This window comes from Eubalaena glacialis, chromosome 3 (assembly GCF_028564815.1).
Source record: "Eubalaena glacialis isolate mEubGla1 chromosome 3, mEubGla1.1.hap2.+ XY, whole genome shotgun sequence".
NCBI lineage: Eukaryota > Metazoa > Chordata > Mammalia > Artiodactyla > Balaenidae > Eubalaena > Eubalaena glacialis.
Genome location: NC_083718.1, coordinates 33,693,627 through 33,763,927, shown reverse-complemented (window position 1 = coordinate 33,763,927; position 70,301 = coordinate 33,693,627). Strand labels below are relative to the sequence as shown.

The 70,301-nt window shown below is 52.5% G+C and overlaps 1 protein-coding gene across 1 annotated transcript; it reads left to right on the top strand.

The window, feature by feature from the left end:
* The first annotated feature begins 43,386 nt into the window (after window positions 1–43,386).
* Window positions 43,387–68,995, top strand: CDK18 (cyclin dependent kinase 18). The gene is made up of 16 exons (XM_061187426.1): window positions 43,387–43,637; window positions 59,537–59,687; window positions 59,888–60,027; window positions 60,594–60,719; window positions 61,552–61,608; window positions 62,436–62,550; window positions 62,738–62,832; window positions 63,059–63,121; window positions 63,597–63,720; window positions 63,836–63,956; window positions 64,942–65,039; window positions 65,264–65,369; window positions 65,499–65,541; window positions 66,215–66,305; window positions 66,632–66,709; window positions 67,391–68,995. The coding sequence occupies exons 2-16, from the start codon at window positions 59,564–59,566 to the stop codon at window positions 67,423–67,425; spliced, it is 1,416 nt and encodes a 471-aa protein (XP_061043409.1). The 5' UTR covers window positions 43,387–43,637; window positions 59,537–59,563; the 3' UTR covers window positions 67,426–68,995.
* Window positions 68,996–70,301: the final 1,306 nt, after the last annotated feature.

Sequence of the window (70,301 nt, the reverse complement as noted above, 5' to 3'; positions counted from 1 at the left end):
CAACAATAACACGGAGGAGATGGCACTCAGGCTGTTTGCTTTCTCTTCTCTCCAGCCCCATCAGCTCCTGCCTAATCCTGCTCCCCATTTCCTGGGCCTTCTGTTGGCCAACCTGGGAAGACAGCTCATTAACTGACTGCAAAGGAAATGCCCTCTGGTTCAAAGCAGCTCCCTGCCAAGAATTCATTCATTCATTCCTTCAGCAAGCAAGCAATATGCAGGACCACCCCTGTGCCACAATGTGGGCTAGGCACCAGGAATATAAAGGGAAAAGATTCAGATGAGACAGTCATGTAAAAAAATAGAACCACAGCTGTGTGAGAGGTGCTATACCAAGACAGAGGCAAGTTTTGAACCCAAAGGTAGGAGTGACTAACTTCGGACATTTATTCAACAAATACTTTAGCATGTCGTAAGTGCTAGGCTCTGTGCTGGGCATTGGGGATACACAGGCGAACTGATGGGCTTGGTGCCCACTTCCCTGGAGCTGACAGGCTGGTGGACAAGATGGGTACTGACTGGTGTGATATGAGTTAATCAGGAGACACTGGGGGTAGGGTGGGGATGGTGAATAGCAGGGGCTCTTAATCTACTCTGAGGAGTCCAGAAAGTCTTCTCTGAGGAAATGAGATCTAAGTGGAGGCCTGAAGGATGAAAAAGAGATAGGTAGGTTAAGATGGGCTGGGAGGGGCACCGGAAGAATTCTGGGCAGAAGGAACTTGTAGAAAAGCCCTTGATCTGCTGCTAACAGGCCCTTTAGAAGGCAGGTAAACGTCCACCGTGCAGAGAGGGAGGTGGGTCTGAAGACTCAGACCCTACAAGCTAATGTTCTGGAAAAGGCTCACTTGTGTGTTGCTTCTCATTCTAGGCCAACCCCACACCCTACCCCCATTTTACTTCCAGTCACTGTCTGCTGCAACTGGACTAACTCTATGCCTGCTAAAGACAACCCTGAAATAAAGAACATAGATGATGATAACTCTGCTTCAGTTTATCGCATCCCAGCCGCTTGTATTGGGTTGGCTAAAAAGTTCATTTGGGTTTTTCTGCACTATCTTATGGAAAACCCGAATGAACTTTTTGGTCAACCCAATTCCACGCTGGCCATAGGAGCCCCCTAAACTCCTTCCCATATGCTGGGATTGTATGCTTTCTAAGAACTTCTGCATTTATTATCCCTAGATTCTCACAACAGCCCTTTGAGTTAAGTTTATCGGACGGTTAAGCTTATCCCCATCAGACAGAGAGGGAAACTGAGAGTCAGAAAGGGAGAATGGCCTGCTTAAGTGCCATATACAAATTCCGTGGCCAAGCAGCGTTTGTGAAATTTCGACTAGACTTCAGGTTATTTGTCGGCCTCCTCAAGCTCCTCCATGAGCCTGGTGAGGGTAGGGGCTAAAGTGATCCCCTGCCTCTACAGGAGCCTTCAGCACCTAGGACAGGGCCCTGCACACCCAGGCTCTTGAGCCAACCCTGCTGAGAGAATGGCTGTGGAAGGGAAGCGAAGGGAAGGGAAGGGTGAGACGGCAGACTGGGAACATGTTAGAGTAGAAACTGTGTGGGCTTTGGACTCACACATACCTTGAGTGGAATTGCCACTGTTACTAACACAACTCTGTGCACTTTACTTAGCCTTCCTGAGCCACAGTGCCCTCATCTTCCACAGTGGATTCGCAGTACCCACCTGAGAAGGCTGTTGCGAAGATTAAGTGAAATTAGATATATGTGGAATATCTATGGAAAAATACACAAGACATTGGTAACAGTAGCCACTTCTGGGAAGTGGATCTGAGTGGATGGGGCACAGGAATAAGTAGAGGAACTCACATTTCATGGTTTACCCTCCAGTAGTTCTGATATTGCACGCTGTGTGTGTATTACCTGTCCAAAATGATTAATGAAATATCTCAATGAGATAATATGTGAAGCAACATAACAACAACAATAAAATAGGCACTCCATACACATTTGTTGAACTGAATTGAGTTTTACTGTGTGAAGCACCAGGATGTGTTATCAAGGAAAACCACAGAGTCAAAAAGTGACTTTCAAAAAGTGACCCCGGCCTGAAGGTTTGCACGCTGTTCTGTCTACAGGCAAAGGCGAAGATGTCTAACTGGGTGAGATATTTTCCAGCCCAGAAATTCTGTAGTTCAAACTCTCAGTCACAGAAGGAAACAGCATCCCAGCAGGCTCATTGTTCTACTGAGAGACCAAATCCCCGCAAGAAACAGGAGATGGATGGGGATGGAGCAGGGGTGATGAGGGGGAAAGGCCATGGAGTCTGGGCAGCCTCTCAGCAGGCCCCATTCTGTCCAGAGAGGATAGGGCAGGAAGGACTCCTGGACCTGCTTCCTAGTGTGGCTCTTCTAAGGCTTAGCAAGCAAGCGAGCTACCTGCCCGGGCACCCTGTGGCCCCCGAGGAAAGCTGAGAGCAGCAGGTGCAGAGCCTAAGGAGGGGAGTGGGCTTTCTCCTGTTACCTTCCAGGTATTGAGGTCCCGGACAGGACAGGGCAGCCATTCATCAACCAACACAAAGAGACACTCTCTCAGCCACACAGAGACCAGGCCAGGTCACCTCAGACACTGGGGCATAACATCAGTGGGAACTTTAGAGGCCTCTTAGAAAAAGCTTTGGACTCATATCTAGTGATATTGGGGGAGGGGTTGGGACAGGAGGGAAGCATTTTGTGGGATATTCTGGGGAAGAAAAGGCAGAGATAGTGGCCCCAGATTTAATGAAACAAAGAGGAGGCAAATGAGATCAGAGAGGCTAGAAAAATAGGAGTAAAAAAATAGAAATCCTTTATTCTGGAGGAAAAGCACCTAGAGGGAAAAGGAAGGAATGCCAAAAGCCCAGGGCTGGTATGGCCATCTTCAGTCTAACAGAAGGATGTGGCTACTCTTTTTTCTGCGCTGAGTTTCCAGAGAAGGACCTGCAGTGATGGTGCTGGGTTTTAGTCTGGGGCAGGGGCTAGGGGACAGGGATGTCCTGAATCTCCAACTTGGAACAGGTCACCATCCTATCCCCACCTCTGCCTCCTGTCCACACCTTGCTAATTAAGGCAGAACACAACTACACTCCAGCCCCTGGTCAGTCTAAATACAGGAATGACTTTCATCAGAAGGGACAAAGTGCAAACTATTTCCATATTAAGCAATCAAAGGTACTTAGAGATTATCATCACCCACAGGATTCAGAGCACCTACTGTATGCAGTGCTCTGGATTATGACTTGCTCCTATCACAGTCACCAGAGCATCAAATATATGCAGTTTTAATCAATGAATATGCCATGTGCCTGGCACAGCACTGGACATCTCAAGGATACAAGAGTTCATTTCATTCATCTTTTTCTTCTTATACTTGCCAGCTAAATACTCTGGACTGTATGTAGCTTTAACTGACCGCCCATATTTCCTCAATGACAATGTCAGAACGTGCCCCATCACGCCTCATATCACAAGTCCTAGCTTCCCATATCATCCATAATCCCATAGACCAGAATCCCCAAACCACTCTGCATAGCTACTAATTTAATCCCGTCTCCCACCTCTCTCCACCCTCCTAAATCTTTCCCCTGTATCCTCTGGCACTCAGTCTGCCACCAGTCAATGCTCCCCTATCCTGAAACCCTTGCCTGAGCATTCCCTTCGCTGTCTCGCTCTACTGACATCTGGCTGTCCCCTGAAGATACTGCCTCCTCGACAGCCCTACCTACAGGCAAGGATGAAGGGAAAAGAAAACAGTGAAGGGTGTTTTTTTCTCTTGCACCCCACATATCTCAGGGTCTATGGAGGTGCTTCCAAACTACTTCTCCTTCCTCCTGCAAAAACTCCAGCATCTTTGATATGAAAGGGGTTAGACCCCATCCCTTGCTACCTTTTTGCTATCTTCTCCACTGACTTACATGATCATACCCCAAATGTTGCCCTACCAATACCTGGACCTCCAATAATCTCATTTCAGGCATCTCAGTCACTGATGCCTCCTACCCTTCCAGTTAACTTTCTGTGGGACCCTCCTTCCAAATATTCTTTGACCTCATAGGGACCTTATCCACCAGATAAGTTTTTATTGTATTCCATGCTCTACATGTGACCACTTCTTCCTTATCGAGCTTAATCTCCATGGTTCATTACTATGATCTGTCTCTTACAAACACCCTCAACTTCCTTGCCTCTCTCCATTTGGAAACTCCCTTGTATTGATCTGGTAAAACTCCAATCCTAGTTAAATCCTGCTAGCCACCTACCCTTCACCTGTACCCAAGCAGCTGAACATTACTGAAGAAAATCGCACAACCATGCCTACTGACTGGTCTCACTCGAAACTTAGGACTTTAAATCTCAAAAAAGCACTCAACTCTACCCAGCAATCTTCTACATTTCCAAGGTGTGTTCATCTTCCCTTCCTCTCAAAGGACTGTTTCATACCTCCTCTTTCTCCTCTCTCTCTTCAAACCTCCAACACTATCCCTCCATATGACTCTGCCCCGTACTTCACTGATGTAATAAATACAAAGAAATGCAGACAAATGAGAAGTACTTCATCTTCTCACCACCAAATCTGCCAACCCACCTGCATGATCTCTACTCATGTTCTCTGCCGTCCCTGCAGTTATAACAGATGAAGAGGCTCTGTTCTTATCTAAGGCCAGTTCCCCCATGATTGCACTGGACTCCATCCACTCTTGCCATGACTTTGCTCCTAGCAATTATCCCGTCTCTCTTCTAAACCATTTGTCTTCCCTTAGATCATATCCACCAACATAAAAATATGCCTTAACATTGCCTGCCTTAAAAAAAAACCTTCCCTTGACCCCTACACCTTTTTTCAAGTAAGGCCCCATTTCTTTGTTATTTCATAGCAAAATTCAAAACAGTTCTCTGTAATTACTCTGGACTTATTTACTTACATCCTCTCCTCAGTTCTCTCCAGCTTGGCTTTTGTTTCCACCACCTGCTGACATCTCTCTTGTCAAGGTCAGCAGTAGCCTCCCTCTTTTATTATTATTATTTTTCAACCTCTCTCTTACCAAATCCAAAGGCCAAACAAAGCCAGTCTGACTTGACTTATCATCAGTCTTTGACACAATTGACCCCACTCTCCTCCTTGAAACACTCTCTTCCCTTGAAACACCTCCACACCCTCCACCCTACTGGCCACTCCCTCATCTCTCCAAAGCTTCCCTTCTCTCAACTCTCTCTAATTCACACTCAAGGACAACTCATCTAGTCCTATGGCTTTAAAAACCCTGAGCTCCAGGTCTGCGTATCCAAATCCCCACTTGACCTTTCCACTTAGATGCTGTATTAGTTTCCTAGGACTGCTATAAGAAAGTACCACAAACTGGGTGGCTTAAAATAAGAGAAATTTATTTTCTCACAGTTCTGAAGTCTAGAAGTCCAAAATCAAGGTGTCAGCAGGGCCATGCTCTCTTGGAATCTTCTAGGGGAGGATCCTTCCTTGCCACTTCCGGTTTCTGGTAGCCCCAAATGTTCCTTGGCTTGTAACAGCATCACTCCAAATCTCTGCTTCCATCTTCACATGGCCATGTTCCCTCTGAATCTGTGTCTTCACGTGGTGTTTTCCTCTGAGCGTGTTTGTCCCCAAATTTTCTCTTCTTATAAGGACACTAGTTATATTGGAGTAGGGTCACCCTAATGACTTCATCTTAACTTATATCGGCAAAGACCCTATTTCCAAATAAGATCATGGGTATTGGGGATTAGGATTTCGATATATTTTGGGGGGGAAACACAAGTCAACCCATAACAGATATTTACCAGATATTTCAAACTTAACAGGTCCACAATGGAATTCTTGATTTCTATACCTCTTGCCTCCAAACTGTTCCTCCTCCATTTTTCCCACATCAGTTAACAGTGCCATCAGCTCTGTCCAAACACCTAAAGAACATCCTTGATTCCTCTCTTTTCCTCGCACTGTATACCTAATCCATCAGCAAGACCCATTGCCCAAACCCAACCCTCTCTCCCTGTCTCCCCCTCCTGTCACTCGAGTCTAGTGATCACCCTTTCTCCTGGACCACTGCACCAGCCTCCTGCCTGCTTCCACTCCTCCTTCCCACCTTGGTCTACTTTCCATCTCAACACCAGAGTGATTATTTTAAAGCATAAATCAGATCACATCCCTCCCATTTCTTAAAACCTTCCAAAGACTTCTTACTGGAATTATAATAAAATCCAAGCTTCTTAACTTGGCTTATGAGGTTTTATATGATCTGACCTCTCTTCTCTATTTCTTACAACTCTCCGCCACACTTGCCTCCTCTCTACCGCACAAGCCTCCTTCTGCCTCCCTCAAACATTCTGAGCTTGTTCTTGCCTCAGGGCTTTGCACTTGCCGTTCCTTTTGCCTGGAACACCTTTGCCCCATCTTGGCCCGAAGAGCTTTTTGTCTCATTCCAGTCACATCACAAATGTCATCTCCTGAGAAAAATCCCCACTGCAACAGACACTCTCTCTCCCTTTACTCTGCTTTTTTAAATTCAGAACTTTATTACCATCTGAGATTATTTTATTTGCTGGTTTCTGTGTTTACTATCTGATTCTCCTGTTGGACTGCAAATGTCATAAGGGCAGGGATCTAATCTGCCTTTGTCACTGCTGAATCCCCAGCACCTACAGCAGAGCCAGTGCAGAGTAGGTGCTCCATATTTATTAAATAAATAAATGTACTACTGTATGCCAGGCACTGTACTAGGGTCTAGGTATTCAGTGATGAATGAAAAACAAAATCTGTTCCTTTTCCATGTATTGGACAGTGACCATCCCTCCGAGAAGCATATCACAGAGACAACCAGCTCCTGACCAACCTCTTAGCAACACAATCTATAAGGATGGCTATGCACCCTCTCTCCAGCCAAAGAAGCTTCTACAAACCTACACCACTCCTGAGACTTCACTGCCTCCTCATTGCAGTGGATGACTTTGTTTTCTATTTCACAGAGAAAATTGAGGCCTAGACCAGGAACTCCTGCCTTTACCTTCCCTTTCCTGCCTACCCTTCTAGAAAGAGTGTGGCTTTGCATTTAGGCAGGATGTGGGTGCCAGCCCTGGGTCTGTGAGAACTGGGGACAGATCACGTAACCCACGAGTCTCAGTTTCCTCATCCGTAAAATGGTCATAAAATGACACCAGCCTCATTAGCTTATCCTGAGAAGTAAACGACATCCTATGTCACATGCCTGTCTATTCATAGATGCTCATTAAATGTTTCATTTCCTTCCCGGCCCCTCTCCCCGACACCCTATGAGGTAAGTGTTATCGTTCCTGTTTGACGGATGGAGAAACTGAAGGCAAGTCTACTGATGTTCAAGCGTGCTGTTCAATTTACCCACAGTCACACCCTGCTAAGTGGCAGACACCAAGTGAAATCCCAGATCTCCAAATCTGGGCCCAGGGCTTCTTGCCCTGCTGCAAGAAGCAAACATAAAGACAATCTTGTGACTTTTTTAATAAAGCCAAATTAATTCAATCTAAGGGATCGTCCTTCAGTCTGACATTTTGTCCTCTCTCTTCTTCTCTCCTTTAGTGTTAGAATGTCCTTCATCTTAAGAAATTATTGTTGTATTTTTTTTTCTCACTTGAAAAGAAGCCAGCTACACACCACCCAATGCCACTAATTACAAAACTGCCTCAAATATGCCACGTAGGCGGTCCCTCACTCCTCTCTGGCAGAGGCGTTCGATGGGGCTGAAGGGGATAGCTTGGTTGGAGGGAGGGGGTTTAGGAATTGAGTCGAAGCTCGTTGCTATTACCTTTGGTATGGAAAGAATAACGGAGATTTCAAGAAGTTAGAGTCCCACCCCAGCCACCCCCTGTGACTGCGGTGTCACGCTTACACCGGCACAGACCCTTCTGAGGAGGGGCGCCAAGCTGCTTGGACATGCTGCACCCTCCCTGCAGTCCTCCTTCCCTGGCTGGTCCTAGAATGGTCTCTTCCTTTTTCCTCTGAATATTTTCCAGCCTGCCCCATGGGGAAAATTTTGGATTTGGATGAGGAGCATAAAAATGTAGTCAGCATATTGGCCCTGGTATTTTATTTTCTTTATTCCAAGCAACCGACCCCCGGAGATGACTGACAAGTTGGGCAAAGTGCACAGAAAGCCCGGTCTCTGTGAGCCCATAACTCCTGAGCCGCACAGACCCCTGAGGACCCCACAAGAGGGCAGAGAGCCATAAATCCAGCAAGCTGGAGGCTGGGAGCTCACTGATTGCACTGGGGAAAAAGCAGCCCTATCTGATTGCTACGTGATCTGGAGAGAGAAAAGGTGGTAACTGGAGTGCTGGAAATACAACCCCTTTGGAACAAAATGAAGCAACAGAGGGATGGCAGGGGGGACTGTGGTTTTTTCATCTGCACAACAAAGGGGCTGCATTAGACTGCATCTAAGGCACGTTCATCACAGAAATTCTGGGTTCCACTTTGTAACCAAGGTCAAGCGTGATCAAGCAGATGTAGGAGAGGTTAGGGCAGGAAAGCAGGATTGGGGGACCCAGAGAGGCCAGAAGGAGGCAAGGAGGAAGAGGAGACATTGTTAACCAATTACTATCACTTTTAATCCCCCAGATAACAAGGAAGTTAGATACAGTTATCCCCACTTTACAGGGAAGAACGCTGAGGCACAGAGGCTAAATTAATTTTCCAGGGTCACATTGCCAACTGCTCTGGCTGGGATTATAGACCAGCCAGTCTGACCCAGAGCTTCCCCTCTTGGGCATGGAGCTGTCTTGCCCGAGTATGTGGTGTGACCAGGAGAACACTGGAAGAAGCATGTTATAACCCCTGCTTCTCCACTCTGCAAAAGAGGAATGGAAAACAGACAGCCACCAAGGAGTGGGCTGTCCAAAATGTGTGCTTGTCTTCTAGAGGACAGGAGTGTGAGCGTGTGTGTGTGTGTCTGTCTGTCTATGAGGGATATGGCAGATAGAACCCAAATGATACAGGTGAAAATATTCAATAGGGATGAATGTAAACTTCTGTCCCTGGGCACAGCATCCCTATTCTATAAGAATAGGATGGGGACGTTAGGACCAAAAAACATCAAGTTAGGGGTTTCACCTGACAGTGATCTCAAACTGAGTCACCAGTGTGGTAAGGCTTCCAGAAAAGCCCACCATAGGGCTGCATCAACAGAAGGACAGCGTCTTGAACCAGAGAGGTGAGAGCCCCCGGGAGCACCCGTGCTGGGTTGAGTCCCAGACCCCTTGCTTAAGAAGGGCGGGGATGGGCTGTGGAGGATGCAGAAAAGAACAACTGGGACCAAGATGGATGCCTAAGGAAGTGGTAAAACACCCACCAGTTGAAAGAACTAAGTGACCTTGTGCAAGTTATGCAATATATGACAGTCCCAGTTTTCTTTTTTTTTTTTAAATTATTTATTTTATTTACATTTATTTTTGGCTGCGTTGGGTCTTCGTTGCTGCGCGTGGGCTTTCTCTAGTTCTCTAGTTACGGCGAGTGGGGCCTACTCTTTGTTGCGGTGCGCGGGCTTCTCATTGCAGTGGCTTCTCTTGTTGTGGAGCATGGGCTCTAGGTGCGCAGGCTTCAGTAGTTATGGCACACGGGCTTAGTTGCTCCGTGGCATGTGGGATCTTCCTGGACCAGGGCTTGAACCCGTGTCCTCTGCATTGGCAGGTGGATTCTTAACCACTGCGCCACCAGGGAAGCCCAGTCCCAGTTTTCTTATCTGTAAAGGGGTTTAACAGTAGGAGTGGCATAAAGAATAAGTGAGGTAATACATGTAAAGTGCTTAGCTCATGGCCTGACACAATAAATGTTAGCTGCAGGAGCTGTTATTAAACACTGGGCATGCTCATCTCAGACAAGGGGAACCATCAGAGACAGGCTGGAGGGTCAAGGACAGGGGTCTCCATGTCATCAGTGTGTTCAGAGACACTAGCTTTGTGGAGTAGATGAGGCTATCCAAAGGCCTGGGGTCTTGTTTCTCATCCTCTGACATTAGTCCTATTAAACCTCAACAGCCCATTCTTCTTTGTGGCCTGGCGAGCCCCCGTGGTGATTAAAGCAGAGAGGTGTCTAGGTAGCAGTGTTCCCTCTTTCCAGGCAGGCTGTTTGGGTGGGCAGGGCAGTGGGAGGGCATGGGACCAGCAGGCAGCCAGTTACTTCCAGGGTCTGAGTGCACCTCCTGTTTGCCCACTCAGCCCTTCCCACCCTGGTCTCTCTCCATCCCCAGCCCACTGGCCCATCTCACCCTCACCCTCGCCCTCCCCACTTTCTTGCTGGGAGCAAGGACAATGTTGCTAGTCTACTCTTTGGCTAGTCCCCTGAGCCCTGGCTGAGCTTCAGTCTCCTACACTGGCAAGAGCAAGGCACACAGTAGGCTCATAATGACTAGGAAGATGGCGACTGAATGCTTAGGAGATGGAGATGTATGTCACAGGCTGTCACATTGGAAACACCTATGGGATCACCTAGTTTCATCCTTAGTCTGGACGGTTTTCTAACTTTACAGAGCGTAGGATTATTTGAAAATATTGTTAAAATGCAGATGCATGGCCCCCACCTGCCTCCTCTATTGAAATACAATCTCTTGGGTGGCTACGTGGGAAGGTCATTTGTAACCAGCTCCAGCAGGAGGTAGTCCATGCAGCTGGTCTGAGTGGATACTTTGAGAATCACTGCTCTGATTCATGACTCCTCTCTGTATTTCTACTACATACCTGGACCCATGGGGAAACCATAGCAGCTACAAAAGGCACCATCCCCAAATGGTTCACAGTCCAGTTGGATAAAGAAGACAGCCACAGGAGCAAGCAGTGCTAAGGTCCTGACTGATGGCAACTGCTGTGAGAGTTTAGAGGAGGCAGGGTTTGAGTGGGGCAAGGACAACCAGGTAGAGTTTCCTTCCCCAAGCAGCTAAGATGTGTTCCACCGTGGAGGTGCTCAGCTAGCCACACTCATGAATTCCGTATATCTAGCCTGACTTCCATCGGCTCCCCCTCCTCCCTTCAGATGGGGCCCTCTGCTCCTTGGGACATAATTACAATATCCGGCCTGTTTTCTTCAGGTCTTTTGGTTTTTTTTAGGCCACACCTCGGGGCATGTGGGATCTTAGTTCCCCCTGACCAGGGATGGAACCCGAGCCCCATGCCTTGGAAGCGCAGAGTCTTAACCACTGGACTGCCAGGGAATTCCCTATCTGGCCTGTTTTAATGAAAGCAAACATATTCAGTATCTGTATGTGGCTTCTCCTGTGTTGGAGAGGGTTGGAGGGGGCGGGGCAGGCAGTTCTTTCGGAGAACGAGAGACTGATAACCCCACCTGACCCTTCCATCAAGCATCTCAGTTCACGAGCCCCATTCACATATATCTTCTTTTTTTTTTTTTTAACTTTTCATTTTGAAATAATCATGGATTAAAGAAAAGTTGTAAAAATAGTACAGAGAGTTCCTGCATAATCTTCACTCAGCTTCCCCTACTGCTAACAAATTACATCACTACAGTATAATTATCAAAACCCAGACGGGCTTCCTTGATGGCGCAGTGGTTGAGAATCTGCCTGCCAATGCAGGGGACACGGGTTTGACCCCTGGTCTGGGAAGATCCCACATGCCGCGGAGCAACTAGGCCCGTGAGCCACAACTACTGAGCCTGCGCATCTGGAGCCTGTGCTCCGCAACAAGAGAGGCCGCGATACTGAGAGGCCCGCACCGCGATGAAGAGTGGCCCCCACTTGCCGCAACTAGAGAAAGCCCTAGCACAGAAACGAAGACCCAACACAGACAAAAATAAATAAATAAATAAATAAATAATAAAAATAAAGGAATTCCTTAAAAAAAAAAAACAAAACCCAGAATTTAACATTGGTGCAATAACTAAAAAACTATAGACTTATGGAGAATTTTACTAGTTTTCCCACAAATGTCTTCCTGTCTTGGGATTCAATCTAGCATCCCACATTGCATTTAGTAACCGTATCTCCTTAGTCTCCTCCATCTGTGACATTTCCTCAATCTTTTCTTGTTTTTCATGATCTTGATACTTTTGAAAAATAACAGCAAGTTATTTTGTGAAATGTCCCACTGTTTTCTTTTTTAACATCTTTATTGGAGTATAATTGCTTTACAATGTTGTGTTAGTTTCTGCTGTATGACAAAGTGAATCAGTTATGGATATATGTGAATCAGCTATGTATACATACAGCTGATTCACATATATCTTCTCATCCACTCCCCCACCCTATCACTGTGGCCAAGCATTTTAGAGCCATTTGTGCCAGCAACATGTGCCCACATGGTTTTTACAATGATGTTGAAGTTACGTCATTTGAAGTAAATCAGTATTTCCTTCTCAATTAACTTTTTTAGCTGGGAGTTCACATACCAGGACATGGGTTAACTCACATGACCCCATCATCAAAAATAAGTCATTAAGGGGGCTTCCCTGGTGGCGCCGTGGTTTAGAATCCGCCTGCCAATGCAGGGGACACGGGTTCGATCCCTGGTCCGGGAAGATCACACATGCTGCAGAGCAACTAAGCCCGTGCACCACAGCTACTGAGCCTGCGCTCTAGAGCCCACAAGCCACAACTACTGAGCCCACGCACCACAACTACTGAAGCCTGCACGCCTAGAGCCCATGCTTCGCAACAAGAGAAGCCACTGCAGTGAGAGGCCTGTGCACCGCAACGGGGAGTAGCCCCCGCTCACCACAACTAGAGAAAGCCCACATGCAGCAACGAAGATCCAACTCAGCCAAAAATAAATAAACAAATAAAATAAATTAAAAATAAAATAAAATAAAATAAGTCATTAGGGAGTCTGTTTTTACTTCTCTTATTGTTTATAATGATATTCACCAACCTCTGCCTAGCATACTATGCAAACCTTGGACCATTGATTGTAATGAACACAATTATTTTACAAACCACTAAGAAAATAAATAGCACTGCCAATTACTACACAACTACTGGTTGTATAATGCGTGTTGATCTCAAAGATACTAAAATCTGAAAAATAATGCATGTTGAAACCAGTGAAATAGAATGAATGACAGAGAACACAGCAGTATACATCAGTCCATCCAGCCTTGGCATATAGAGTTTTTTATTGACCATGTATCCCAAATTCAATAGCAAATGGGTAGTGGGTACAGGAAGAGAGAAATGAGAGGCGGTGCTTCCCTGGTGGCACAGTGGTTAAGAATCTGCCTGCCAGTGCAAGGGACACAGGTTCGAGCCCTGGCCCGGGAAGATCCCACATGCCACGGAGCAACTAAGCCAGTGCGCCACAACTACTAAGCCTGACCTCTAGAGCCCACAAGCCACAACTACTGAGCCCACGTGCCACAACTACTGAAGCCTGCATGCCTAGAACCCGTGCTACGCAACAAGAGAAGCCACCGCAATGAGAAGCCCACGCACCGCAACGAAGACCCCACACAGCCAAAAATAAATAAATTAATTAACTAAAAAAAAAAAAAGAAATGAGAGGCAGTTTCCAATTTTTCAAGCTAAAGGACCAGCTCATTTTTCTTATCCTCTGAAAGGACATGAGAGATTTAAATATTTACTGTTCCATTTTACAGGTGAAATTGTTAAGGCCCAGAGACATTCCATGGCTGCTTAAGGCCACACAGGTAGGAGTGGTGTGGGACTCAGTGCAAGGGCTTCTGTTTCAAAATTCAGTGCCTAAACAACCCATGTCCATCAGCTGATAAACAAAATGTGGTATAACCGTATGGTGGAGTATTATTTAGTCAGAAAAAAGAATGATGTACTGTTACATGCTCAACATGGATGAACCTTGAAAATATGCTAAGTGAAAGAAGTCAGATACAAAAAGGCACATATTGTACTATTTCATTCATATGAATAGCAAATCTATAGACACAGAAAGCAGATTAATCGTTGCCAGGGGCTGGGGGGAGGGCAGAGAGACTGTTAATGAGTATGGGGTTTCCTTCTGGGGTAATGAAATGTTCCGTAACTAGTGGTGATGGTGCACAATATTGTGAATGTACTAAAGGTCTCTAATGATAAATTTTTATGTTATATGTATTTTACCACATTAAGAAAGAAAGAGAGAGAGGGAGGGAGGGAGGGAGGAAGAAAGAGGTACAATCAGGCAAAAAAAAAAAAAAATCCGTTCCCTTTCTTCCCTGGAACTGCTGTAGCCACAGTCTATAGGCTGGCATGGCCAGTGCCTAGCACATAGTGGGCACTCAGTAAATTGTGATAGAATGGGGAGAGGGGGTGGCTTCTATTTATAGAGAGTTGCCAGGGGAAAGGAAACCCCAGAGAGAGAACTGCACGCTGTTCTGAAGGCCACAGTCAGGGAGGCTGGGGATGGAGGGGGCAAAGAAAGAGAGAAGGGAGAAGGGAGAGCTGCAGAGAGATGGGCAAAGGGAGAAAAGGGGAAGAGAGAGGAAAGAAAAGTGGAGAAAGGGGAAAGGGACTCATCCCAAGAGTAAGGAGGGGGCAGGAAGGAGAGGAGGAAGGACTAAGGTGAGAGGAGGGCAGGGGCGGGGGGGTGGCAGAGAAGGAGAGAGGATGGGGTGCTACGGGCTAGCCACAGCGCCAGAGCAGAGGGCCTCCCCTGCTCTCCCCAGGGCACTTGGCAAGCCCTCCCACCCCCCTCCCCCCACCTGGTTGTAACTCTCCCTCTTCCAGCAGGAAGATGAGCTGAGCTGGCCTGGGATCATCTGTCTTCATTACACCATCCCCACCAGCTCCGTCACTTCTTGCCAGAAAGCTCATCAATATTCCCCTGTGGCTTGGCAGACTCAGGCCCCTCCTCCCCTGCCCCGACTCTGGCTCCTCCTCCCCCTCCCAGGCTGTGTGTCTGGACCAGCTGAGGATCACAACCCAGTCTTCCACTCTGGGGTCCCTCTGCCTCCTCGGAGATCCAGCTGTGCCCTCCCTCCAGCTGCGAGGTCCCTGGATACATTCTCTGGAGGCGGGGAGGGGGGTTCCGGGAGCCAGGCTGAGAGTGCTGTCTCAGTGTTATCAGCCCCTTCAGAAGCCATACTGACCCTTCTCCTTGAAATATCTAAGCCCCCCAGCACTCTGTATTCCTTGTGTCCACTTTTCCCTGTAGTCTAAAACCTTGATCATTTTCTAATGTTATATGTTTATAACTTATAGTACATATTTATGTTGTTTACTTGTCTCCTCCTATTAGAATGTATGCTTCGTGAGGGCAGAGATTAGGTCAGATGTTCACTGCTGCACACTCAGAGCCTAGACCAATGCCAGGAACTAATAAGTGAATGAATGAATGTTTGGGGCCTGGGTCTGGATGCCCAGCAGTAGGTGTTAGCACCTTTGGGAGCCTAACAGGCTCACTAAATGTTGGGTTACGCAGTTTCAATACTTCTGGAACCCAATGGCTTTGATAGAAAGAAACAAGTGTAAATTAGGTCAGAATTCTCCTGCTCTCACCCATTCAGTGGCCTCCGTTTACCCTTAGGACAAAATCCAAAATTGTTTCCCAGCTTGGCCCCCCGCTGTATCTCTGTTTCTTCCTACTGCTCTCTGTCTGCCTCGTTCACTCTGAATCTCTTGCTGTTCCTCCAGCACGCCAAGGTTATTCCCCGCTCAGGGGCTGAGCACTGGCTGATCCCACGGTCCAGATTCCAATGCTCTTTCCATCAGACATTTAACTGGCCTTCAGATAGCCTGTCCCTCGCTTCATTCAGGTGTCAGCTGAAACCTCTTCTCCTCTGAGATGCCTGTCCTGACCACCTGAGCTGACACAGCTTTCCTCATCCCCCTCCATCCCCTTACCCTGCTTTATTCCCCTTATGGTGCTACCTATGTACTACATATATTTGTTAATATCTCTCTCATTGAAGGGTAAGCTCCGTGAGGGCTGGAACTTTGGTTCACCCAAGGGAACAGGTGCTGTCGATGCCCTTTCTTCCCTACCACCGTCATTGGCCAGCAGGCTTGACTCCAGCTGCCAGCATCTGCATTTCTTTGCTTTCTCCTGCTACACTTGCTTTGCTTGCTTCTGCATCAAGCAAAAGGAAATTGACAGGAAATTCACACACACACACAAACACACAAACACTCAACCAAGGCTGCTGGGAAGTGGTGTATACATACCCCTTCCCCCTTGCTCCTCAGGTGGGATGACTCTAAAGTGCTAGTTCTGTACTGACTCCCAGACTTACTTGAAATGGCCTTAAGCTTCAATTACTCTCAGTGGTAATTTGCTTGATAATGATCCTTTATTGGCTGCCTTCCTTTCTTTTTTCTCCCTTCCCTTTTTTCCTACTGGTGTTTCCTGGGACCACTTTCCAAATAAAATCTTATCTCAGGTTGGAATGCTCATGCATTGATGCTGGGGATGTAAAATGGTACAGCTGCTTTAGAAAACAGTTTAGCAGTTTCTCAAAATGTTGAACATAGAGTTACCATATGACCCAGAAATTCCACTCCTAGGTAGATACCTAAAAGAATTGAAAACATATGTCCACACAAAAACTTGTACACAAATGTTCATAGCAGCATAATATGGAATAGCCAAAAAGTGGAAACAACTTAAATGACCATCAACTGACGAATGGACAAGGAAAATGTGGTCTATCCATACAAAAGAATGGTATTCAGCCATAAAAAGGAATGAAATGCTGACATATACAACAACATGGGTGAACCTTGAAAACATTATGCTAAGTGAAAGAAGCCAGTCTCGGGACTTCCCTGGTGGTTCAGAAGTAAAAAATCTGCCTTCCAATGCAGGGGACGCGGGTTCGATCCCTGGTCGGGGAACTATGATCCCACATGCCACGGGATAACTAAGCCCATGCGCCATAACTAGAGAGAGAGAAAACCTGCATGCCACAACTAGAGAGGAGCCCGAGTGGACCGCGCTGTAATGAAAAGATCCCGCATGCCTCAACAAAGGTCCTGTGTGCTGCAGCTAAGACAAAACTCAGCCAAAAAAAAAAAAAAGGAAAATAAATAAATATTTTTTTTAAAAAGCCAGTCTCAAAAGACCACATACTGTATGATTCCATTTATATGAAATATCCAGAATAGGTAAATCTACAGACAAAAAGTAGATTCATGGCTGCCATGGAGCAGGGAAAGAGGAGAACGGGGAATGATTGCTGATGGGTATAGGGTTTCTTTATGGGGTGATGAAAATGTTCAAAAATTGATTGTGGTGATAGTTGCACAACTCTGTGAATACACTAAAAATCACCAAATTATTCCCTTTAAATGGATGAATTGTATGGTATGTTAATGATATCTCAATAAAGCATTTTTATTTTTTTAAAGCCCTTGTCTCAATATCTACCTCTTGGGAAAACCAGCTGAGATCCCCAGAACCTAGAATTGTGCCTAGTACATAGTAGGCATTCAGTCAATAGGGAAATACATATTGAATGATTAAATGAATGGAAAACAATTGCAAACACAGGCTGGATGATAGTCACACAAACAACTTCAAACAGAACTACAGCCACCATTCCCTCAAGCTTGTCCTCGGCTCTCCTTTCATTCCCCACTGGAAACAAGCTCAAATCTCACAGGCATGTCTGGAATTGTCTCAGCATGTGAAGGGGGCAGAGTGGTGTGTGTATGTGTGTCAATGAGATGGTAACGGTGCGAAAGGGGTGTGTGTGCAGGCGTTTGTGTATGTGAGTGGAGGTGTGCGCATGTATGTGCATATGTGACTGTGTAAGTGTGTGTGTGTGAGAGTGTGTGTGTTTGCATTACAGTGTGGGGGGTGTTTATGTGTGCATCTGTGTGTACGTGCATGTGTGTGGTGATGCAGGAGTAGTCATCCTAGCGTAGGAGTTGCCAACAGAACCATGGACGGTGGTGAAGGAAATCTCTGAGCAGCAGGGTACCACTTCCTGATACCTTAAAGTCGGCCAGCGCCCTCCAAGCCCCCTTCTTGTCTCCCTCTGACCCATGAATTGCGTCCTATTGGAGTCCCTGCCCACGGGGGTGTTTGCAGCAGGTCACTGTCACTTCTGCAGGATGTTCCCAGCCAAACAGGGGCTTGGCCAACATTCCCAGCTGTTCATTGCTTGGCTGGTCCCATCTATAGGGGTCGAGGACTAAGAGGAGAAAAAGGAGCCCAACTTTGAGCAGGTTTAGAGAGCAGAGGGACACCCCTCCACCCGTAACCCAACACTTCAGGCCTTTTCTTGTCCACCAGCAATAAAACTAGTTCTTAGTCGATTGAGAACATAATCTCCATTAGAATGTGCTTCCGATTATCTGTGACTCATCATCCCACTCGGCTGAGTGAGGCTGTCAGGGTCCCCTGCTCCACCTGTCCAGGGCTCTGCTGAGCTTCAAGGGCTGAGGTCCAAGAGGCCCGTGTGCGTTCTGCAAGGCTGTGCGATGGGTTGGAGCACACCAGTGACCGGAGTGTGAGCCCTGGCCCTGCACTGAGCCCTGGGAGGCGCGGAGCAGACCCCAGTTTCCCTACAGTGTGGTCAGGGCATGGGGCTGGGCATCTGTTGACCATTCCTGTCCGACACGGGACAGCTCTCCCTTCCATCTTGGTGGTCACCAGGACCGCCCCCTCTTTCCTCACACCCTTAGCCACTTCAGGGGTGCCCCATCCATTCTGCAGGGCCACGTGGACTCCCTCTAACCGTCCTCGGTCCAGGAGCTCAGTGGCAGGAGCGTAAATCCTCTAGGCTGGCTCCAGACTCTACCTCCCTGGGCACCTGCCCTTCCTGCCCCCAGCAGATGGTCACAGAGCCCTTGGGAGCTGCGAGCAGGAAAAGAAGAAGCATAGCACCCGGACCAGGCGTCCCCTGACGTTGCCTCCTGCGACTCTGGCAACTTCCCTCGGGCCCCTCCCCAGACAGAGAGCCCCGCCCCTTCCTGGCAGCTTAGTCTCTCTACCCAGCCCGTCCCAGCACTCCTACTGACCTTTTAGTAAGTCGTCACTCTACAAATATTTTTGGCCTGTCTGCTCTGAGCCAGGCACTGTGCCAGGTCCTGGGGATACCAGGATGAATGAGGAAGTCAGAGGCTCCCTGCCCTCAAAGGCTTCGGGAGAGGCAGACAAATAGCACACAGTACATCATGGTAAAAGCAAAGATAATGCTCATAAAACACGGAGAGCTTATCATGTGCAATCACTGTTTGTTTTTCTGTGATTACAGTTTTAAGCACTTTACATATATTGTCATGTAATCTTACATGTGTGGATATTACAAATACAAAAGCTGAGGCTCAGAGAGGTTAGGTAACTTATCCAAGGTCACCCAGCTAGTAGTAAAGGGGGTGAGGAGAGATTCAAACCCAGGCAATCCAGCTCCAGCGTGGAGCTTTTGAACAATGCTAGATTGCTTCTGGACGAGTCCAGAAGGGAGAAGCTCAGGGGTCGGGGTGTCCCAGCTGCCCGGAGGGGTAGTGAAGGATTGTGGATGGTCTACCTTCTCTTCCAGGCATCTTGAACTATCTTAAACTTGGGTCTAAACACAAGGGACTGGAAGGAGACTTTGAGCTTCACAATATTAAGTCCTAAACGGTCAAAGTTGTTTCATGCACTGAAGGGCAGCAACGTCAGTCCTTGGCATGGGAGGGCAGGGAGGCAGTAGGATCATCGTGCCGGAAGCCTGTGACCACAAGAGACCACAAGACCCCATGTCTCTGGCACCGGTTACCACCACGTGAGCAGAGCAGTCCGGGGGGCCCTAACGAGGCCTGCCCCCATTTATTTCATTCCTTCCTGTTATACTCTATTTCTCAGTCATAACTCGCCGCACTTCAACTTCGTGGTTTCATCGTCTGTTTCATAACTCTCCAAGTTCCCCGGGAGCAGGAACTGCGCGTGTCTTAAGCAAGGTTGTGTCCCCCACAACCAGTGCCATGCCTGGCATGGAAAATATTTATTAAAGTTATTGAATGGCTGGCTGGCTGAATAATAGGTGAGTGGATGAATCTGAGCCATTCGATAGATACTCTGGGAAGGTGGAGTAGCTATTATTATTCCCATTTTATGGGGTTCAGGGCAGTGGCATGGCAGAGCTATGGGACCATCTCCTTGATCTGACTCCAGGAAAGGGAACTTTGTTGGGTCACACTAAGGGCAGGTCCCCAGGGTCACAAGAATCCCTGAAGACCCAAGGAAAGTTGGGGGACAGCAGACTTCTCGCCACCTCATGTCCTGTTATCCTTTTTCTTTGCCTCTTCCCTCTGTTGGTCCCCTCCAGCAGCACATCTGTAGACCCCAGAAGGTTCCAGGCCCTTCCCCGGGCTTGGACCATCGTTGTGTTTTTGATGCCCATTACCGTGTAGTAAACGTGCCTGGGGGAGGGACACAAATATTGAGGTGTATCTCTGGGACCATGGTGACGTCGCAATATCCCCTTACCTGAGCACCCCTCACTACGATGAATACCCAAACCCAGCACTCTCGGGGCAAACATTTCATTCATTCATTCAGTCAGCACACATTCCTTGGGGGCATGCTGGGTGCCATGCAGAGTTCTAGGCACCAGGGACCCAGGCCTGCCCTCAAGGGGCTCTCAGTGCAGCTGGGGAGACAGACAGGAAATCAGGCAAACAAGCCAGCGAGACAAGCAACAAGCATGGTAGGCGCACTGAGGTGCGGAAGAGGAAGTTACCTCTTTGAAGGGCCCAGACGCTGAGATGAGAAATAGCACGATTTGCTGGCAGAATTCTTGTAACTAATTCTACAAGAGCCCAGCTGCTGAAGCGAATACGTGAGGCAGGGAAGGGCAGAGAGGAAGGTGGAGGAGGAGGTGGTAACAATCCCAGCTCCAACTGCTTTGCACAGAGAAACGCACTTCATCCTCACAAGTCTATGAGGCGGGTACTCTTCACATTCTGATTTCATAGATAAGGAAATGGTGGCACAGAGAAGTTTAGTAACTTGCCCTTGGTCACACAGCTAGAAAGTAGCAGGCAGGATTTGAACCCAGGAAGTCAGACTCTAGCAGCTGTGTTTCTGCACTGCTTTGGCAAGATGGAGTCCAACCACCTCCGTCCTTTTAGTCATGCTAAAGAGCCCAAGATGATCCCTCGGGATGGGGAGACCCTGGAGATTTAAATGGAAAAACTGCTCAGCCTGGCCCTTTAGGGGGACGGGCATGGAGGCCACATGGAGGATGGATTTTTTTTTTTTTTTTTTTTTTTTTTTTTATGGCTGTGTTGGGTCTCCATTTCTGTGTGAGGGCTTTCTCTAGTTGTGGCAAGCGGGGGCCACTCTTCATCGCGGTGCGCGGGCCTCTCACTATCGCGGCCTCTCTTGTTGCGGAGCACAGGCTCCAGACGCGCAGGCTCAGTAATTGTAGCTCACGGGCCCAGTTGCTCTGCGGCATGTGGGATCTTCCCAGACCAGGGCTCGAACCCATGTCCCCTGCATTGGCAGGCAGATTCTCAACCACTGCGCCACCAGGGAAGCCCGGAGGACGGATTTTAGGGGCAAGGCAGAGAGAGCTGTTAGGAGACTGTTACTTTGATCAGGTGAGAAGAGAGCAGAGGGGGCTGGTTGGAGAGCAGGGGGTGGTTTTGAGAAAAACTGAGAAGGTAAACTCGGCAAAAACGTGGTGACTGGCAGGAAGAGAAGAATTGGGAAGAGGGAGGCATGAAGGCGGACCTCCTGATTTCTGGCTAGATGCCTGGGGTGGTGCTTCACTGGCCAGGATACAGAGCCCAGGAGGAAGGTTGTCAGGGTGATGAGTGGGCTGGGACAAGTTACCTTTGAGGTGACTGTGAGACACGCAGGTGGAGATGTACAGCAGTTACGTAGGAGTCCCACAGCCCTCTGCCTGCCTCTCAAGCGCCACTTCTCCCATCCACCCTGCCCTCTCCCCCTGCCACCCACCGCCCAGCGCTGCCTTCCTCAACCACCCAGAGCCACCGGCTTGCTGGAAAGCCCCAGTGTTTACTCTGGGTTCCCAGGGCCCCCTCCCTGCGGCACAGACACTCCCCCATTTCCAGGGGCCCTCAGAGACTGGGATGGAACTTTTCCGCTCTGGTTTCCCCTGGCAGCTGTGAACGTTACCTGCCTCCATGTGACATGACCATGGTCTGTGACTCCACCCCTATAAGTGAACCAGCGCCAAACTGAGAAAGAGCCTGTGCCACTCTACACCTGGGAGCTGCCAGTCACCCATCAGGGTTCCCAGAGAGCAGCCCCTGGGTCTGCGGTGGGAGATGGAGGAGAACTGAGTGTGAGGGGCAATGCTTGGGGTGGAAGGACCCCAAGGCGCACAGGAGTGAGCACTCGCTGGGGGTCAGGAGACCTAGTGCTAATCCTGACCCTGCTACAGACCTGCCGTGAGACCGTGGGCCACTGACTCACTTGCATGGGGCTCCTCCATATATTTAGGCTGAAGGACAAAAGCTTTCAGCTGTGCACTTCAGCTCTCACCCTCCTGAAGGGCCGCCTCTCCCACCTTTAGGAGGAGAAAGCCCTCGGCCCCAAAATGCGGTTCTGGATGGGGAGGGGCACGGGCAGAAAACTCTGCAAGGTGTTTTAGCAACAAGCAGGACAATGGAGCGGCTTAGCGCTGGGAGCTTATTCTGCTTATTTTCCCGTCTGTGTGTCAGGACACGCCAGCGCTGGGTGTCTACATTTCGGTAAGCCCCTCATTACAGTAGCATTCTCGGCAGCTTCAGTCACTTAGCCCGCAACGGTAATCCGCCCAGGAAGAGCCTGGCCCTGCCACAGCGGCCCCGGTGGGTGTTTGGGGCAGGGTGCCCTCCTTCCCCTGCAGCCACTCCTGCCTGCCTGCCTCCTCTCTCCCCGAGCCCTGTGTGTCACCTTCAGATGCCCTACAGATCTACCAACAAGCCCTGGTCAGTGGGAGGGCTGACGGGTCCTTCTCAACGGAAAGGAATTGAGTTAGACACTAGGAAGAACTGTCCCAGTGTTGGCGTGGTTGAGTTAGTAGCCATGTGGTCTTTCTTTGTCTAAAGAGAGTTTAAAAAATATGAGATATTTTCTCAGGTCTGAGGTCAAAGTTAGATGAGTAGAGGTTTGGCACGAGGGCAGGGAAATGGCCATTAAATCTCCAGAACTTTCTGGAAAGGAGTGGGAGCTGGGGGGGACTACACCAAAGCCATGGGTGGGGAAGACCCCCTGGAATAGCTCTCCAAGACATAGCTCCCCTTTCCCTCTTGAGGTAATGAATTGTGAATCCCGAGTCCTGGGTGTGGGTCTGATTACAGGAACCTCCGTGACCCACTGTTTCCTCTTCTGTCACACAGTTTTTGGTCAGTGAGACATCTCTGACCTGACACTCAGCATGTGATACTATTCACTTCTCCCTCCATTTTGAAGTCTTCTCCTCCCCCAGTTGCCAAAAGGTGACTTTCTTCAGGTTTTCCTTCTTCCTTGGTATGAGTTAGGAATATTCCATTTGCAGGAAACAGAAAACTCTACCTCACAGAACAAAGGGCAGTTAGTTGTTCACCAGTGGTTCAGGCGAGGACTGATGGAGCAACTCAGGGATGTCACCCAGGGCTAAGTTTCTTTCCATCCCTGCCTCTGTCTTCCTCAGCCTAAGGCGGGCTCCTCTTGGGGACGCAGAAACTGCTTCCTTGTTCATATACTGATGGAAAGAGCTTTTTTGTCCATCATGTCCATCCAAAGTGCTGTAATTCTCTGACTGGCCTGACTTAGGACAAATGTCCCCCCTCCACCACCCAATCATGGTTGCTAGAGGGGTGCCACGTGCTGCACTCGAGAGCCTCTGGGATGGGATAGGGGGTGCCCCAACATACACTCTTCCCCTGGGCCACCTCTTCTAGTTCCTCTCCCTCCCCGGCTGCCTCAGCCTCTCTTCAGCCGCTCACCTGGCACCCAGACTCCCTCTCACGGATTCAGAGATCATGTCCATGTGACTGATTCCCTCCTTTGCTGCGTCTTGAGCTCTGACTCTCTTCTAATATCTCATGCTGTATCCTGATGTATTCACAGAGCATTTCTACTTGATGTCCTCAAATTCATCCTCATAGAAAAAGAATTAACCATTTTTCCCTACCATCACCCACTCTGACACATACACACCTTAACTCTCCAGTTACTCCCATCTTGGGCTAGTCCTTCTCCTTCAGCCTCCCACATTACATCAAGCTTGACACGCTGGCAGTTCTGGAACCCATGCCCTCTCCACTGTGTCTACAGTCACCTCAAACCTGGACCACAGAAACATCTTCTTCTGCTTCCTTCCCAAGGCGCCCAGTCTCCTTAACACTTTCATATCAGCCTTCCTAAGACACCATTGGGAATTCCCTGGCGATCCAGTGGTTAGGACTCTGTGCTTCCACTGCAGGACTGCAGGGGGCACGGGGTTGATCCCTGGTCGGGGAACTAAGATCCCGCATGTTGCGGTATGGCCAAAAAAAAAAAAAAAGGGACCCTAAGACACCCTCCTTCAAAAGCCTTCTATGTCTCCCCACTGCCCACATGACCAAATCCACTTCCCTGAGCCTGGCATTCAAGGCTCCTTGTGAAGTAGCCTCCTCTAACTTTTTGGGCTCACACTGTGCCCTCTACTCTGCTGTCTGGTACACACCCCTGTCTGATTCACTGCTTACCCTGAAAGACTGTGAGCATTCCTGCCTCTTCACTCGCCTTCCTGCAGCTTCCCAAAGGCCATCCTCCCAGCAGCCTTCCCTGACTACTTCCGCCCAGCAACCTCTCTCTCACTGTCCCCTGCCAGCACACATCTGGGTGTGTATGTGCCCATCTGCCCTTGCGTTCCTAAATGCATCAAAGCCCCTGGACAGAACAGTTGCTGCTGCCCTCGAATCCCCTGGGAGAGCCTGTTCTCAATAGAAATGAGCTCACGTGTGTGGAAGCACTTGGAACATTCTGAGTTCTGTTGGGTAGAGGTGTGCTTTGGTGTTTCACCAGCCTGGAGGGCAGCGGCAGTGACACTGGAAGAAGCTGCAGAAGGTGAAGCCTCAGGGAGAGCGTGGCCATTAAGGACAGCCTGCCAATCCGGCGAGAGCCACACCCGGCACCAGAAGATGTGACATGAGCTACAATCCCAACTGGCCTGCTAACTAGCTGTGGGATTTTGGGCAACTCACTTAACCTCTCTGAGCTTCAGTTCCCTCACCAGAATGAGGGGCATTATTCCATGGCTCTGCCTGCATCCAGGGTCGTTGGGAGGATGATGTGAGGTGATGTACGATAGACTGGAGAAGGAGTGTTTATCCGGTGAGTGACCTGGTCTCAGCCTGGCCTGCCTCTGAGGGACAAAGAAAGGGCAAGAAGGAAGCCTGGGCCCCCCTCCCCCAGCGGGAAGCTCTGCAACAGTCTGGCCCTCAGCAGGCTGTGGGGAGAACAGGAGCAGATCAAAGGCCAGGGTTGTAAACAGCAGGGCAGGCACCTCTCCCCGGGCAGGAAACCTGCGGAACAACTCCATCTGACACCCTCCTGGCCGCCAGGAGGGCCTTCCTGCCCTCTAGTGGACACAGTTAGGAGGTGCATGCACTTATGAAGCCGAGCTGCAGGCAGAGTTGCCTACTCTTAAGAGCAACAAGGTCTTCAGAAAGCCACTGTGTACTGAGCTATAAACTTTGTCATCTTATAGAATTCTCAACAGTCCTTCAAGGTCTGCCTTATCATCCCCATCTTACAGACGGAGATCCTAAGGCATAGAGGTTATGGAATTGTACAAGTCCACACGGTTCATAATGGTGGAGCAGGGATTCCCAGGCCAGAAGGTATGTGGAGGGGTCTGGGACCCTCTGAGACCCACCCTGGGGAGAGCTGGCTAGCGGCTGGAAGATACAGGTTTATTGTCGAGGAGTTTTGTCATGGGAAAATCAGGGCAGCTGCCTCTGCAGCCTCCTGAGAGCTCCCTCCGTTCCTTCTGCTCCTTGGTTGCCCCTCTGTCTGCAGCCTCAGCTTCCCCTCCAACAGGGGGGCAGATCCTGTGACCCAGTGCCCTTTTTCTTTAAGGTAGGGGTCCACAGACTTTCTGTTAAGGGTCAAAGAGTAAATATTTTAAGCTTTGTGGGCCGCATGGTCTCTGTCTTGACCCACTCTGCTGCTGTAGCAGGAAGCAGTCATAGACGATACATAGTGAATGAGTGCGCGGCTGTGTCCCAATAAAACTTTATCTGTAGGCACTGAGGTTTGAATTTCATGTAATTTTCAGGTGTCATGAAATATTATTCTTCTTCTGAAGTTTTTCAACTATTTAAAAATGTAAGAAAACATTCTTAGCTTGCAGGCAGCACAAAAACAGGCAGCGGGGCCTTAACGACCCTGCCCCTGCTCTAAGTTGAAAGTCTGTCTCTAAAGCATTCGGGCTTCAACTCTTCCATCTGATTGCTCCTTCTTTGTCTATTGTTCCATTTCCCCTTCTGATCCCTCAGTGAGGCCAGAGCCCAGGAGCCCACCCTTCCTCCTGGTCTCCTCTCCCACCCCTCCCCATGGACCCTCATTCTTGCCTCTTGTGTCTCCATCTCCCGAGTCCGGGGCAGGGAGTCCCAGCATCCAACCCCTTCCCCCCTCTCCTCAGCCACAAAGCCTTTGTCTAGCCGCCCCGGATTGCTCAACCCCCTTCAGCTTCACACTTCCTTACCTCTATGTTTTAGAAGGCTTATCCCTTCTCCAAACCCCCAGCAGTGACATGGAATGCTCCAGAAAGCCCCCCCGCCCCCCTGGGTATTGCTGCCGCCCTGACGTGGGTCTAAATCCTGACTCTGGCACCACCCAGCACGTCGTGATCTTTGTCTTGTCCTTCTCCAGGCCCTCATTTTGTCTGTGTTTTCTGCTGCCTTGTTGAAGAAACAGTGTGGTGCTGTGATGTGAGAACTGAGTCAGGAGCCAGGAGCCCTGGGTTCTAGTGCCAGCTCTGAACTTAGGGGAGTTGCAGGGTGTTGGGGTACGAGAGCCATACACATCAGAACACACAGACCTGGGTCTCAAAAGAGATAAAGATTTGCGCAGAGAGTTCTCACCACCCAAAAAAAGTTAACTATGGGAAGTGTTAACTAAAGGTACTGTGGTAACCATTTCACAATATGTATGTGTATCAAATCATCACCCGTGTATGCCTTAAACTTACACAATAGTTATATATATATATTATATATATATAATATATTATATATATATAATATATATATTATATATATAATATATTATATATATATATATCTGAATCACTTTGCTGTACACCTGAAACATTATAAATCAACTATACTTCAGTTAAAAATGGGGGAAAAAAGCTGGTGTTGACAAGGATTTCTAGATTGTGTTTCAAGCTACGTTATGAGTCGGTAAAAATAATACAATCTTTAAAAAAAAACTTACACAGTGTTATATGTCAGTTACATCTCAATAAAGCTGGAAAAAATCTGGAATAACAAAAAATATATATATTTGGGAATCAACAGCTGAAAAACACCCACAGGGGCTGTCTTAACACTCTGTGGCCAGAAGGTGGCAGCATAGGCCACTAAGGGGTGTTCTGAGGGGCAGGAAAGAGGGGCTCGAAGAGAGAAATAGCTCCCCCAACTGTAGATTTACCTCCTGGTTGGACAACAGTGCCTGGCACCCAGGTGTGGGAGGAAAGGGGAGCTGAATCAGAGGGTAAATGTATATGTAAATAGAAATATACATAGCTTTGTCTAACTAAAACCCTACTGGATGGGGATCAAGCAGGTGTTACACTGCCAAGAGCACTGAACTAGGAGCCCAAAGGTAGCACTCATCTGGGGAGTGATGGAGGAGCACAGGCTACCCACTCCCAGGCTGCCTAGGTTCAAATCCCAGCTTTACTGTTCACTAGCTTTGTGACCTTGGGCAAGTTACTTAACCTCTCTGTGTTTCAGTTTCTTCAACTTTAAAATAGGGACAATGGGACTTCCCTGGTGGCACAGTGGTTGAGAATCCACCTGCCAATGCAGGGGACACGGGTTCGAACCCTGGTCTGGGAAGATCCCACATGCCACGGAGCAACTAAGCCCGTGCGCCACAACTACTGAGCCCACATGCCTAGAGCCCGCGCTCCGCAACAAGAGAAGCCACTGCAATGAGAAGCCTGCGCACCACAACGAAGAGTAGTCCCCTCTCGCCGCAACTAGAGAAAGCCTGCGCGCAGCAATGAAGACCCAACGCAGCCAAAAATTAATAAATAAAATAAATAAATTTAAAAAATAAAAAGGGACAATGGGAGTATCTATCTCCATAGGGTTGTGTAGGTATTAGATGAATTGATACATGAAAATCTCTTAGAATGGTGCTGGCATATATAAAGTGCTTAATATATATTAGCAATTAATGTCATTATCTTTAAAACCCACACTAAATGGGAAACTTTCCAGGTCCTTTCTTCCCATGAAGAGGCCCCAAGATCTCAGCCTGGGGTCTCAGAAAGGTAGCAGCCTTTTCAGATCAGCCACTGGGAGAAGGGTCCTGGCAGAAGCATAGCACATCATGCCACCCCAAAGCCTCAGATTCAAGAGGCCATGCCAATGGTACGGTCAGAGGGCACGTACCTCCCTACCCTGATGCCCTTTTTACCTGACCAGGGTCTAGCACCTCCCTTTACCAGTCTCCAGGAGGAATTAGTGTTTGTTTGTGAATATATGTGTGTGTGTACAGAAGATGAGGGGAGCTGTCTATTTTTTTCTCTCACTACCCCAATTTGTTTCTGAATCTGAAGACAAATGATGTGATGGAAAGATCCCGGGCTGGGCATTAGGAGACCCAGGTTGCAGTCCTCACTGTGTGACTTTGGGTGACTTACTTTCCCTCTCTGAACTCAGTTTCTCAAAGGTCCCTTCTGACTCTGATATTTCACGGTCTTTGGGTGGGCTTATGATTCCTCTCCCTGGTTGTGCAGCTGCACCCCAGACTCCTCTTTCACTATCTTCTCCCTCATCTTCCCTCACCCTGCTCCAGCGTTCTTGTAAAAGGCTCCTAGACCTAGAAATGGGGTAAGTCTTTTGAGAGCGAATGAGAAAAGACAGACAACCTTGCAGCCGATCAGTTTCTATTTCCCTGCAGGATGCTTCTCAGAGTTCAGAAGGTGGGCCCAGGCTGCCAATTTAGCAAACAGCTGGGCCCCTGGGAACTGGAGTCTAAAAACAGCTAAGGGGCAGAGCCTTGGAGGTCAGAAGCCTCGGAGCAGTCTGCACCGAGGGAGGGTGGCCTGTGGCTCCACCTCGGGTTCCAGTCCTGGGAACTGCCGTCTGGAGGCCTGCCCTGCCCGTCATTTCCTGACATTGCCCAGAGCTCTGCTTCTGCCCGCACCAGCGGCCCGCGCCCCAGGAGCTGGGTAGGGGATTAAAGCTCCCAACCTTGCGGAGCTTTTTTTTTTTTTTTTTTAATTTTTATTTATTATTTATTTTTCGCTGTGTTGGGTCTTCGTTTCTGTGCGAGGGCTTTCTCTAGTTGCGGGGAGCGGGGGCCACTCTTCATAGCAATGCGCGGACCTCTCACTATCCCGGCCTCTCTTGCTGCGGAGCACGGGCTCCAGACGCGCAGGCTCAGTAGTTGTGGCTCACGGGCCTAGTTGCTCCGCGGCATGTGGGATCTTCCCAGACCAGGGCTCGAACCCGTGTCCCCTGCATTGGCAGGCAGACTCTCAACCACTGCGCCGCCAGGGAAGCCCCACCTTGCGGAGCTTTAATCCTAACAGGGCTGCTGGCATCAGGGAGACGATGCTGACTCCCAGGAGCCCAGGCTCGCGGCTCTCCTCAGAACGAGGAGGGGGTGACCTTCTCCCACCACCCTAATGGTGCTGGAAACCAAAGGGAGACACAGTTCTGTCTGCTCTCTCTGAATTTCTTGTAAGCAACAGCACAGGCAGAAAGGGTAGGCAGAGAAATACTTCCCGGGGCCTAGAAAACCATTAAATGATGAAACGGAATCTTGTTCCAGAGTGTGGGATCCAGGAAACTGAACCCAGACCAATAAGCAGGATTGGGGGACCCAATACAACATGAAAATGCTGGGTCCCTTATTCAAAAAGTATTAAAAATTTCAAGAAGGCAACAATAAAGCATTAAACCAAGCATGAGCCTCCTAAGTGTGGTGCCATTCTGAGCACAGGGCCCCGTGAGATGCATGATTACATGCCCGAGAAGTCAGCCCTGCCAGAAACTATCATTTATTAAGCACCTACTGTGTGCTAGGCTCTTTATATCCAGTATCTCATTTAATTCTCAAATAGCCCTATGAGGTAGCCATGATTAGGTCCTCTTCTTGGATGAGAAAATTTAGGCTCAGAGAAGTTAAACCACTTGCCCAAGGGCACAGAGGCTAATGAGTGGTATCCGAATCAAGATTTTTCTGAGGCCAGAACCTGTGTTCTTCTCTTGAGTGGTGCTGCCTCTGATGTACAGTCTCTGGGGGCTGCTGGGGTCACGACATCTGAGTGTGGGCACTCTGAGGTGTGGCAGAGACTCCCTCCCCTGGTTTGACATGCCCTGTTCTGGACTGTGTTATCTGGAGGGTGCCTGGAGCCTGGCTTGAGCATCAAGGCATTGCAGAAAGCACACATGCTCTGGACTCAGTCAGACCTGGATTTGTATTCAGCTATGCCTCTCACTAGGTGACTAGGAAGGTCACTCGAACTCTCGTAAGCTTCAGTTTCCTCATCTGTAAAACGGGATAACAATATCTACTTAATGTTATCATGAGGATTAACTATGATCTACATAAAGTGCCTGACACACAACAGGCACCCAGTAAAGTCAGTTCCCATCAGGAAAACACACTGGCTGCCACCCCTACCCCACCTTTTCTTTCTTCAACAAGCCCCCCAACCTCGCCCCCCTCCTCGCCCTCTTTGAAGCAGCCTAAATTCACTCTTATCTCTAGGGCTTCTCCTCCAGGCCTGGCCAGTGAGGGAGATCTCTCAGCTCCTCTTTCTTAAAGAAGTTGGCGGTTTACATCAGGTTTCGAGGTTTATTGCTAATCATGCCAGGGAGAATTACAATGCCTAATGTGGGGAAATTACCAAGTCTCTGGATTCTTACAGAGTCTCGGTGGGTCTGACTCCTTTCTGGGGCGGCAGCCCAGCCCTGTTGCTCAGGCACCACCTACTTGCATTCCTCAGAGGGGCCTCACCCCAGGCCCCTGCTTTCCTCTTCCCCGTCCCCTTTCAGGGAAAAGCAGGCTGACCATTTCCTGCAGGGAGGACTCCTTCCATGGAAGCCTCCCACTGGGTCCTGGGCAGGACCTGGGGGCCTTCTTATCTCAAGGGAGAGGTTTGGGTTTCTGACAGCTCCTGGCTGAGGTCCCTCATCTACTCAACTTTCACCCTCTTAGGGACATTTCCCTGGGGACAAAGTCCCCTTCCAGTCCCCCCAGCCCATGCCAGGAAGAGGAGGGAGATGGTTGCCTGGGGGCACACCTGAGGTCTGAGAAACCCTCTGGTACCCAAGAAAAGAGAGCACATCCTCCCTTCCCCTCCCCTTCCCTCCCCCAGAACCCAGCCAACTGCAGCTTCAGCTGCCTAAGGTGACACCTGCCCTTTTGCCCTCTCTCCAGGAATAAATATTGGATCAGGTTCAGTCACCAGCTGTTTAACTACGAGTGGAGCCGTGGACCCATAAATGGCTGGGATCCTGAGGAAGAAATGCTGAGTGGTATTAATGTCTCAGAGGGACCAGGGGCAAACTCACTGGGGCAAACAGTAGGCCTGGGGGTCCAGACTGTTCACAATCCCTTCCTTCGCCTGGCTGCACCAGACACTGCCAGATACCAACCTATGAGTCTGGGCTGTCACCTGGAGTAGCTGGTTCCCTGGAATAGGTCTTTCTTGCCAGGTCATTTGGCACTCAGGTCTGATTTGGGGCAGCCTGGTATATTCGGGTATTGTACCCAGTCACACCTGTTCACAAGGAGAGACTTACCACCACTGCCTGGGCACTCAGGTGCATTTTCACCTGGTAGTACCTGGCACAGTCAGATGTATTTTGATCAGACATTCCTGTTCATTCAGATGTAGGGGCCCTGGACCCAGCTGATCATTCAGGTATACCTGAGCTGAGCAGGCCTAGTATCTGCTCCATCACTCAGACAGGGTGCGTTCCTGGGAGGCCCTGCTAATCCACACCATTCTGGTCATGGGCTCACCCCAGAGAAAAAGGGATTGTGAGTATAACTCCCTACTTCTTCCTCACTCCTCTAGGCGTGCCCCCCAACCTGGGGCCTGTCCAGATTGCTTCTGGTTCCTGACCCATGCTGACCCTTCCTGTCTGCCTGGCTCCCCTCCCACCCCTCAGGCCACACCTGGCTGCTCTGGAGCCCCAGCCCCTCCCAGGCTGCAGGAAAAGGGGAAGCTGGCCTGGGAGGAGCCCCCCAGGGCTGTGGCTCCAGGGAACAATGGTCATCGGGCTGTGTTCACAAGGTGTGGTGGCAAAGGGCTCCCAGCTGGTCCCGGCAGGATAGGCTGGGTTGGGAAACGTGGTTCCTCCAGGCTGAGGTGGGAATGGGGCAGCTGCTTTCCCTCTGCCCTAGGCACCTGCCCCAAGCCTGGCGCAGGGCTGCTGATGTGCTGGGATTCTGAGAGGGGGTGAGAGGAGCACGGCCCACCTTGGCATTTCTCTGGGCTGTGCCAGCCTCAGAGGCCAGCACTGTGAGTCACCACTGCAAGGCTGTCCTCACCCTCCTGCCGTCCCCAGACTGGGGAGGGCTGGAGGGGCAGCAGCCTTGGTCTGGGGCCAGTCAGAGCCAGGAGACCCACCACGGGGGAGGGGCCGGCCCGGGGCTTCTGTGCACTCTTCTGACTCTCAGCAGAGTTAGTTCCCTGGGCTCTAGCTGGGCACTGGCCACCAATCCAGCTGCCCAGTTTAACATGAAATGCCTTGCAGATGTATGCCAAGTGGCATCTACCCCTATTCATGCCCCAGTTTCAGCAGCTCTGGCCTCTGGGTCTCCCTGTCTCTGGCCCCAGTGAACTGGCCATCTTGCCTGTGCTGAATGTTTTCTCTATGGCGCTGTCCTTCTCCATCAGGATCCAGCTGCCAGAGCTGGAGCTTGGAACATCACACCATCCAGGCCCAAGCCGCTCAGGCAGGGGGAGAGGGGAGAGAACTCTAGGGGGCGTGGTGTTCCCCTCCCCAGGCCCCAGGCAGCTGCCTCCTCTCCAGTCTCCTCTCTCCTGCCCCATCCTCACTCTGGGCCCTGCGCAGCAGCGTGGGAAGAAGTGCTACAGGCACCTTGGAGCGTCTTCTCCATCCTTCGGCTGGTGGTCGTGGTTGGCTGGAGACGTGTGGGCGTCCAGGGCAGGCCGGTCAACTGGCACCCCTTCATGAGGATATCTCTTCACTTGTTCAAAGTGGATTTAGAAGAGAGGCCAGGGGCTCTGTGGGGGTGGGCAGAGAAGAACTGCTGGGACCACCCTTGGCCCCTCTTGCCTTCCCAGTTGGTCTGTGCTCCCCACTCAGCAAAGCAAAAGCTCTGCTGTTTAGCCCACCCCACTCTCTTGTCACTAGAGCCTTCTTGACGGTGAAGGGTGCTCACCTGTGCCCTAAGTGGCTTGTCAAATGATTTCTCCTACACATATCTTGTTATATTTCCATCTTGTGCACCTGTCTGCTGGCCCAGCCCTTACTCCAGTTCTGGCTACAAGGGCCTCTGGGGGCCGTATTGTCCCACCCCCTGAGTCCTCCCCTGCCCCAGCTACCATCCCCATCAGTCCCTGGATGACTGAAAACCAATGATGTGTGTGTGTGTGTGTGTGTGGTGTGTGTGTGGTGTGTGTGTGTGGTGTGTGTGTATGTGTGTGGTGTGTGTGTATGTGTGTGGGGGGTGTGTGTGGGGTGTGCATGTGTGTGGTGTGGGGGGGGGTGCGTGTGTGTGGTGTGTGTGTGTGGTGCATGTGTGTGTGTGTGGTGTGCATGTGTGTGTGGTGTGTGTGGTGTGTGTGTGGTGCGTGTGTGGTGTGTGTGGTGTGTGTGTGGTGTGTGTGTATGTGTGTGGTGCGTGTGTGTGTGTGGTGCATGTGTGGGGTGCGTGTGTGTGGTGTGTGTGTGGGGTGCATGTGTGTGGTGTGTGTGGTGTGTGTGTGTGGTGTGTGTGTATGTGTGTGGTGTGTGTGGTGTGTGTGTATGTGTGTGGTGTGTGTGTGTGTGTGTGTGGTGCATGTGTGGGGTGCGTGTGTGTGGTGTGTGTGTGTATGTGTGTGGTGTGTGTGGGGGGGTGCGTGTGTGGGGTGTGTGTGTGGGGGTGCGTGTGTGGGGTGTGTGTGTGTGTGGTGTGTGTGTGTGGTTTGTGTGGTGTGTGTGTGGGGGTGTGTGTGTGTGGTGTGTGTGTGTGGTGTGTGTGGTGTGTGTGTGTGGTGTGTGTGTGGGGGTGCGTGTGTGGGGTGTGTGTGTGTGTGGTGTGTGTGTGTGGTTTGTGTGGTGTGTGCGTGTGTGGGTGTGTGTGTGGGGGTGTGTGTGTGTGTTGGGGGGTGGGGTCCTTAGATGTTTTCAGACAAACCTGGAGCAAAGACTTCACGGCCACCCCCCACTCCCCACCTTTCCCAGACTTCCCTTCCAGAAGTCCAACTCAGAATCTCCTGGGAAGCCAGTTTGGCCCATTTGCTCTTGGTCCTGGGTGTCCAGGTAGAAGGTGGGGTCCCTTCCCTTGTTCCATGCCCTTTCACTTCCTTTCCCTGAGGACTTCTCAGATCTCCTCCCAAGGTCATGGGAGGGCCTGGGACTCCCCACTCACAACTCATGCCCCTCTAGTTTCCCTTCCCCTGAGCAGGGCCCATAGCCAGGCCTTGCCCTTGCCCTTGCCCTGCCCTGTCCACTGCCTCCCTATCCCCCAGGAGGGGCGGGCAGGTGCCTTGAAGAGACTGGGATTTTGTGTTTAATTATGGAGCAGGCACTTGGCAATGAGGCGGCTCCCGGCAGGGCGTGCAGCGTCTCTGGCACCCTGGCTAATGAGATAGTGCCGAGCCAGCTGACAGAGGAACGCTCTGTAATTTACGGGGGCCTAATTGCTGTGGAGGCTATTGCTTTTTAATGTGATCAGGAGCAAAGGCCTTCTTCTTCTTTTTTTTCCCCCCTTTAATCCGTCCAACTGGGAGAAAGGAGTTCTGGTCTCTCCTCACATGTTGTTCCAACCTGAACATGCTACTCAGTGGCCACAGGGGGTCCATTCAAAGTCTTTACTCCTGAGCCATTGTTTAGAGCAGGGTCCTGAGCCGCTTGGTGCTTGGGAGAGGCAGAGAGGAAGTTCAACGTGCCCTGACTGCCCCTCAGACTAATGCCCCTTTAGCACCTGTCACAGCATGCCCCACTGTCAGCACACAGGTCAGCCTCACCCACTGGACCACTCGCTCTCGGTCTTTTCTGGATCATAGAACCCTTTGAGAGTCTCACAAATGCTTCTCTTGCTCTCTTTCAAAAAGAATAATAGCTAACACTGATTGTCCTCTTATTCTGTTCCAAGCACCGTGCTAAGTTATTTACATACATTTCCCATTAAGCCCTCAGTATGACCCTATGAGAAAGGTACTCTCTGATCACCACCTCACAGATTAGGGAATTGAGGCACAGAGTGGAGGATAATTTGCCATATCACACAGATAAGACTTGAATCCAGCAGATTGACTCCACTTGAATACGTTCATTTGTAGAGTCTCTCTCTTTAAAACCGTGCAGTCTCTGTCTCTGACACACACACACACACACACACACACACACACAGAGTCAATATCAGCCTATAACAGTATGGATTTTCAGACTCTCTGAAGCTCTCCGCTGCTCCAGGGTATAAAATTCCCCACATTCAGGAGCCCTGAAACCAGACTGTGAGACACCTGAGAGCAGCAACTGTACCCATCATCATGATTGCTGGAGAGGCAGCACTTAATTAGCGTTTACTGAAGGAAGGAAAGGGGGAGGCAAGGGAGGCAGGGAGGGAGGATGTGATCCCTGCCTTCGAGAAGTTCAGGATCTAATTAGTTGGACAAGATACCCAAACTCAAAGAAGACTTTTAAATAACAACTCAGAAGAAGAGAGGAGCCCCGACCCATCCATGCAGGACCCATTGTGCTCACTGGACAAAATACACAAACACAGAGAATGGGAAGCTGCTGGTGCTGCAGGGATCTCAGGGTGGTGGAGGAACAGCTGGGTGACAGAGGTGGCAGGCTCGGAGCCGCTCAGGAAGAAGTCACCAGATGCCCACAGTGCTCCTGACACCAGCTTTGTTTGCTTTCTCTCCAGAGTGGCGGCACCAGGAGAGCCCCTCAGGCTCTTTCTGCTCCCCACTCCTGCACAGCCTAACAGCTCAGCAGTCGCCAGTACCCCCAATCTCCCTTCCCTACCTTCCAGTCACCCCTTGGCCCTCCACATCAGGCTTCTGCCCACCCCATCCTCCAGAACTGCCCTCATCAAGGTCACCAATGTTGGGTGACCAACCATCTCCATTTGCCCAGGACTTTTCATCCTGGAACTAGACGAGTCCCAGGAAAACTGGGACTGTTTGCTTCCTAGTTGCCAAATTCAATGATGCCTTTCAGTCCTTAATTACCTTGACCTCCAGGCTCCTCCTGACGCTTCTTTCCTTCTTGACACCCTCTCTGCTCCTGACTCCTGGCTCGTTCTCCACCTCCTTTGTCAGCTCTGTTTCCTCTGCCAATTCAGTTCCACCATTTTGGTTCTCCAGGCTTATTATACACTACGTACTGGGAATACAAAGGCTAAAGATGTGATCCTTGGCCTCAGGAAGCTCATACCCCAGTAAAGAAGACAGACACAGAGTCCCCATGTATTGGGGGGCACTCAACGAGAGAAGTGTGTAGACAGAACAGAAGCGCTTCAGACTGCTGAGTGATTAAGCCTGTCTGGACAGCATCGAGGACCCTGTCAAGGAGGTGGTGACTCCTGAGCTGGGCTTTGAAGAATGAATAGAAGTTAGCTAGATTCCAGGAGGAAGCCCCTATAGTTGGTGAGAACAACATATGAAAGTCATGAAGCAGTGAAACACAGTAGGTGTGCAAGGGAAGCACATGCAGTTTGATGTGGCCAGGCATAAATCAGTGGGGGAGGTCGAGATAAGCTGATGAGGCAGGCAGAGGCCAGGTCACAGGGGCCTCATAGGCCATGCCTCCACAAGCAACTCCATGAATGAGATTGAAGAGGCCCAGAGCTCCCAATAATGAATGAAAAATAGTGTGCATATGTGTTTTTGATTCTAGGAAGGAAGTTCCTCGGCGTTCGTCAGATTCTGAAGGAGGTCTTAGGGGCCCAAAGGCCCTCTGTTGGGGCGCTATCAGATGCAGCTGGGCAGAGGAGCCCATTGTCAGCTTTTCGTTTTTAACTAAGATAAATGCTCCGGTAGCTGAAAGGAGGATTCTGGGGTATGCAAGCGAGAAGCCAGTTTAGCAGTGGGGCACACAGTGTCCAAGCCTCAGCTTTCTCGTTGGCCCTGAGCAGAGTCTCCCTAAGGCGGTCTGCCATCCCTACCAGCACCTGCTTCCAGGCCCACCCAGCGGGTCTCCTGGACTTCCAGACTTCTCCACCAACACGCTCTGCAGGCCTCTCAAAGTCCACCTGGCCATAGCCACAGTGCCTGGCAAACGGTAGATACCAAGTGAGTGTTTTCAAGTTGAACTGAGTTCCAACTCTATAATCTACCCATGAGCGGAATTTTAGGGTTTGATTTTAGGTCTTTCTGGGGACCAATCAACTTTCTTTTTCTCAGAAGATTCAAAATTCTTCAGGTTTTCTGAAAAGAAAATCTATAGTTCCCATCCTTATTTATTTTATTTTATATATATTTTTAAATTTATTTATTTATTTATGGCTGTGTTGGGTCTTCGTTTCTGTGCAAGGGCTTTCTCTAGTTGTGGCAAGCGGGGGCCACTCTTCATCGCGGTGCGTGGGCCTCTCACTATCGCGGCCTCTCTTGTTGCGGAGCACAGGCTCCAGACGTGCAGGCTCAGCAATTGTGGCTCATGGGCCCAGCTGCTCTGCGGCATGTGGGATCTTCCCAGGCCAGGGCTCGAACCCGCGTCCCCTGCACTAGCAGGCAGATTCTCAACCACTGCGCCACCAGGGAAGCCCTCCCATTCTTATTTATTAGTTGAAAAGTAATTACATGCTCTGAGCACATACTATAATACAAGCAGGAGCCTCTGACCCCATCTATAGATGAGCAAACTGAGGCCCATGTCTAAAAAAAAGTTATTTAGAAAGCCTAGGTGGACCAGCTGCCTCTCTTCTCCCTCATCCTGCATGGGGACCCTACTCAGTGACCTAACCCCAGCCAGTGTTGCTTGCATTCTCACCCCAGTGACTGTCAGTCTCGTTGCTGAGGGCCACTTTCCCATTTTCTCAGCTCTGGGTGGTGGTTTCGTTGTCATGGTAATGCAGCGACCTGAAGGCTGTGTGTGTGTGTGTGTGTGTGTGTGTGTGGTATGTTTGGGAGGCACTGCTGGATACAGGGGTGGGGTTCTAATTGGTTTGATGGTTGCTAGGGTCAACGGGGCTATGATTGGCTGACTCTGTTTATGTGTCCACCCTGTCCTAGAACCCTCTAGGGATGCAGCTGTTGCCCGATCTGAGGTCTGGAGTGGTCGTGCATGGGGGGCAGTGTGTGTGTGTGTGTACATGTGTACACACAAACAGTGAGGAGAGGATGCTTGGTGCAGTGATAAAGTGGAAACTTCCAGGCTCTCTACTGGAATTACAATGGAATCAGGTAAATGATATTTTTCTCCTACTCATCCCCACTCTCCACATAGCACTGGAAAACAATGTCCTGGGTTTCTTCAGTGGAGGAGTAAGAACTGGCTGAGTCCAGCCACATCCTGCTTTTCCAACTGACTAGTACAGCCTAAGGAGCTAGGCCATAGGGGATTGGTCCATGGGCTCAGGTCTCTGCTGCCACTTTCCCTCCTCCCTGCCAAGGACATACATGGCCTTGGGGAGAGTTTCTCTCTGTTCTTACTTAGTTTCTCATTTCTCTTACCTTCACTTGTCTCCTAGAACCCTAAGAAGGGCTCTTTGGTCAAACACTAATGATCTCACACACATGCAGATCTTTTTATAGTTTACAAAGCACTTTGACATTCACACTCTCATTGAATCCTCCTGAGAGGCAGGCATTCACATTATTCCCATTTTGCAGAGGAGTAAAACTGAGGCCCAGATAAAGAAATGACTCCTGCACCTTAGGGGCAGAGTCAGGTCTCTGGGCCTTCCAAGGTTCCTGCAGTGCTTCTGGAGACTATGCCTGCCTGGGTGCAGGAGGGGCCAGAAAGGAGGAGAGCCTGCAGCAGTGTTGCAGGAAGGAGATTCTCTGTTGGCTGAACTCTCCCTGTCTGGATGCTGCGCCTCCCAGGAGAAAGTGGGGCGGGCTTGAACTTTGGTTTTTCAGAAGCTATTCAAATGTGCTGCCTGCACAGTCTGTGAGGGAGAGCTGTTTCCAGCTTCCCCACTCAGCCCTCAGGCACCCAGGGATGCCTGTCCTATCTGCAGAGCAGCAGCATGTCACTGGCAGTGGGGAGGAGGGACGGGATCAGAAGGAAGAGTGGGTTGGGCTGCCCCTGGGGCCCCCATTGTCATGCAGCTCAGGCCTGCCAGCCTGTTGTGCTAGGGCCACCAGAGCCTCCCAAGAATGCCACAGACCCTTTAGGCTAGCAGAGGGGAGGGGCCTGCAGGGGAGAGGCCCCAGGAGCTGGGGCACCAGGGGAAACCCCCAGCTGAGAGAGTCTTGTCTGACCCTCTGCAAGGAGGCAGTTATTGGGCTGCAGAGAAGGGAAACAAGATTGATAGGCGCTAGGTTTACATCTCATGAAAACCTCACAACAGCCCGGAGAGAGAGACTATTACCATCTCCATGTTACAGACGGGCAAACCAGAGATGTGAGTAATTGCCCAAGGTCATACCATCTATGTGACTTTAAAGCCTGAGGTTTTGGTTGGTGGGGCAGCAGCGTGGGCGTCCCTCCTTAGTGGAGGACACAGGCAGTGCTGCTTCTACTAAGCTGGGCTTGTTGAGAGATATATGGAAAGAAAATTGGCATGGGAGAAGGGTGGGGTCACCAAAGGATTTGGAGGCAATTTTCCAAAGGGCAGAGAAAGGGAGCAGAAAAATTAGGATGAGCCACACACACACACACACACACACACACACACACACACACTCACACACTCGTAGGCTCTTTATCCTGCTAGCAAGCTCCACCCACATGCCTATGGTCACTCTTACCTGGCTTCCCCTTCTACCTGTCCATTTGCTCATGCCCTTCCCTGGGGCTCCCAAGGCTCCATTTGCCATACAGACTCCATATAGACACCCATCTGCAGCCCATCCCCCTCCCCCAACCCCAAGGAGCAAGGCATTGCCTTCAAAACTGAAGATTTCAAAGACTCTGAAATGCAATCCCATGTCAGGGGGTGGGGGGCTGATGTGATAGTCTCTGAGCAGGTAGCTGACCCTACATCATTTAAGCTGTCACCTCTCCTCTGTGAAGTTGTCCCTGATTCTCTTGGGCACAGTTAAGGGATTCCTCCTGGAGTTACCTTTGCCTTGCTAGGTAACTCTTCCTCTGCACATCTCTCTCCCTGGGATGCTGACCTGCATAAGAATGGGGACCGATTTAAATCCCAAGGATCCATCCGGTACAGACCCTGGCACATAGCAGGTGCTCAATAAATGTTTGTTGAATGGATAAACAACAGTAATTACATCTACTATTTATTGAGTTCCTGTTACAAGCCAAGCCCTGTGCCTTGGCATACATTATCTTTAATATGCACAACAAGCACACACATCAATTTTAGTACCTTTGTTTACAGATTGCAAAACTTGGCTCAGAAAGTTTAAGTCACTTGCCCAAGGGCACACAGCCAATACAAGGAAGTTCTGGGTATCAAGGCATCCCTAAGGAGCTCCCAGCTTGGCCTATCACACCAGTGGTTCCAACCTTGACACTCTCCACTCCCTTAACTTCTAGGTGTGAAGTTCCGTGACCCTGTCTCCTAACTATCTCTCCTCCTCTCTCCCTGCTGCCACTGCACTAGTCTAAGCTTGCATGATGTTTCACCAGATTCAGCCTAGAAATTGGGGTGCGCATGTCCAGATTTGACCCCACCATCAATCCTCCACTTGACTGCCAGAAGGATCGTCCTAAATCACAGACCTGGTGATACCTCTTTCCTCTGAAATGCTCCAGGTTGCCTTGTATTGTCACGAGAGGGTCCTGGCTCGTTAGCCATGGTGTACGTAGAAGGGCCTTCAAAATCCAGCACCTGCCTCCCTTTACGAAGTCACCTCCAGCCCCACCAACTCTAAGCTCTGGCCTCACAGAGCTGTGTAGCCGTATTTTCTCACCCCTGCACTGTGTACATCTTATCCCTGCTGGAAAAACAGAAAAGCCCTTCCTCCCCTCCAGTGTCCTCTCATCCTGTAACCCTCAGTTCAAGCAGCAGAACCACCCCTCCAGGCAGCCACAGCTCTAACCTTGGCCCTCCAGCCCCGGAACTGGTCACTTACTGCCCCATGAGACAGTGAGCTTTCTGAGGGGGAGGACTGCATTTCATTCTTCTCTCGTGCCCAGTAAACTGGCCGTTATTTGGCATATAAGAGATGTTCAGAAAACTTTTGTTGAAACCTCTTGACCTCATCCATCCCCCTGGTTCCTTTGGCTTCATTCTCTCTAATCCTCTAAAATACAGTTGCTTAGCATAGCTCCTTCCCTGCCTCTGCATGGACTCCTCCCTGCATCCCTAGTATTCTTATCACACACGTGGATTATGGAGCCAAGAAGGTTGCTTCCTTTCCTGAAAGCCTGGAGGCTCTGGATCCATCCGCTCTTTGCAACCCTTCAACACTCAGCAGTTTTATTCTTAAAGTGCATGTGCCTAGGAAATCTGCAGGCCCTGGCAGGGAAAACATAGGTAGCAAAGAGTTGGGAGGCTCTTTGCCAGGTGGCCCAGCAGACTACCCACAAGTCACTCTCCTGATGGGCCCAGTGTCTTCCTTCTCCCTCCCAAGTCCAAGCCCTGTGGAGTTGCGAGAGATATTGTGCTACAGGTTGGATGCAGGCTGATGTTGGAGGGCAAACCTCAGGCCCATGTCTTCCAGAAAGAAAATTTTCCTATTCTCAACAACTCAGTCTCTCTCTCTAGGGAAAGGCCTCAGGCTCAAAGCCTAGGACTTAAGAAGTGGCATTCACTTTTTTTTTTTTTAATTAATTAATTAATTAATTTAGTTTTGGCTGTGTTGGGGCTTCGTTTTCTGTGCGAGGGCTTTCTCTAGTTGCAGCAAGCGGGGGCCACTCTTCATCGCAGTGCGCGGGCCTCTCACTATCGTGGCCTCTCTTGTTGCAGACCACAGGCTCCAGACGCGCAGGCTCAGTAGCTGTGGCTCACGGGCCTAGTTGCTCCGCGGCATGTGGGATCTTCCCAGACCAGGGCTCGAACCCGTGTCCCCTGCATTAGCAGGCAGATTCTCAACCACTGCGCCACCAGGGAAGCCCCCGGCATTCACTTTTGATCAATCGTCAGAAAGGGTTCAACAGAAACACATCCCCACTGTAGACTACCCTTCCTCAAGAGACCCCTGACAGGGCCCCCAGACTGCAGAGGCCACGTCCACTGGCAGGGCAGAGGCCACAGACCTCCCTGATTTGGTGCCCATCTCTTCTTCAGGAGGAAGCAGGGCTGGGAGGGGCCCAGATGGGGCCACTTCATTCCATCCCAGTTTTCCTTTGATCCCTTAAGTCCGATGGTGGAGGGGGAGGAGGAGAGGCCACTGGCCTGGATCCTAATCATGGCTTGCCACTAACCTTGTGAGACTTTGGGCCAATCCAATATCCTTTCTGGGTCTCAGTTTCTCCTTCTCTAAAATGAAAGCTGGACTAGCACTAGCTATTCTGTAAGGCTTCTTGGATGATTCTCACTTGGCCTGCGGGGTTTAATTCCAAAAGGACAAACTGCATTACTCATCAGGGCAGGAAGTGGGAGTGATGAATACCTTTACTTACCTAAAGGTAAGTGACAAGTTCCACTGGACAGGACAGAGGGACAGCCCTGCCAGGAATACTGTTGTCAAGAACTCTAAGGGCGAAAATGACCAACAGGACCTGGCCATGCACATTAGTTCCTGGGGTGCCAGGTGCTGGGATCCAGGTTCAGACTCAGAAGGTTGGAAGGGCTACACCTAGGGATGGACACTCAGCAAATCACCCCGTGACCTGGCCCCAGTCCTGGGTGAGCCCGGACGGCCTCATCCCCTAGTGAAGGCTCTCAGGGCCAGTCCCAGAGGGCTGGTAGAAGCCAGGCCTAGGAACGAAACCGGAAGAGGCACTTGGACCCTGGTTCCCAGAGTGGGAGAAAGGGGTGGGCACCCGGGCAGAGGGAGCCCTGGGGATTGGCAGCGGCTGTGGGCAGGGCAGGAGGGACAGGGGAGGAGTCAGCTTGTACGTGTGAAAAACTCTGGCGGGGGCCGGGCTCTTCCCTTCCTCCTCCTCCTCCCCCTCCCTGCTCTTCCCCACCTTCCTCCACCCCTTCCCTTCCCCTCCCCTTCTCCCTCCTCCTCCTCCTCTTCTAGCTCAGGTTGCAGCTTCTCTGGGGAGCCGCTCACCTTTCCGGAGCTGGGGAAGCCGCCCCGAGCCCGGGCAGGGACCCCAGCAGGGCGCCCAGACCCGCGGCACCCCGGCCGTCGCGGGCTGGAGCCGGCGCGCCGCGGACCCCAGGACACCCGCGGTGAGTCCCGCGGGCGGCCCGCCGGGGGAGGAAGGGGAGGCCGGAGGAGGGGGCACCGCGGTGCCGGGTGAAAGGAGCAAAGGTAAGCGGAGCGGCTCTTAAAGGCGCCGTTCTGCTTTTGCCCTGGGGCGAGAGGTTGGAGGGAAATACCGGAGCGACATGGGGAGGTCCGAGATCACGAGGCGAGTGGACAAGAGTGTTGGGGGGTGGGCGATGCCCTGCGAAGGCCAGTCCCAGGTTCCAGGTGCTTAGGAGGGAGGACTGTTTTGCCTTCTCAGATCCTCCGCCCACCCCCACCCCACCCCCCGACTCCCGGGAGTCTCCACCGGTACTCACTTTGGCCCCCGGGCTCCTAGGAAGCAAAGTTTTCCACCCCATCGGGAACCAGGCGCTTTCTCACTTCCCTTCCTTCTGGGAAGGGCAAGGGTCAGGAGTCTCTGGTAACGGGAGAATCCGCCAGTGTGGGACCAGATCCCGCCTTGAAGGGCTTTCTGGGCTCCGGTGAACTTTCCAGAGAGGCAGGCTGGGGCTGGGTGGGAGGCCAGGGCCCTGGGGTGAAGGTGGAAGGACAGGACACATGAAGCCCTGCAGGTTCCAGCGCTGAGGGGTGTGGGGGGGGGCTGAGTGGGGGCCTCTGGGAGTTACTGCGCCTCTTCTCTCCCTGCCCACCCGGGAGCCCAAAGGGGCAGTGCCACCTCCCCACCCAGCAGCAGCGGGCAAAGGGTTAACGCAGCGGTGGGAAAGGGTGGGTGGCCTGTTGGGAGATGTGGCTTGAGGATTCTCCTGTCTCGGGGGAGACGATCAGGAATCAGAAATCTGAGGTCCGCTCTGGCTGGAAGCCTCTGTTCTCTCCCTGTTAGGGGCGGGGGTTTCTGGAGCTGTCTGCAGGCCTTGTGGTGGGAGGCCGGTTGTTGAGACAGTAACTGATCTTCTGTGCTTGGGGTCAACGCCCTGCTAGGCACCAGTGACGTCTTTCTGATTCTCTCTGAACCCCTTCCCAACAGCAAGGGTGGGAGAGTTGGGGCTGTGAGGAGTGGGGGTCAGCTTCCCAGAACCTCAGCCCCACCCGCAGCCCGGCCCTCAGCAGTTCCCCAACTGTGTCCTGGGCCCTGTGACTCACTGACACCACCAGCCTGCCCCTCCTGTGTCAGCGCCCTGTGAGATTCGACATGTTCGTGTGGCGTTTTCCACTGGGCATGGGCACACAGCACATTCCCGGACACTGGCCTGAGGGAGTAGAATCCTCGAGGACGAGGATGCCTGGAATGTCTGGCTGACAGACATGGCCTCAGAGATCCCCTACCTTTCCTCTGAATTGGGCAGGGGGCTGGGACCACCTTGCTTAGGGTTGGGGGAAGGCGAAGATGGCCCCAGGCAACACTGGCTCCTGGGTTTGGGTCTGCATCTTGAAGGTGTTCTGGAGAGAGGGTCACCTTGCCACAGCAGAGCTACTGTCTCGGGTTACCCTGCCCCAGTCAACCTCCTGTGCCCCTGAGGAACCTGTGAGGCTGACCTCCCCTAGCCCTGCAACCTCACTGCCCACGGGGACTCTCCCCGCTGGCCGCGCACGCCCACCAGGAGCCTTCATTCTTCCCAGAGTTACTGGGGTTTCCAGAGCCAGAGTAGACTTCAGTAAGTTACATCCGATTTCTGAATGCCTCAGTGTCTACCGTTTATTGATTTTATTTTTGACTGGGCATTTATTATTGATTGGGTGCCAAGTAGTGTGTCAGACAGCTTTATGAAGTAGGTATTATTATCTTCATTTTATGGTGAGGAAACAAAGACTCTGAGATACCAACCTTCCCAAAATCCACAAAGGTGGGATCCAGCCCACTTCATCTGACCTCAAGGCCCCTGTCTCTTAGTTCCTGCCCCATCAAGGGAGATGCCAGCCTACTCTGGAGTTGTCTGGTTCTATAGCAGTCCTTGGAGAAGGAAGGATGGGGCTGGTGCTGTGAGTAAGGAGGCTCCCTCTTATCCTGTGCCAGGCAGAACCAAGCTTCTCCGTGGATTGCAGGAGAGAGGGTACCCGGTCTGAGGAACAAGTAGGTTTTTGGTCTAAGATCTCATGGGACTGATCGAGCTGCCTGCCTTGGAAGCCTCCCCACCGGGCCTTGAGGAGATAAGCTGCCTTTATGGCTGCATTTGTTTTCTCGACAGACCCAGACTGTCCTCTGCCAAGTTGGCCTTCCTGTGCCCAGGCAAACAAGCCCCATACTATAGGGCAGAGCCTGGCTTGGCTTCTCCCAGCTTCTACTCCAACTGTGCCTCTACTTTCTGGGGTCACCCTGTTTTGGACTTTTGTCCAGCATCTCCATCCATCCCTCTGCAGATTTCTTCTTTCCTTCCCTGAGTTTGAGGCCTAAAGGAGAGGGCCAGCCCAGCTCCTGCAAGTATCAATACCAGCTGTGTGACTTCTCTCTCCCCAGCAAACTCTTGAGCTTCTCCCAGCCTCAGTTTCCTCATCTGTGAAATGGGGATCATAATAAGGAGGGTTGTTGCATGAATTAAATGAAGTAATGCATTGGCACACGGCAAATGCTAAATAACCGGTAGCTGTGTTTGTTATTTGGAAGGGAATTCCTAGTTATTGCACTGTGCCTGGCTTTCAGTAGAGATGGAGGCAGGCTTTCCTAATGCCATCAGGCCGGGCCCTTAGACAGTATCTTTCCTGTTCCTCCAGGTTGGGGAGGAGGGCTCTGTGTAAGAGAATGGCGGGTGGGGTGGGGTACCAATTGGATGAGAACCTGCCAGGAGGGGACCAGGAGCCTGTGCTGTGGGACTGTACCTTCCCCTCTATCCCAGTTTCTAGGATGAGTGAGGTAGGCACTGGGACCTGGAAACCCAACAGCTCCCTTCTCTGAGGGCCTCTGGCAGGGCCTCCTTTCCCTGGGGTAAGAAGACCCTCCCCCAGTACTTAATTAATTGCAGTCCCTGTTCTGCTCTGTTGTCCGGGAGGGAGTGGCTGGCCTGGATCTAGACTCACCTGATTAGCTTCACCCCGTTGGGTGTGAGTCACATTTCTCTTCCCCCATCCACCCTGGACCCTTTGCCCTCCTGGCATTAGCTGCTGAGTAGGCATTTTCCCATCTCCAGGGGGTGGGAGCAAACCAAGGTCTTGTCCTGGTCCCCACAGCGCATGTGTGCGCACACACGGAACCCAGCTCTGAGGCTGGACTCCCGGCAGTTCAGGCAGAGGGTCTGGGACCCAGGATCATGACAGAGCCAGTGGCTGGGCCTAGCAGGAGCTGGCCAGTGGCGCAGCAGCAGACCAGGAAGAGGGAAAGCTGTAGGCGCATCTCAGCCAGACCTCCTGTCTGAAGGAGAGCGCATCTGCTCCTGAAACCTCCACGGTTCTGTCTGCAGAGGAGGAGCAATGAGAAAGCGGGTGTGAGAATTGCCTTTGAACTGAAAAGGGTCTTGAGGCTTCCGGACAGCATGAATGACCCTGGTGAGACAGGACACCCTGGTCTTGGAGACATTGGCCCGAACTTTTGAAGGGACAGTGGTGAGACCCTCTTTCTTGGAACTCTGGATAATGGTTTCACCCTGTGCTCCCACCCCACCCTTCCAACATTAAATAAAGTCTTCCCTGGAAATAGAGGGGTCAGTGTAGATAGCATGACGCGACAATGGCCAGCTGGTGCGTTCATCATTTTTGTGTGTGGAGTGTCTCCTGCTCACCGTGGGTGGGGGCAGTGTACGGACTCCAGGGTCAGTGCAAATCCTGCCGCTGTCGCTCAGTAAGTGGTTGCCTTAGGTGAAGGAACTTGCTCACCCAAGTTTCAGTTTCCTCATTTAGAAAATGGAGAGAGTAATAGTATTACCTCATGTGGTTGTGAGAATTCCAATGAGATAATGTCCACAATATTCCTTGAATTTTGCCCTGCCTGGTGTCATTATCGAGGGTGGTGGCAGACGGAGTTAGTGGCCACATTTGGCAGTTCTCAGGACCCTGGCCGCTCCTTGATCCCTGTAGAAACCAGGGTTCAGGCCCCCAGTTGGGCAGGAAACTCTGTTCTTAAAGCATTTCTACCCTCCCTTACCCTGAGCGCCCTCTCCATTTTATCATTATTGTAGGAAGCTCTGGCAAATCTCCAGAATGATTTTTGTCCTCACACCTTGCTTCCCTAAAGGAGCCTCCCCTTTCCTGCCTTTGGGGATCCCCTCAGGAACTGGGGCTCCTTCTCTCCTCTGGCCCTAGCCACCCAGCAAAGGAGATTCTTGCTGGGTGACCAGGCCCAGGAGGGGACGTGGCTGTCCTTCCCCACATCCTGGCAGGATCCAGTGCCTGGAAGCAGGTAGGTGGTAGGTCCTGCACTGGAGGGTATCACACTCATGACATCAGCGGTGCTGGGTCTCTAGACCCCCTCTGCCAGCAGGGCATAGGCTGAGGCCAGGAAAGGGGGCCCTGAGCCCCTTCCTGTTCCTGGCACGGAGCCCAGCTGGCAGCACCCCTTGCCACGGCTGGGCTGGGTGCCACATTCTGGGCTGACGCCAGACCTGCCTGGCTCCTTCCCTGTGCAAGGCAGCCCTCCAGTGGGCTGCTGATTTCCCTGATAATGGTGCCCGGTGCGGGGAATGCCATCTCCGGCCAGGTCCTTGCCATCCCTTCCAACCCTGGGGGAGCAGAAAGGGCATGGAACTCAAAGTCACAAGCCCTCAGTTCTAGTCTCGGCTCTGCCCCATCAACCCAGTGGCCTTGGGCAGCTCGCTCCCCTTTCTGAGTCTTCCGTTCTTCACCCGAAAAACGAGGACACAGACCAGGAGATTTCTAGAGCTCCGTCCAGGATGGCTGGTTTGTGGTTCCAGCTTTTGCCAATCCTGCTGGCAAGGTGAGCTGTGCTCGGAGACCCCAGGAGGGACTCTGCCTCTGATCCCCCAAACTCTGCAGCACAGGGCCTTCCCCCAGCTGAGGCCAGGGCCACTGGTCCTTGCCACAGCTTCAGTGGGCGAGAAAGGCCTGGAAGACCTCTTCCTTGTCAGATAGGAGGAAAATAAGTACTTCCCAAAGGAGTGGGTGCCGGATTCAAACGCCATGCGGGCACTGATGCCCAAGGGCAAGGCTTGGTGAACCATGGCTCTTGGCCAAATCCAGCCTATATTACTCTGACCCGTGAGCTAAGAATGATTTTTATAGTTTTAAGTAGTTGGGAAAAATTCAAAAGTTGAAAGTAATATTTTGTGACACTTGAAAATTACATAAAATGCGAATTTTCGTGTCCACAGTGAAGGTTTACTGGAACACAGCCACACATTCATTTACATCTTGTCTGTGGGTCCTTTATGGGGATAGAGCTGTATAATGGCAGAGACCATATGGCCACAAAGCCTAAAATACTGACAGTCTGGCCTTTTACAGAAAAGTTTGCCGACCCTGCTCAAGAAAACCATAGTTCTCCCAAGGTTTGCACTATATCGTTCTGGAATCTACCTAAAAATACTTTTTTTTCATTTAAAAAGAAGCGTTACTTCTTCTTTTAACATTAGCAGTGAATGTTCATTATGGAAATATTAGAAGATGCAAATAAGCAAAAAGAAGGTATTAAAATCACCCATAATTCTGCCACCCTGTTATATAACTACTGTTAGCATTTTAACTTAGATCCTTCTGGAATATATATATGTGTGTGTGTGGGGGGGTATATATATACACACACACACACATATCTATATTTATATCCTTCTGGATTATATACAGTGTATTTACATATATTTATATAGTGTACATGTATGACACATGTATATCTAGCACACATACAGCTTTTACAAGTTGTACACAAATGCCCTTTTCATTTAAATACACATCTCAAACTATTTGCTGTCTCGGGGACTGTCCTAGGCCCAGTGGGGTAATTCTATGATCTCAGACCCTAGGGGAATATCTAGAGCGAAATGCCCAGCAGGCAGTTGGGCCTGTGTGTGTGAGGCTCAGGGGCTTGGTGGGGCCAGAGCTGTGGATCTGGGAGTCATCAGCACATGGGTGGTGGTTTCCACCGCAGGAGAGCATGAGGTCACCAGGATGAGTGTAGATGGGGAGGAACAAAGGGCCAAAGAGGGAACTCTCAGGAGCGCCGACATTCAGGGACAGGTAGAGGAAGTAAGTCCACCAGACAAGGGAGGGAGAAAGAAGCAGGAGAACCAGAAGGCTGGGGGAGGGGAAGACAAGCCAAGAGCCTGGGACAGTGCCTGGTGCTGAGTGGGTACTTGTGAAGTGAGAGAGGGTCTAGGAGAAACCAGCGCCACCCCTGAGCTCTGGGTGGTGGGTGCAGCTGATGGGACGTTTAAAGAACAGGTGAACGACTGCAGGATGTTCAGAGGCATCCCAGAGGGGGCCTTGGAGACAGAGAGGAGCAGGGAGGTGGTCCAGGCCGAGGCGGCCGCCTGGGCCCAGCCTGGTGAGAGGGAGGCCATGCTGAGTGTGAGGAAGCCAGCTTGCCCTAAAGGATGGAGAATGTTGGCCAGGGTCCTTCAGAATGTGGGCCTGGCGTTGTTGGGCCAAACTGGTGGCGGTGGAGGGCTGGGAGTGGAGTATAAATAGAAATGTGGTCTGGAGGTGCTGGGAAACCCTCCCCTCCTGCCCTCCCTGCTCATGAGACTGAGCAGTCCCCCGGGATGCCAGAGCTTGAAGGCCCCTGCCATTCTGTTGCTAAAGTTGGACATGGCGAGAAAACCAAAGAGATGTTAACAAAGATCCCATGACAGGTTCTTCAATCTGGACAAGGGAAGGCTGAAGGAGAGGTGACCTGGATGCCTTTATTTCTCCTCCTATTGATTGTATAGAGGATGGTGGGCATCAGCATCTGTCCTTAAGCAAACAGAGAGGAAACAGTTGTGAGCTATTTCCATTGGGATTTAGGAAGAAAGACCTAAGAAGAGGTTCCAGACTCTGGAATTTTAAAAACACTGGGTACTAGGTGAGGGACCTTCCTTGAGGGTCTTTAATGGATGCTGCTAAGAGGAGTGGAAAAGGGTCTTCTCTGTCTGGGAGGTGAGGCAGGCCTGGTCTGGAAGCAGACATGGGAGACAGAGATCTTGCCTGCGCTGGCTCCTTGCTCCAGCCTCTGGTCTGGGATGTTATGCACGGCCAGGACCAGAGCTGACAGAAGGGCACCTTGTCCCATCTTATCACTTAGAAATCCAGAGCCTCCGCAAAGATTACAGGCCAGCCTTAGCTGGGTCTCCAGAAAAGGCTGAAAAGAAAATACCAGAAGATGATATACGTGACTTCATTCCTTGAGCCTCAGGAAGCCAAAAAGAGCAGAGTATCAGCAGGGCTGATGTGGGGCCCACACCAATGGGGCGGGCGGGGGTGGTGGTGGTCAGGAGGGGTCATCTGTAGGGGGTGAGGCCAAGGTCTGAGCCTGGGTAGTGCACCTGACCTGTGAGGCCCTGGAAGTCTGCCCCTAGGGGATGGGAGCCCATGAGGAGGGCCCCAAGGTCTGCCAAGCCCCCTCTCCACAAGCCCTGGAGGCCCCAACTCGGTGCATGTTCAGTTGGTACCTCTCTTTAGGATCGTTTCCATCCCCTGTCCATCCCTCACTGTGCTGTGGCACCTGCCAACCCTGAGGCCTCCACAGACCTCACTGGGGGAGTAGCTGCTCGGCAAGAAGCTGCCCCCTCTGCCCCAGCCCACGCTCCCCCCACTGCCATGGGGAAGAGTTGGCTGGAGAAGGAGGGCTAGGTTACAGATGAGGCTTGGAGTCCAGTGGGCAACTGACAGTCTCCTGGCAGCCCTCTTACCTCCAAATAGCTCCCAGAACCAGGAATTTTCAGCTTTATTAGATTTGCTCACTGATCATTTGAGGGTTTGCTTGGTGCCAGGCCCCATGTCAGGCACATGGGGGTGTAATGATGAGTCAGACCCAGTTTTTGCCCTTAACAAGCCTGCAGGCAAACTAGGTAAACAGACAAGCAAGCAGTTACAGTACAGGGAGCCAATGGTGCTACTTGGGGACATCCAGAATGCCGTGGGAGCACAGACGAGGGGCCCCCACCTGGCTGGGCCAGCAGGGTTTCAGGCTAGAGAGGACATGAGGGGCATCGTAGAAGGCGTCCAGGAAGAGGTCATGCCTGACTTGAGCCTTGAAGATAGGAACACTTTGCTGGCTTTCCCCTTGTCCCTGGCCCACAGGTCCCTGGGTTCCAGTTCCCACTGCGAGCCAGGAGAACCGAGGAGGAAAGATGTCCTAGGGAGTCCAGGGCTGGTTGACGGACCCCCGGACTTGCTCTAGTGTGCCCAGAAAGAGGGCAGGGCCAGGCCATCCCCGTGGGCTCAAGTCCCACCTGCTAAGAGTGGGGCTGGCCTGACAAGGAGAAGATAAACGTAGAAACAGGTCCCTGGCCTGCCTGAGAGCGGAAGGGTCTGCACACAGACCGACAGAGTGTTCTGGGGGTTCAAGGTGCCAAAAGGTCTTTGTCTTCAATGACCCTAATGTTTAAATGTCTATAGAGGAAGGAGGCTTGAACGAGTCATTATGGTGCACTGGCTATGGTCTAATTCAGCCATGTGTTCATTCATTCCACAAACACTGGCTGAGCACCTGGTAGGTTCCTTCCACCATGAGGCGCTGGGGAAGCAGAGCTGCCTGAGACCACGCTCTTGCCATGAAGACATCACCATCTAGTCACGAATGTGCACAGGCTGCTCTGGAAGCATCTCATTTTACCTTTGAGGGAGGACGGGTGGCCACGTGCAGCTTCCCAGGGGAAGCAACACTTGAGTTGAGTTTGGCAGCGGTTTTATCTAGGGAAAAATGAGGAAGGGCATCCCAGGCCAAGTGAAGGTTCATGTGGGCCGTGAGTGTGGTTTACCCTGAGAACGCCAAGTACATTTCATAAAGCTGGACCCCCCAGGGAGGGGTGAGAGCTGAGACAAGGAGGAGACAGGGGTCAAAACACAGGAGGCCTAGTCTTCTGGCCACTGGAGTTTGGACTTTTTCCTGAGGGTGGTGTTAATATTGAAGGATTCAAAATAGGGAAGTGACATCATCAGAAAGCAACTGGGAAAGTTAGGTCTCGCAGCCAGTGGCAATTGGATAGGAGGTTAGGCATTATCCCCATTTAGCAGACAAGGAAACTGAGGCGTGGGTGTCTTCCCAGGTCATAGTGCTAGTAGGTGGGAGAGCTGGGACTTCTTCCATGACTCCAAACTGCAGAGGATTTTGGAGAGCAGGCCTGGGCAGCACGTGGCCCTCACTGTGGGACTTTTGCATCAGGTAGGACGCCGTGGAGGCTAGTGGTGCATTTGTCCAGGACAGGGGCCACCCTGAGCCCCAGACGCTTCGCCTCCTGACCGGCTTCTTGCAGGTTAGTCCTGCTTGCTCCTGGAAGGCCTTCCCCGCCTGCTTCCTGCATTCCAACAGGGGCTGTGAGAATCTTCTCTGAGCTCTGTCCCTGTGTCCAGAGCATCTGTTCGCTGGCAGAGTGGCCACAGGCCTCTCTGTCCCCTTGATTCTGGCCACTCAGAAGGCCCCAGGCTGACAGCGTCTCTCAGCCAGGCCGGAGCTCGCGGAATGAGGTGAGTGAGGAGGGCTCCAGGGCTTCTGCTTCTGCTTCTGCCACTGCCTCTCAGCTCCAGGCAGTCACGCGGTGACTGGCTTCTCCTGAGGTTTGTCGCAAACTAGGGAAACTAAAGCCTCAAGCTGTGCAAGGCAGGGTCAGTTAGAGGATGAAGGAAGAGATGGTATCTGCTGGCTCCCTGCAGGCACAGTTCTACTGGAAGGAGGGAGTGTCTCTGAAGTCTCAGTTCATGACGTCTGCAGACTTGGTCAGCCGTGGCCTCTAGTTGTTTTGAAACCTGCCCAAAGGCCCAGAGTGGCTGAGTGGCTGAGGTGGGGGCAGGAAGTGGGCAGCAGAGAATGTCATAAGGATCGTAGCTGGTGGTCAGCCTTTGGGACCAAGGGTCAGACCCTCTGGGCTTCAGAAAGTGGGCAGTTGGAAGTTACATCCTTCCTCCCCTGTCCCTGAACTCACAGAGACTGAGCGCTTAAAGAAAAGAAAACAAAGCAAAAAGAGGGACTTGAAAAAGTATCTAACGTGCCTGGAATGCAGTAGGTGCTCCATGTGCTGGTGAAACAGCCAGCCAGGCCTGCTGTATGTGACCAGCACTAGGCACAGGAATCAAAGCACCCCTGGTGAGGGAGGCACGAGGAAAGTCCTCACTGTGATCCCGTGGATGATGTACTTTCATGGAGTGTACCCATCAGATGGGCACCCTGCGGTCCTAGGGGATCTGGGAAGCTTCTGAAGACCCAGGACCTGAACTGCATGCTGTGTTGGGGAGTGGGGAGAGCAGAGCCCGAGAGGAACGGGAGGGCAGGTCTTGAAGGACCTTGGGTTGCAGGCTTTATTGTGAATGGGACTTTATTCAGGAGGAAGGCAAAGGGGCTTCTCATAAGAGTTCTCTGAGGAATCTCAGAGCCTGGCTTCCTAGAGGTTAGGAAGTGAAGCTGACCTCCGCCCTCTGCCCCAGTCTGCAGCCAAACTTCTGTGAGAGGGAGGCTGTGGCCCAGCTTCCCTGGATGCTCTGTCCATCTCCTTTTCGGCCTCCATGGTCTCCCGGTCTGGGTCACCCAGGTGTCCCAGCCTAGAGGCAGGTGTTAGTTCTGGGGCCTGGCAGAGGTTGTCCAGGGGGTGGGGAGCAGCAGGCCACCTCTGTACTACCTGGATGATGGGCCCGTGGGCCGGCCTGGCCTGCCCTGTGGATGAGAGCAGTCAGCTAGGAGGCCCAGGTCCCCTGCCCGGCGTGGCCCTGCCAAGTTGCGTCAATAATTGGGGGGACCCCTCCTACCTGGCCTTTCCCTCTCCATCTGGTGGCTCAGGCCTGCCGATTGCCAACCATGTTGCCTGTTCCCTGTTCCTCTTCCGTCCCAAGGCTTCAAAGTGCCTTATGGGCTATAAGAACGTCTGTGAGGGATGTGTTTGATGAGCTTTATATGGGCCTCTTTTCTGGTACATTTTTACATCTGTTCAGGAAGTTGAGAGAAAAAGAAAAGGAGAAAAGAGAGCTAACATTTTCTGGGTGTCTTCCTTGTGTCAGCTCACTCAGCATCCCCACTCAGACATCCACTGGACATGAAACACATGCCTAAAACCCCACTCAGACCTCCAGTCCCGCCATCCCTCATCCCCACAATGGCCGCCCATCCTTCCAGTTGCTCAGGCCAAACCCTTCAGAGTCCTGCTTGACTCCTTTCTCACACGCCATATACAATCTGTCCGCAAATCCCTCTGGCTCCACTTTCAAAATATACCCAGAATCCAGCCACTTCTCCCCACCTCCACTGCTCTACGCTTCCCCCAGCCATCACCTCCTGACCGAGCTCCCTGCTGCAGCCAGAGGGAGCCTATTAAAACCTAAATGGGATCAAATCAGTCATCCCCGCAAACCCTCCCAAATCCCGAGGGGCCCCAACATGATCAGCTCTCTTCTCCAGCCACAGTGCTGTTCCCAGACCGTACCAAACTCACTTCTGCCTCAGGACCTTTGCACCTACTATTCCCTTGCTGACCTGCTTCCCCCAGATCCTGTATGACTAGCTCCCTCCCCAGTGCCTACTCAGAATTTTTCCCAGAAGATGTCACCTTCTCAGGGAAGACTTCCTGACCACCCTGTTTGAAACTGCAACATCCCACCTCTCACACCCCATCCCTCTTTCCTGTTTTATTTTTCTCTGTTGCACTTGTCACCATGTAACATGCCGTATATTTTATTTACTTATTTTCTTTGTTGCCTCTCCCCACCCCCATTAGAGTGTCAGGATTAATGAGGGCAGGATTAATGTCTGTTTTGTTCACAAGTGGATTCTCAGGGTCAACAACAGTGCCTGACACGTAGTAGATGTTCAATAAATAATTGTTGAATGAAAGACTAGAGCCAAAGCTACGAGCGATGGTGTCACTGAATCGCCGTCATCAGCCTGCTAGTGGTAGCACGGGATTGGAAGCTGGGGTTGTCTGACTTTAATTCAGGGTGGCGGTGGAGGAGACCTGCAAGGTAGAAAACTGCACTTACAGCCTAGGCCGCAGGGAGGGGCAGGGTGGGGGAGTTCCAGTTAGGAGAAGAAAGGAGCAATGTGGTCACTGAGTCTGTGTACTTGGCAACAGCCAGGAAATTGCTGCATGATTTTGAGCAAGTCAGTTCCCCTCTGGGAGCCACGTTGTCCTCCAGGGGCGAGCCAGGGAGGGTTAGAATGGTGGCTCTGTGAGTGCCCGCTCCTGCTAACACTCCAGGAGTCCAGCACTTTCTCGTAGGGCGCACAGTGGCCTCTGGGCAAGTGTCAGTTTCCCCTCGGCCTGGCTCCTCCTTCCTCCTGTGCTACCTGCTTCTCTGGCACCAGCAGGAAGTGCTGGGCTGGCTGGTATGTGCCCAGGAGGAGGCGATGGGAGGTAGGCCGAGAACTTTAAGGACTCACCTGGGCAGAAGGGAAGGCCTGGTTGGGGGTCTGCCTGCCCACCCCTGCAGCTCCTGAGGGGGACTTCTCCTTCAGCATCCCCCCACCCCACCCGGCCAGGCCAGCGTCCTTGGACACCCGTCTCCCTCTTCCCCTGGCACCAGTTGCCCGGGGACAGCCCCAGATGGCTCCCTGGCCCTGGGGACAAAGGCCACACTGTGCCCAACCCTGGGCTGGCTTCAGGCTGGGTCACACTGAGCCCTTCTATTCCCAGATGGGGGTGAGGGGCAGACGGCACGAAGGTAACAGGCCTTCTTCCTGTCGCCCTTCCCCCCTGACCCTCAAATCTGAGGAACTGACTCTCCAAAGAAAGAAGTCACAGAGGCATCTTGTGTCCTGAGGTAGGGAACAACAGACCATTCACTGCCCAGCCTGCCCTGTCACACCCAGACCCTGCCGGGTTCAAGGCCCCAATTGTCCCCATCCGAGGGCAGCGTCCACTCTGCGTGGTCACCACCCCTGCCGCCTGCTCCCCTGCCACCCTCAGGAAGTCCATCCCTACATCTGACCGCCATCGCTCCTGCTACAGTGACAGCCACTTCCTCTCAGTCTCTTCTCAGGCCGGGTGCAGAGCAGCTGGTTCCCATCGTCCGCATTGCTTGGCTCCACATTCCTGCTCAAGTGAGCCGTCCCCAGTTTCACCGTCCACCTGCTTCCTGGTCCCACTGGTGTCTCCTTGCTGCTAACAAGGAGGGCAGGTGCAGTTCAGGCTGCTTCTCCTTTGTCTTGTAGAGATTGGGGGCCTCCCTCGCAGAAGGCTTTTGATGAGCTCCCCTCTCCCTCCCCTCCAGGCAAATGCAAGGGCGTGAGATATGTGGCAGCTACTGGTGGATTCCTGAGCCACAAACCCAATGTGCCATCCCATAAATCCCAGACTGTAGGATGGCTTTATGGGGAGGCCTGTTTTTAGAAGAGGGCGTGACTGGCCCCTCTTGGCAGAGCCCAGACCTCAGGGAGCCAAGTGCCCAGTCGCCCCACCCCCTAGGATGACCATGACTGAGCTTGGGGCATCGGTTTGTGCAGGGCAGACATTTTCTCCCCTTCTGGTGGGTCTCCTGCTCCACTCAGCATTCCTCCGCCTTCCTGTGCCTCCGCAGCTTCGAGGATTCCTCATCTCAGCACATTAGTGCAATCTGGAAACCTGGGCAGATAACCATCCCTTACCTAGACCTCAGGTGCTTCCCAACCATGGCTCCAGTGTTCAGATCATTGGGCATGGGTTTTATTCATTTGTTTGTTTGTTTTTGGCCACCCCATGCAACTTGTGGGATGGGGGATGATTTTAAAAAATGAATTTTCCCAGGCACCATCCTCAGAGCCTCAGTTCCAGAATCTGAGGGCGAAGCCCAGGAATTTGAATGTTTCCCAATACTCCCTGCTGATGCTGATGTTCAGCCAACTTGTAAACAGTTGATCTGTACAATGGGGACATCTCCACTCTCCTGTCGTGTGGGAAATATGAGTCAACAGGCAGGGCGTGTCGAGGTCCTCTTGTCACTGGAGCCTACACGCTGCCACATCATGAAGCCCCCCTATGGCCCCCCCATCCCCGGCTGGCTGCGCACAGGAGTGAGGTGGGTGGAAGCCTCTGGGAGCTTCCTGTCCATGAGAATCCTGCAGACGACAGGCCCGGACACCGCACAGAGCCAGGAGGAGTGGCTGAGGTTGACTGGCAGGAATGAGCTTGGAGATGGAGAAGTAAGAAAGTTACAGGCTGGTGGGCTTTGCAAGGAAGCTGGAAGAAGAAGAGCTTTCAGCTACCTTCTCATCAAAGGAGGCCTCACAGCCCCCAGGTTCCTTGAGAAGAGGGACCAGGCTTTACTCACCAGTAACCCCAGTGCCTAGTGTAATGCTTGGCACTTCATTTGTTGAGCCGAACTGAGTGAGACTTCATAGCCCACTGACAGAGATAGGTTCGGCTGGCAGTGCAGACCCAACGCCTGTACTCTGAGAGGTGCCAGCCTGACGAAAGAGTGCCTGGCAATACCCAGTCTCTGGGCTCAGAGGAGCTGGAGGGCCACAACTTAGCTGCATTTGGGGGCAGCCAGGGAAAGGACCCTTTCCAGGCTGGCTGAGTACAGAAGGATGTGATCCATAAACAAAGTAAACATGTTACTGACCCATAATCCCTTAAACCAGGATTCAGGAGGGGCCTGGTTGCCTTGGCAACTGGTTACTGGCCAGTGACAGTGCTGAGAGCATCCTCTGGAAATGGGCTGTGCTTGGTGCATGGGTAAAAGCTGGGAGAGGGTGCAGGGTGGCCCCCTCCCATCACAGGGCTAGCCCTGATGGCTTCATGGCAGGCGTGGGTGGGGGCCCTTGTGAGGCCTCTTGATCCCAGCCCCACTGTAGCTGAGGGAGAAGGAGGCAGAGTAGAAATGAGGGGGTGGCCACACTGGGAGCTTATGAAACCATGGAGGGGAGGGGAGGGGAAGGGGGGAAAGGGAAGGGAAGGCATGACAGCCCCACTCTGAGTTTTCAGGGCAGAACAGAGAAGGAAGGGTCTATGGGAAGAAGCAGTTGCACAAGTCTCATTGGGACGCCAGCGGGTGTCCCCTCACTCAGGGGGCAAGAGGGCTGAGGAGCTGCAGGGAGGGAACCTCTTCTCGCTGGGGAAGGGGCCCTGGGGTGAGCAGAGCAGCCCACCCCTCTCCTTCATCATGTTCTCTGCAGTAGACACCCTGCCTGCTGGGGTTCTGGTGCGGAAGGGGCCGGCAGTGCTCAGCCTCCCCTCCCTGGGGGCCCTGTCTGTTTCCGGTAGATTTCTGTCTTTCCCTTGAGACATTCAACTGCTCCTGACCTCCCATATTTCAGCAGGAGGGATGGGGCTGGGCCAGCTCAGATGTATACATCCTCTCCCTTGTCCCTTTCCTCTCTTTTCCTGTCTCCTGGGGATCCAGGACAAGCCAGAGAGGGACTCCCAGGTGTCAATATTAGGATGAAGTGGGGTTTGGACCAGACTGCGTTACAAGGGTGTAGGCTAAGCTATGTTCAGCTTATGGGCATCAATCAGTAAGGCTTACTGGCTGTTGACATATTCAGCCTCCTCCATGCAAGTTGATAAAGAGCTGCTGGCCCTAGGGCCACCCGCTTCTGGTGTCTTCCCTGCCACCCCTGGCCTCCTTCCAGAACTCTCTAGACCTCCAGCAGCTAAAAGGTTACCATCTGGCCCTGGGGAGGCCTTCAGGATCCTATTGGCACATCAAGCTGCTATTATGAGCAGTACTTTGCTGTGCTTCCTTAATATTCCCTGTGAATATCTCCCCAGGGACAGGGAATCCTGGGGGGATGAGATTCCCAAGGAGGAAGAGGGTTAGGAAGATGCAACCCTGGCCCCTGAGTGCGGGGCGACAGAGCTTGATGGGAAGACCCAGAATTCACATTTGGTGTCGACTGGACCCATTGCCGTGTTCTCACCCGCTCTTCTCACTTCTGTCCCAGGACCCTGCGGCCTGCTGCCTGCTGATCATGAACAAAATGAAGAACTTTAAGCGTCGCTTCTCCCTGTCAGTGCCCCGCACCGAGACCATCGAGGAGTCCTTGGCCGAGTTCACAGAGCAGTTCAACCAGCTCCACAACCGGCGCAATGAGGGTGAGGGGTCTGGGGCCCTTCCCCCGCCCCTCCCCACCCGGCATCCCCCCCGCCCCTCCCCACCCTCCCTGACACACCGTGACACACAGCACGGCTGGCCTTGGGGCTGGCCTTGGTCCGGGAAGGGCAGAGTGAAGTCTCCTCCCCACCCCTGTGCCGGGGCAGAGGCAGGGAGGGTGGCTGATGCCTCTCCCTTTCAGGCCTGCAGCTCCGTCCTCTGGACAGAGACCCCCAGCCAGAGTCCAGCACCTTCTCCCCCGCAGACAGAGGGGAGGACCCCGGGCAGCTGTCCCCTGGCATGCAGTACCGGCGGCAGAACCAGCGCCGCTTCTCCATGGAGGTGAGGGGCTCCAGGCTCTACGACACATCCGCAAATGTATGCCAAGGAAGGTGGTTGCCTTGGAGCCAGACTTCATGGGTTCAAATCCCGGCTCTGCCATTGATTAGCTCTGTGACCTTGAGCAGGCTACGCAACCTCTATGTACCACAGTTTTCTTGTGTTAAAATGGTCATCGAGAAGATTAAATGAGAATATATGCCACGTGCTCAGGACATTCCTGGTACGTAGCAAGGGCGAGACAATTTGACTATTGGTCTTATGACCCACATACATGTGCCCAAGTGTGTGAAAAATATGCTTGCAGAATCGCAGTGTCTGCAGGAATCTGATTCTACAGATGGTGACTCTGAGGTCCAGAGAGGGAAAGGGACCTCCTAAGGTCACACAGCAACCCCTGGATGTTCATGTATGTCTCAGCACATCTTTGAAGCCTCACAGCCTCACAGTTCAGTCCTGCTGGGGTTGTTCACAGGGAAAGCCAGGCCCAGGGCCAGAGGTGAGGGTCCCACAGCCCTAGCTACCCTGGAGCAAACACTGGCACCCCTGTCTCATCCTGGCCACTGCAGGACATCAGTAAGAGGCTCTCTCTGCCCATGGACATCCGTCTGCCCCAGGAATTCCTCCAGAAGCTGCAGCTGGAGAGCCCAGACCTGCCCAAACCTCTCACCCGAATGTCCCGCCGTGCCTCCCTGGTGAGTCCCAAGAGGGTCAGAGGTCGCCTGGGTGGAACACCCTCTCCCCTGCAAGACATCAGTCCTGGTTTTGCCTGTCCTAGCTGAGGCCTGCAGCAATTTCCAAGGAGGTTTCTGGGCCTCTGGCGCCACCTGCTGGCCGAGAGGATTCCCATCGCTGGTGCTCTTGGTCAACCTCCATTCCCTAGTTGAGCCCCACCAGTGCTGGAGCTGAGCTCCAAGCCCCCTCTGGGTTCCAGAGTCTTCACCAGGGTGAGGTCAATAAACCAGCTGGCCCGTGTTTCCAAGTCTTGGCTGCCTATCAGATTTCCCTGGGAGCATCTTACAAAACACAGATTCTGGTCTCCAGTCCAGATACCTACAGAATCAAACTCTGGGTGGTGGGGCCCAGGAATCTGTATTGTTAAGGGTTGGGTACTACTGAGCTGGAGCAAGTGTGCTGATGAGAGAGGCTGTAGGGAGGTGGGTTCTGAACTGGACCCCCAAGGTACAGTGGAGAAAAAGGCACAGTTCCTGCCCTTGAGGGGCTTCTGAGCAGGATGGAGACAGACAGGTGATAAAGGCCTGTGGCAATCCCAGGACTACAACCCTGGGCTCTGCACCCGCCACTGCCACGGGAGAAAGAAACTCACACTTCCAAGGCCTCCCTCCTTTATCACAGGGACAGAGAGAAGTGGAGAGGGAGGATTTGGGGCTGCCCTCACCCTGCTAGCCTCAGACCCCCTGGGGGTCTCATTCCCTTTCCACCTGGAGGCTGGGGGTGGGGAGGTGTACTCTATGTGGGACTGCTGGGGCCTTCAAGCTCACAGGACCCTATGTCTCTCCCTCTCAGTCAGATATCGGCTTTGGGAAACTGGAAACATACGTGAAACTGGACAAACTGGGGGAGGTAAGAGGCTGGGTTGGGTGTTCTCCAGGCCGCCAGGCGGGATGGCTAGGAGGAGGAACAGGGTCTCCCCCAGCCTTCCCCAATCTGCGGTCACGCTACCCCTGTCCCACAGATCTTGCCATGCAGTCTGGCCCAGCCTTTGGCAGGTGTTAAGGTGGGCCCAGGTCCTGGAGGAGGGCATGAGGATGAAGTGGCTGATGGGCTCTGGGGCAGAATCCAGTCTTTCTTTTCCTGCAAATATTTCTTGTCTGGGATCAAATCCCAACTCCTCCGTTTACCAGCTCCGTGGCCTGGTGTGAGCTATGTGACCTCCCTCTGTGCCTTGGTTTCTTCCTCTGTCAAATGGAGATCCCTAATTGTTCTACCTCATAGGGTGTTGTGAGGACTGAGTAGGTCACTATAAGCTTTTGTGCTGTGTAATTATTAGCTATTTCCGTAAACACTGTGCTGGGCTTTGTGTTCCAGGCTGGGGGTGGGCAGTGGTTTACAGAGAGGAGGAGGATGTGGCCCTTTCCTTCCAGGAACCCAGAGGAGACCTATATGTAAACATCAACAGAACATAAGGAAGAACAAAACTGGTGTTATAATAGAGGGACACCTTGCCTGCTGGGGGCTTACAGGAAGGACAGTTCCTTCTGACCGGGAAGGAGTTAGGGACAGCTTCACAGAGAAGTGGGCTTTGGAAGAAACAGAATTTCAGTGAAGGGGGGGTAGGGAAGGGCGGTCCTGCCAAAGTCACGGCCCAAGCAGAGGCACGAAGAGGAGGACGTTGGACAGAGGAGAGCGGGGCCTGAATGTGGCTGGGCTGCTGGGGTTCTTGTTCCCAGGGAACCTATGCCACAGTCTTCAAAGGGCGCAGCAAACTGACAGAGAACCTCGTGGCCCTGAAGGAGATCCGGCTGGAGCATGAGGAAGGCGCGCCCTGCACTGCCATCCGAGAGGGTACAGCATCCTAGGGTCCTGTAGTCTTGGGGCTCCTGGGAGGAGGGGTTCTTGGCCTGAGCCCTGGTGGCAGCCTGGGGGCCAAGAGTCATTGCTGGAATGGGGACTCCTGAGGCTGATCCCAGGAGGAGAGGGTATGAGGGGCATATGGGGCCTAAGGGACCCAGGCAGGCCTGTCTCCCCATAGTGTCTTTACTGAGGAACCTGAAACATGCCAATATTGTGACCCTGCATGACCTCATCCACACGGAGCGCTCCCTCACCCTGGTGTTTGAGTACCTGGTGAGTTGGGGTAGGGGTGGGGGGGGGAGAGGGTGGGGGTGGCCCAGGCCTTGTTCTGGAATCCGGTTCTCAGATGCTCCCGTGCAGGAATGGCCCAAGGGCCCAGGCTCAGGGGCAGCTCAGAGCCAGGGACCTGTCCCACTCCTCGGCTTGGGCCCTGCCCGGGGAAGGGCTCCTGGCCAGGTGTCAGGTCAGGGCGAGCGCTGAGCCAGGCCCTGTGTTCCAGGACAGTGACCTGAAGCAGTATCTGGACCACTGTGGAAACCTCATGAGCATGCACAACGTCAAGGTAAGAGCCTCCGTGTCATGGACCTCCGCGCTCTAACGCTGAGCGTTAGCTTCCCGATCTGTCAAATGGGAGCATGAGTTACCTGCCAGGGTGAAGAGAGGCTTCTGGGGAAATTCAGAGGGATGAATGACCTCTTCCGTGTGCGTACATCCCCACACAGGCAGGCTTCCTGGCCCAGTGTGGCGCCTCTCAGCTCCCCGGCTGGGGTACTCTCTCCTCCCCCACCCTCCTGCCTCCTCTGTGCACCTGGTGCCCTGCCCTCTGGATGGGATTCCCTGGGGTGGATGGGGCCCGGGATGTGGCTTCCACGCGGGCAGGAGAACCAGGTAGCTCTCCAAGTACCTCACCTCCACCCAGTCTTGTCCCCATCGCCGTCCCAGCCACGGGGAAGAGGCGCAGGGTTCCTCCCTTCCCCCCTCCCCTCCATGGGCCATGCTCCCACCTTGCACTGCTTCCTTTCTTTTCCCTCCCCCAGATTTTCATGTTCCAGCTGCTCCGGGGCCTCGCCTACTGCCACCGCCGCAAGATCCTGCACCGGGACCTGAAACCCCAGAACCTGCTCATCAACGAGAGAGGGGAGCTGAAGCTGGCCGACTTCGGTGAGCGCCAGAGCCCACAGGGCTGGGGCGGGGTGGTGGAGGAATCTGACGCAGTCTCCTCAGGATGTGGGCACTGTCCGGGGTGGGGGCGGTTCAGTGATGGGTCTGTCCCTAGGACTGGCCCGGGCCAAGTCAGTGCCCACGAAGACCTACTCCAATGAGGTGGTGACCCTGTGGTACAGGCCCCCCGACGTGCTGCTGGGGTCCACGGAGTACTCCACCCCCATTGATATGTGGTAAGCAAGCGCTGTGGGACTGGGCGGGGGGTGGGGGGGTGGGGCAGGGGCTTCTGCACCTGCGACTCGCTTTTGCTGCCCCAAGGGCCTCTGCGAAGGACTGTCTAACCTCTTCTGAATAAAAGCCATGTGGCATCCTGTTGAACTGGATGTTAAAGAATTGAGGGCTTCCCTGGTGGTCCAGTGGTTAAGACTCTGTGCTTCCAATGCAGAGGACGCGGGTTCGATCCCTGGTCGGCAAACTAAGACCCCACATGCTACATTGCATGGCCAAAAAATAAAATAAAGAGAAGCAAGTTTACGGGGGGGGAAAAAAAAAGATGCATTAAAAAAAAAAAATAGAATTAAGTCAGAGCTACATTGGGGTTTCCCTGGCTCTAAATAGACTCTCCTAGGCTGTGCTTCTGAAATATTCGCCCAGGGGTACATAGGGGGTTACCAGAGGGTACAGGAGGGCCCCCACAGTAAATATGATGAATCTTACCCAAGCGTCAGTTCTACTGAAAAATTTAGAAGGGATACTTTTTTTCTTAAAATTAACGCACATATGATTCAGTGTAGAAGGAAAAGATGGCCGAACTTTAAAGGTAAAACACAGTTTTCTGATGAATGGCTGCTGTGCCCTACACCAGGGGTTTCCTTGGAGAGTGGATTTGTGGACTCCTCTCTTCCAGAGGGACACATGATGGAAAGTTTGAGACAACACTGCTTGAAGAGCTCCCTCATGGGTGCTGGCTATGCAGACCCAAATCCTATAGAGTGAAAGGGGAGAGATCAAAGCGTCCTAGAGCCCTGAGAAGCCCCCAGAGGGAGGTTGGAGTGGGTGGCTGTGCTGTGCTAGGAGCCTCTGCAGCCCTGGGCCACCCACCCCGGTGCCATGACCCATTTGAGTCACTGTGGCAGGGCATCATGGTGGAGCAGCGCTAGGAAGCGCTGGTGCAAGGAGGTCCAGCCTAACGCCGCCCCTGCCCCTTGCTCCCTGCAGGGGCGTTGGCTGCATCCATTACGAGATGGCCACAGGGAGGCCCCTCTTCCCCGGCTCCACGGTCAAGGAGGAGCTGCACCTCATCTTCCGACTCCTTGGTCAGTCTCCTGCCGCTCCCTCCCTCTCACCACTAGGGGGCGCCGGAACTCTGTCCAGCCCGGGCGCATATCTGGACTGGGAAGAGCAGCTCCCACCGGATCTCTACAGGGCGGGGCCCCCGGTGGACTCAGTCATTCTATGACCCCACCTCCTACCTTGCACCCCTCCAAGTCGCCCTTGGCTCTGGCCTCTCACCCCTCCCCACCCCTTCTCATCTCCCCAGGGACCCCCACGGAAGAGACGTGGCCTGGTGTGATGGCCCTGTCCGAGTTCCGAGCCTACAACTTCCCCCGATACCTGCCCCAGCCGCTCATCAGTCATGCTCCCAGGTAGCCCCTCCTCCCCACTCCTCCTCTCTGCCTGTGGGCCTGGCCGTCCCTCCCGGAGGTGGCTGTGAGCCCCACCCGTCCCACCCCACCCCCATAGACCAGACCTGTGCCAGCTCCTTCCTCCCGCAGGTTGGACACTGATGGCATCAACCTCCTGACCGGCCTCCTCCTGGTGAGTGTGCCCCCACGCCGACCAGGGCCAGGCAGTCAGAGAGCTGAAGCCCCAAGATCCCAGCCCAGCCCTCCGTCCCACCTGCGTGCTGGTGGGCTCAGGAGCCTGAACCGGCTCCCTCACGTACCCTCCACCCACCAGGCCCGAGGGGAGTGCTGGCTTCCACAGACTTCAGAGTGGGTGCACTCCCAACTCAAACCCCAATTCAGACCCTAGCTGTGTAGCTGTGGGCAAGTTACAGAGCTTTTCTGTGGCTCAGTTTCCTCAACTGCAAAGTAGAATGAATCATTCACATTTTGTAAGATGGTCTTGAGGATAAATTGAGGTTATGGAATACACTTAGAATGGTGCCTGTCTTGAATAAGCATACGATAAAAGGTAGTTGTTAGCATTACATGTTAATATTACTATTAAAGCTATGATCTTAGATGCCTCAGCATCTGTATTTCCATCCCAAGAGGAGGTCATTCTCTGAAAGCCCCATTTCTGGTTTTCTCCTGGTGGCTGGAGACCTGAGACCCTGAGTTCTGAGACTGCCTTGGCTTGAGCGGGCAGCTGACCCCAGGGACTTCTCAGGTTAGACTCTGGCCCTTCCCTTCTTGGTCATATAACTTAGCATGGGAATAGCATTGCCCAGAGGGGTCCCTGCAGTCCCCCACCCTCTGCTTTTCAGTACGAATCCAAGAGTCGCGTGTCAGCAGAGGCGGCCCTGAGGCACCCCTACTTCCGGTCTCTGGGGGAGCGTGTGCACCAGCTCGAAGACAGTGAGTGTGTAGGGGAGGTTGGGGGAAGGGGGCAGGGCCACCCCAGAACCAGAGAAAGGGAGCAGCTGGTGTGAGTGGAGGAGCCGGAACAAAGAGGCCAGAGGCCCTGGGTCTAGCTGAGCAGCCTGGCTGCCCCTCCTTGGGTTTTCGTTTGTAACGAGGGGAGGAAACCCTGTGGATCCAAGGTGCTGCCTGAAAGGCCCAGTTAGGTGCTCCTGGGCCAGTCCTAACTAAGGGGGTGCTCGATGGGTGTGGGGACCTCAGGCTTCAGGAGCAGGGCCAGCTCCACTCAGCTCTCTCCCGGCCTTTTCCCTCTCTCACCCCAGCTGCTTCCATCTTCTCCCTGAAGGAGATCCAGCTCCAGAAGGACCCAGGCTACCGGGGCCTGGCCTTTCAGCAGCCAGGTAGGGGCTCGTGCCTCCCCCACCTCCTCCTCTTATTAGAGGAGGCCAGGGCAGGCGGCTCCACCCTCTTGAGGAACAGAGATAGGGCCCAGCAGCCCCTCCTGCCGTGGGAATCGGCGTGGCCTCCCTGACACTGGCCTGTCTTCCGGGGGCCCGTGGGGAGCAGGGAAGGGGCTGGTTTCCCTATCTCCTTGCCAGGCTTCCTCCTCCTGCGTTTCCCTCCTCAACCCCCACCCTAGACAGAACGCTGCATCTGACAGTAGCCCTGATGAAGGTGCACGCTTTTCCTGGTGCATTCTCTCTGCAAATTCTGAGCTCTCTGGCCTCCATCCTGGGAGAACTGTACTTTGTTTCTAGACCAGCTGATGGCCTCAGACATGATAAGTGCTTTCCATGCAGTATCTCATTTAATCCTAAAATACCCCTTGAAATTGATACTATTAGTTAATGCTCCCCATTTCACAGGCAATGAGACTGAGGCTCTGGGAGGCTAAGGTGCAATTTCACATAGCTAGTAAGTAGCAGAGATGGGATTTGAACCCAGGGCTGACCAGCTCCCAAGCACATGCTCTTGCTGGCTCTATCAGAGTAGCTCTGGAGGATGCCCGTCCCTCCTGATCTCAGGTGACCTTCGGCCCAGCCTTCTCCCTGCAGTCCCACATCTTTCCTTCCATTCTCCAGGGCGAGGGAAGAGCCGGCGGCAGAGCATCTTCTGAGCTGTGCCCACCCTGCTGTGGCCCAAGGGACAAGAGGTCACACTGAGCACAACTGTGGCAGGATGGGGCCTGTGTGGCCTCGGAGGACTGAGGAGTGAGGGCTAACGGCCGGTCCAGAAGACCTCTCAGCAGCCCTGCTGGCCACGGCTGTTTCCTCTCCCTTCTTCCCACATGCCTCCCCAGTGGCCTTGTCCTGGACACCAACCCCTCCATCACCTTCCCTGGGGCTGGGCATGAGCTGCTTCCCTGGGAGGAGGTGAGGGGACAGGGAGCGATCTCAGACACTTTCCCACCCTAAAGTTCTCAGACACCAGCATGGAACCCACATGGACAGAAGAATCTAGAGGCTGGGCAGAGCGCTATGCCTTGAACATGGGCACCACCATGCCTCCCCACCCAGGGTACCTGCCTGCCTCAGGTTTGGTCGAGTCCCTTTCAGGCCCCTTGGAGCCCACACGTCTTTCCCCTTTTTCCCCCCTGAGAGCAGGAAGCAACATGGCACCTTGTCTGGGACCCTGGAATCCTGGGTGCCAACGTGTGTGCCAAAGCCCACCCCCACCTGAGGGGCGGGTGTCCCCAGAGCAACAGAGGGAGTCGTAGCCCCACCCCCTCTTCTCATCATCCCCCACTTGTTCCCATTCCCCACTCCTCGCCAGAGGCCCCGTATGCTGCTGGACGCCCAGTTGAGTCCAGCGGTGGCCTGGTCCCGCCAGCTGCACTCCTGCCAGCTCAGCCGGGCCCGCCCGTCTCCCCAGTCTGAATGGGATTGCCTTAAATTGGCAAGTGGTAGAGCACGCACTGCCCTTGGAGCTCTGACCCAAGCTCCTACCTTCCACCCTTTCCCGAGAGTGGCTCCTGCTTATCATCCCTGAGCACTGGTAAGCCAGCCCTGGGCCAGGGGCCTGAGGACGGTACCCAGATATGCAGGGTCACCCTGACACTGGTGCCAGCTCCCTGGGGCTGGCACAGCCTCCCTCGTCCCCTCCTTCCCAGCCCCCGTGGCTCTGTCCTTGCTCCACCCTATCTGGGCACCAGCCTCCCCATGCCCCTGGCCTCCCCAGAGGGCGGTCACCAGAGAGAGAGCACCGCAGTCTGAGGTACAGGAAGGTGGGACAGGACGGGATAGACTTTGATCCCGAGCCCCGAGCCCCAGGGGACTGGGAGTGTTAGGGCCGTGGCCCCGCGAGAAGGCACCCCCCACCATCCCTATGGAGCACACCTATTCTATTCCCAAAGTCTCCTCAACACTTGGCTGAATCTTGGATGGCGAGGCCAAGGGGGGGCCAGGTCCCCTGCACACCCCCCTCAGCCTGAGGAGCAGCCCTGGAGGGTCTTGGCTTCCCCACAAGTCCCTCCACTCCTCCCCCACTGTACTGTGAATGTCCTGTGACTCAGCGCAAAGACAGATAATATATTTAATTCATGTTGTACAGAAAGGAGTGAGCAGTCTCATGCTGAAAAGCTGATTTTGACAGATTGATGCCAAAGATGGAGGACAGAAGGCCCTCTCCGGGCCTTCTGAGTGCAGGTGGGGCTTACTTGTATGTGTATATAAAGTGGAGAGAGAGTTTGGTTTGTGTGTGTGTCCCTGAACCCACCCTGGGCTGTGGGCATGGTGCCCTGCACCCTCCCTGCTGTATTCCGGATGCTGCTGCATTCAGGGCTGGAAGTCAGCTCTGGGTGACCTGGGGTGGGAGCAGAGGAGGCCTGGGGCTCTGTGCTCGGGGTCCCAGCCGTGGCCCAAGTTGGTGCCTGAGGGGTGGGGCCAGCCAGGAGTCCTGGGGAAGGGTCTGGGGTTCTGGCTGCTGTAGCTGACCCTTGTGCTCCCCCAACCAAGTGGCTCTCTGACTTATTAGGGGGGCAGGGAGGAAAGTTCAAGAGAGGGTTGACATGGGGGATGGTCAAGGCCAGGGCAGCAGAACTAGGATACAAACCTCCCTATAATTCTGGCCCAGCAGTAACTGCACAGACCTGACTCCCCTTCCCGCTGCCCAGATGGCCTCTTACCTTGGGTCTGTCCATACCTCCTTTCACACACATCTCCCAGAGTTCTCAGCATCCTGCTGTTTTCCATTTCAGTGTCCAGGTTTGTTCTCCCCAAGGCCACCCTGAGAATGTCAGGCCCCAAACCTCCTGGCCTCACCTGACCAGTGGCCTTATGTCTGGCCATAAGAACTTTCCAGTTTGCTGGCACACTTGAGGAAGCTCATGCTGAGAGGTTGAGTGATGTCCCCCAAGATCATGGAAGTAAAGAGTGGATCAGGGCCTGATTCTCAGCATGGATTCTGCCAGCCTAGACCTCCTCACCTCTCAAAGGCAGCCGGTCACTAAACTGGAGGACAGTGAGGGCAGGGGCCAGGAGACACATTGGTGGGCATCTGAGTCCGGCCTTTTAGTTGAATTTGGGAGGAGGCTAGCCAAGACCTAAGGTTTGCTAAGCTCCCTACTATGTGCCAGGCACTATGCCTCTCATTTAATCCTCACAACAACCCCGTTTCTCCCCACTTTGCAGGTGAGGACAGTAAGAGTCTCAGGGGTTAGAGGACTTGCCTGGGGTCATGTAGCAAATTAGAATCCCAGGTCTGTCTGCCACTCCAGCCCGTGGTCTTCAAAGAGAAGGAGTGAGGAGGGGAGGTGTAGACCAGGCAGAGCCCCAGGAGCCAGAGAAACATACAGCAGGGAAGGCCCCAGAGCAGACACTGCTTTGCTGGAGTGCCTCTTGACACCAGAGACCACCGCTGTATCACAGACAGCAGCGCCCACCAGTTTACAGAGGCTTCTGCCCCTTTAAGAGTCTGGGGGGGCAGGGCAGCTGATCTTGCTCAGCTTCTGTCAGGGAGGTTCACTTGGGTGGGGGGGACTTTGGAGGTCTCTGT

What these genes read in the sequence shown, in the direction of transcription:
- CDK18 (XM_061187426.1), top strand. Translation starts at nt 59,564, where the DNA reads ATGAACAAAATGAAGAACTTTAAGCGTCGCTTCTCCCTGTCAGTGCCC. An exon ending in TGAGCATGCACAACGTCAAG is followed by an intron (nt 63,122 to 63,596) that starts GTAAGAGCCTCC and finishes TCCCTCCCCCAG; the next exon opens with ATTTTCATGTTCCAGCTGCT. An exon ending in GCTGAAGCTGGCCGACTTCG is followed by an intron (nt 63,721 to 63,835) that starts GTGAGCGCCAGA and finishes GTCTGTCCCTAG; the next exon opens with GACTGGCCCGGGCCAAGTCA.